We start from the raw sequence: 72,089 nt of genomic DNA, 5'->3' as shown, positions 1-72,089 counted from the left end.
ATCTTTTGTCCGTGAAGCAAAGTGATTCTCAACACGCGTTTAGAACAAAGAACCATGTCTCAGGAGATGATGGACGAGCTAAGAAATAGCCAAGAAGCACTGAAGGAGGAACTTAACCTTTTGAAGAGCCAAATGAGATGGGTCTTGGAAACCCTGCAAGTCTTGTTGGGAAAAGAGGGTCACCCAATATACGCTGCTGCAACAAAGAGAGCTACTACGCCACATCCATCTGGTGTTACCCCAAGTCAAGGGAAATTCTATGTGGAAACTCCTCATTTACCAGTATATGGACCTCCCTCAAGACGTCATCATCAACATCCTCTGGCTATTGCTCCTCAAAGTCACCAAAGCCAGGTTCAGAACAAAAATCAGAATCAGAACAAGAGGAACAAGGATCACAATGACTCGATTCCGGTGCCATATAGCAAGCTCTATCCGCAACTGATCCAAAATGCTTTGGTGACCCCTCGAGCTCTCACACCTGTGTCACCATACCTGTCATGGTACAATCCAAATGCGACATGTGAATTCCATAAAGGAGCATTGGGACATGACCTGGATTCTTGCGTAGCGTTGAAAGCCTTGGTGCGAGGGTTGATTAACAAAAAGAGCTTAATCTTTGAAGAAGATCATCCGAAGGTCAAGTGTGAATACCATACTGGGACAATGAGGCACTCCATCGAGGAATGCAAGAGTTTTAAGCTCAAGCTGCAAGGATTGATTGACATAAGGTCACCAACACTCAAGGAGGAAGGCTCAGGTACATATACCTTGATTTCTGGGCCAGGTAATGAGAAAGGGAAAGGACCCTTGAAACCCCTCAAGGTTTTGTTCCACAAGGAAGATGTCAGGGATGTGGCTAATGAGCTATCGTTGTTTCCTGGTAAGAGCGTTGAGATACCGCCTTGGATTTCCAATGTCACAACCCATACCAATGAAAGAAAAGGAGAAGTGAGTAGTGGATCCAAGAGGGTTACGTTCAATGATGAGATTGAAAGAAAAGAATTGGAAGATCATCATGTCAAAAAGGCTTGTTGATCCCAACCTTCAAGTTTGAAGAAGTCAATTCCCTAAAGCTGGCAATCATTTGGCTGTTTTAGCATCTCTTTTGTAGTTTCCTTGCATGTTGATTATTAATTGCTTTTAAGCATTGTTGTTTTCTTTGAATTGGTAAGATTAATGAAATGTTTATGCATCTTTTGAATTAATCCATTCGTATTCACTCGTTTTTCATTTATGTTAAAAAACAAAAATACTCCTCTCATTCACTTTTGTTTATCAAATCGTTGTGTTAACAAAGATTGGAAGGAGGATGATGAAAACGAAACACCTGAAATTGTTATGGTATGCTTTTGAGTAAAACCCTGTCGATGACGTTAGGCATTGTTTCAAATCCCCAAACACTGGAGTGATAAAGAGTTAATCCCTAGACAACCACTTTAAGCCTAGAAGTTGGTGTTTATTTCGGATCTAAAACCCTTAATCTTAACCTGGGGCAGGGTAGTTATGTTCAGATAATTTGATCATGCAGTCGATCTTTCAAAAATCGTCCATATATACATCCTCCAATTAGGTTCAAACACATGTTATCCTTCGCACACATGTTGAGATGTCGAAGAAGCTAAGAAAAGCTAAAATTAATGTTGGTTGATCCTTATCCACCAATAATGTGGCAGTCAATACCTTTAAAAAATAAAATAAAAAAAGCCCGCTAAGTCAAAAACCACAAAATGACTTAGGCAAAAGTTAGGGCATCCCGATGGACCGAAAGCTTCAAAAAAACGGTCCAGGCAAAATTAGGGATAAAGAAAATCAATCAAAAGAGGTCACCAAAATCCTCAACAGAAAAATAATAAGGTGACTGCCATTTCAAGAAAATTCGTCTTGAATCCTCATCACACCTTCGAACCCTCTTGGAAGTCGAATGCGTGTATTGAATTAACTGAATATAGGAACTGGAGATCATCAAGAAGAAGGGGTGGGTAAAAATAAATTTTGAGCCTTATATCCTTTTGTTTCAAAAAACTGTGAACCAGACCACGTTACAACCCTTAAAAGACCTAATTGAGGCAGGGTTTATTTTGAAAGCATACTATAACAAGGTTGTGTTAACTTGACTCCAAACGATTTTTATTAATCATTTGATGGCACCAACTTGCGTACTGTGAATGACTTGATCACCATTGTGTTCTTATCAACGACTCGTTCACTGTATTTCACCCGTTCATATCAATAAACTTTGATTTCAAATTTTTGCATAAACACTGCATTAAAATTACCATTTTTGAATGAACAATCTTATTTGCGAGTCAACACTTAGCATCAAAGAAGTCCCAACAAAATACAGTTGAGGAACTTGATAAAGTGAAAGAAGTCTAGTCAGGGGCAAATCACTTTGAGCATCAGTTAATTCGAGCTAATCACCCTAAGGGTCATCTCGCCAAGAGTAATTTGTTTCAAGACTCAGACCGGGGCAAGCCACCTCAGAGCTCAATGAGTCCAGCTATCCAAAGGACAATCAGTCAAGAGTCTACCATTCCAACATTTGGTTAGTCAAGTTCGGACCATTGCAAGTTTCAAACACTTGGGGCAAGCCATCTCGAGGTAGTCTCATGGCAAGTTGTTTCCAAACCCACTTTCAAGGTTAACATTGCCAAAGTCCCAATAAATAGGGGCAAGATGAGCCACAGAGGGGCAGAACCTCTTTCTTCGTGCTTTCAAACTGCTCAAACAAATTCTGTCATACGTCAACAACTATTGAGTTTAAGACGAGTGCCCGAAAATTATGCTAGCACGATTCATTAATCCTCCAAAAGGATCCGTTGGCTAAGTTGTGGCCATCAAGCTTGATAGAATGCTCCTTTGACAACATCTATCATAAAATATTTGGTTGAGTTCTCGGTGTTGAGGAATCATGAGCTCCCATAAAAAGCCTTTACGAACTCCCAGTCCGCCCAGTGTCAGCATTCTCATAATCATGATCATTCATATATCATGCATAAAAGGAAATTCAAATCATGCATAGTCGAAATGTACTTCGTGCTCATTTTGCATTGACCCAGGTCTTGTTGTCGATCCTAGATCCTTTGACCTTTGATTCCAGTTTGTCTTTGGTATCCTTAAACCAACATCCGGTTTTCGCAATCATTTTCAAGTCCAATTGTTGTTGGCACGTACAGAGAGTTTAATTACCCTGTCTTTCCTGATGGTTCCGTGAAAGTCATGTATGACTTATCATCTTGAGGAATTTCCAGAAGCTTGGAGGTTTTTCGTGTTAGAAAACTCCAATGATGTTGCTTTGTATGTTTTCCAATGTTTCTCAGGTCATGTATGAACCTGTTGTTGAACCCTTATTCCGGTGTTAGGTCATACTTGAACCTGCTCTGAAGGGTTTTCCAACTTTTGTTCAATACTATTCAGGTCATGTATGAACCTGTTGTTGAGCTTTTATTCCGGGGTCAGGTCATACTTGAACCTGCTCTGAAGAGTTTTTCCAATTTTTGTTCAATACTATTCAGGTCATGTATGAACCTGTTGTTGAGCTTTATTCCGGTGTCAGGTCATACTTGAACCTGCTCTGAAGAGTTGTTTTCCCTGTTGTTTAATACTATTCAGGTCATATATGAACCTGTTGTTGAGCCTTTTTATTCCGGGGTCAGGTTATACTTGAACCTGCTCTGAAGAGTTTTTCCATTTTTTGTTCAATACTATTCAGGTCATATATGAACCTGTTGTTGAGCTTTATTCCGGTGTCAGGTCCCATGAACCTGCTCTGAAGATTTTTTCCCTATGTTTGTTCAATACTATTCAGGTCATACATGAACCTGTTGTTGAGCTTTATTCCGGTGTCAGGTCATACTTGAACCTGTTCTGAAGATTCTTTCTCTGTTTGTTCAATACTATTCAGGTCATGTATGAATCTGTTGTTGAGCTTTATTCCGGTGTCAGGTCCCATGAACCTGCTCTGAAGATTTTTTCCCTATGTTTGTTCAATACTATTCAGGTCATACATGAACCTGTTGTTGAGCTTTATTCCGGTGTCAGGTCATACTTGAACCTGTTCTGAAGATTCTTTCTCTGTTTGTTCAATACTATTCAGGTCATGTATGAACCTGTTGTTGAGCTTTATTCAGGTGTCAGGTCATACATGAACCTGTTCTGAAGAGTTTTTCTCCATGATTATTCCCCAGCATTGTCAGGTCATACATGAACCTGTTGTGGAAATTTTCGTATTCGGGTTTAGTAAGTCATATGTGAACTTACTACCGAAATCTCTTGTATTCTAAGTATCGTTTATCAAATTTCATTTTGAGTACTCCCCAGTGTGTGTCTGATTCTCCAACAGGATTGTTTTCCCCAGCAAGTTTGTTTTTTACCATTTGTCTGTCTCCCTGTGGACCATCAGCATTCCCCACAAATCTTTGTTTCATTCTGTATCCATCATAAAGCATCATGCTAGGGTTTATCTTATGTCTGATCATGTCCCTAGCAAATCAAATAAAAAGAGTCATTCATTCAGGCATTCATCTCATATCATATCCTATCATTTGCATTTCAGGATCAAAATCCGGGTCTTCTTAGTATTTAACTATCTCCCACTATGATCATATGAAGAGTGTCCTGCTTCATATTCTCTAGTTGAAGATACTTAAATAGGGGCAACTGTCATACCCCAATTTTGACCCTGAATCGCTGATTCAATACATTCATCATAGCTATTGCATGTCTACATAGCATACCATGCATTCCATACCGCATAGTGCCTAAAATATCAGTCGAAATAATTTTTCGGATCTACAGACAAACCGGTTGAATTAATCAACGAATGTGCGTTAAATCAGTGAGCGGAAAATTTTAAAATCAAGCTTCTAGACATCAATTTTATTAATCTACGTTTCGCGTAGTTTAATCTGGTACGCTCGATTTATTTTTCAGCTAATTTTTCGGCCACTTTCTGATCAACTCAAGCATGTTTAACCGGTCAAAATTTATTTCAAAATTAAAAGAAACGCTGTATTTTTCCAATAAATTTATTTCGCGCTGATCATTTTGGTATATTCAATTTATTTTTTTGAACATTTTTACGCTCGATTTTATTCGTTTTTGCCTCTTTTATTTTTGTGTTTTTGTCAAAGCATTTAGAAAAAATAAATAGAATTGTGTTTTTATTTTAATTATTTTAAAGTGTTTAATTTTATTTAGTTTTAAATAGTTTTAATTGAATTTATCTCTAAAATAAACATTAAGGGTACTATTCGCATTTTTGAAACTTAGTAACCCTAATAAAACACTATATATATATTAAAGGATGTTGCAAGAAGGAAAGGAACCATTACACAATAAAATCCAACGCCGCCTACACCCATCTAATAATCTCTCTCAGTATGCGTTTGGAAAAAGAAAGAAAAGAAAAAGTTACACAGTTCATCCATCCATTTCCATAACTCATCAACATGTCTTTACTGCTACTACACATATAAAACAACTCCATATGCATCTTCCTCTCACATATAAAACAACTATCCCATTTCATTTTCAACATCACTACCACCATAAACAAAATCACACAAACACTCCTTCATAACAATTTTTATTTCACAATCATAACTCTCTCTCTCTATCAACTCATTTCCTTCTCACCAACACAATAAAAAAGTTAACAGGAAAGAATAAGAGTCAAAATAATTGTTTTTGATTCCGACGAACTACCATGGTCATCATCATCGGGAAACCAAGTTGTGACCGCACGTCTTTGTGGAAACTCACTCGCATCATAAACCGTATCACTTGCGTTTCCGTTTTGCAATTGTGTCGTCGAAAGTAATCTCTTTCTCTCTGTTTACGTTTTTGCCATGATAAATATTCCATAAATTTTGAAGTATGTTTGATTTTGTCTTGTGGTCCCTTTTTTGTTATTTTCTTGTGTGTATTAGTTGTATGAGTGTGAATTTTGTTTATTTCCTTTGTGTTCAATAGTTGTATGAGTTGAGTTTGATGGTTGGCTATTTGTGATTTATTAAGTGATATCAATTTATTATGAACCCATTAATGATCTTGGCATATATGTATGAATTAAGAAAAGATATAAATTGAATTAGAATAAATGAATGAGTTTGTTATTAGATTTATATGTGAGCGTAGTAATGTCAGTGTGTGAATAAATATGCATATAAATTTAAATTATTACTAGTTTTTTTGTTTAGTTTTTATTCATTGATTATTACCCTATTTTGAATTATTACCATTTTTTTCATTAACTATTACTATCTATTATTAGTAGTAAACTTAGGATAAATATGTTAGTGGAATGGGCTTTAGACCATATTCGATTTTTGCACATCCCATCCGAATTTTGTACTCCTCTCATGTTTCATTTATTTTTATTTATTTATATTATTTATTTGCACTTTTTATATAATTTAGTTATTTAACTTAGTATTTAGTTAATTGATTACATGTTTATTTGATTAGTTGATAGATCTTAATAAATTAATTGATTTTGAATTGCTAAATTAATTCCTTGATTGATCGTTTAATTTCATTTGCGTTTAGTCGATTAATTAGGTAATCCCTATCCATACCCGCATACATGTAAATAATCATGTTCAATATTTCACTAACTTTCCACGATTTCAACAATCAATTGTCTAATCAATTCCAAATTCAATTTCAAAATCAATTATAAATGTGAATCATTTCAAGATCATTTCACAAATCAACATAATATTCAAACCCTTTTTTAAAGTGTGAAGAAAAAGATTATCCTGGAGGGAATATCCAGTCATAATCCCGAATATTAGGCTCAAGCTGTAAGAGCTTGCAAGCCATAAATATTCGTCTTCTCTCCAAAACACCTGTAAATATCTCAAACCACCTTCTTAATGGTTGGAAGAAAAAGATTACCTGGATGGAATGTCCAGTCGTAATCCCGAATATTAGGCTCAAGCTGTAAGAGCTTGCAAGCCGTTAATATTCGTCTTCTCTTTAACACTCCAATATTCAAAATCATTTTCTAAATAAAAGTTGGAAGAAAAAGGTTACCTGGATGGAATGTCCAGTCGTAATCCCGAATATTAGGCTCAAGCTGTAAGAGCTTGCAAGCCATAAATATTCGTCTTCTCTCCAAAATACCTATAAATATCTCAAACCATCTTCTTAATAAAGTTGGAAGAAAAAGATTACCTGGAGGGAATATCCAGTCGTAATCCCGAATATTAGGCTCAAGCTGTAAGAGTTTGCAAGCCATAAATATTTGTCTTCCTTCCAAAACATTCGTAAATATACGAATCATTTTCTTAGCAATATTGGAAAGAAACAGACTGCCTGGGTGGAATGTCCAGACGTAGTCCCGAGTATTAGACCCAAGCTGTAAGAGCTTGTAAGTCACAAGTACTCGTCTTTCAAACTTCAAAATACCTAATTCCTACCTTAATACTTTTTCAATAAAGATGGAAATGGAACATGGTGTATACCGTGCACTCCTGAGACTAGGATTCGAGATGTATATCTCGCTCATCCAAGTTCTCGCCATCACTCAAAATACATCCAACCAATCAAACTCTCTCTCGCCGTCGTGCGATTAATTAATCAAAAACTTTTTTTTCATAAATGAAAGATATATTGTCTTAAGGTGATGCAAAACAATGTTTCGGCCACGATTGTTGAGTAGAGATAAATGACGCTTTTCCGAATGTAGATTTATAAATCCGTTCGATGTGTGGTATGCGTCCACTCCTCATCTGTTTTGGGTAAAACAATGTTTTCGTCGATTAATACAGTATAGCCTTCGCTAAAATCGACCAACAAACAAACATTTTTCTACCCAGAACTACGTAAGCCTTGATTTCTCTTTTGAGATACGTAGGAGCAGGATTTTTAAATCTTGTCAGGCCCACTAATAAAAAACTTAGGTTTAGTCCTTCGTTAAAAAAATCAAAAACATTTCTTCTTTCTTCTATTCTTTCTTTCCCACCTAATAACTTGAAAAGCCTAATATTTTAACTAACACTAACGCACACAACTAACCTAATGGTTCCCGTTGAGTACAACGGACGTGAGGGGTGCTAATACCTTCCCCTTGCGTAATCGACTCCCGAACCCGGATATTGGTTGCGATGACCATATCTTATCCTTTCTTTTGTCTTGGGTTTTATCGATATTTCCCCTTTCCTTTTTAGGAATAAATAAAGTTCGGTGGCGACTTTGTTCAGTCCATCATTGCGAGCGTGCGATCGCGCTTCGCTTTGTAGTCGTATCCCCCATTTTTTCGAGGTGCGACAGGATGATAAGACCATGATGATGGTGACATACCCTTTCAACCAAGATAATACTCAACCTCCTTGAGGAACCAATAAAACCCTAATTGAAGAGCAGCCCTCATATGATTAGTGATCAATTTATGAGACCCTCAGGCTTGCATCTCTTAACCTCTCCATCTTCTGAGAAAGACTTAGGAGGATGACTTGTCTATTTTCACATGATATGCAATATGCAATGACTAATGTCCTACAAAATGAAATGCAATATGCTAAGCTAGTCCCAAGAGAGGAGGGCAAATTTTGAGGTGTTACACTAGTGTCTCTTGGTCTTTCCTCTTCCCAAAACCCTAAATCCTATCTAGTAAAAAGGGGAAACCTCTTTCTTGCAAAATCATTCTCAAAATCCTTCACCAAGCTTCAATCTCTACCCACACACAAAGCTTCAAAAATCATTTCCAATGGCTTCCTCATCCCGCAGACCTACCGGTAAGAGATCACGGGAATCATCTGCCGCATCTCTACCCATCTCCGCTGTATCGCTAGTTCCACCGGCTCTCGTCGAATCCTTCAACAAAGATATTGGTAAAAGAGGAGTTGTGCGGCAACATGCATTCTACAAACTCACTGCAAAACGCATGCATCTCGTGGAAATCATGTCTCTGCTACAGTACCACGGCATTGTCAAATTCCTGGAATGCAATGCCAAATATAGCGAAGACCTGGTCCGAGTGTTCTACGCCTGCCTTCATGACAAATTTCGTGGGCACAAGTTTCACTCCAGGATCGGCACGAGAAAGGTATCGTTTAAGTCAAATGATTGGAACAAATATTTTGATATGTCATCAGATTGTGAACAGTGATGCGTTCCCACGAACTGTCACTGCCGGCAAGCTGAAAACAGGAGAGCGGATTCTCTAGTGGATTGTCTCACGCATCCTGCGACCTAAGAAGGGTGGTCTCTCCAGAGTTGAACAGGCTGAGGTTCATCTCATATACATTCTAAAAAATAAGCGGAAAATCAACTGGCCCTACTACATTGCTAGTAGGATGTTCAATCTACGTGACTCCGGACGAGGAACGGCTCTTGCCTACTGATCTTTTATTCAAGAGGTCCTTACTGCAGCCGACGTTGATCATCCGTCCTTCCCGTATACCTCCATTTCATCAGACAAAGAGTTCAGCCCAAAAACTCTGTCTATGATGGGATATTTTTGGTGTGATGAGTGGAGTATCTACAAGTTTGTTCGAAGAGGGTATGTTCCTGCGACTGTTGAAGAAGATGATGAAAGTGATGAAAGTGAAGAAGAAGATGAAGAGGAAAATGAAGAAGAGGGAGCAGGACAAGCCTTTGATCAGCATGGTGGAGATGATAGTCCTCCACAAGTTGACACTCACGACTACTCAAACTCCGCTTGGGTTCAGCATTCACATTCAACTGAAGAAGATGCCCCCAACCAGGGTGGCTGGGGTGAATGGCAACATACGGGCTGGTCAACAGCACGCAAACTCTTCCGAACTGTTGGATATGATGCGAAATATGCAGCTGGCTCAACAATCCTTCATGCAAACTCAGGATGAGCGCTATGCTCATATTAGCAGCCAAATTCAAGCACAAAATGAGAGGCTCGATAACCTCTCTACAAGCATGAATGAACGGTATGCAGCATTTACCGAAACGTTTGAACGCCAGGAACGGTCGGTCGATGGGGGTATCAAGTATCTAGGCGGTATTGCTGAACAAATATCGTCTCTGGCTGACCCCTACAGAAACCCAGATATATGTTACCATCGAGGACGACACCATTAGGACATAGGACTGCATATGCATCTGAACTTTTTTGTTGTTTGACTGAATTAATTTTCTGTTGTGCTCGTTTGTGCAAATCCAATTTAATGTTATCTTCTTTTTATTTGTTCAGTAATGATATTTGGTGTGATATTATTATCTGATTCCCTATCTTCTGTTGAATTTTATGTTACGTTGAATAATCGTTCCTTTTCTCTTTTTGATGTTGTCAAAGGGGGAGAAGAGATACAAGCAGCCAAAATATTCACAACAATTAACAGTCCGTTTTGCAGATAGCCTTAGATTACAATAGAAAGGGGGAGTATGCATAATGTGTGTAAATATTGCATGTTGTTTTTCTCTTTGGCTTTACACAAGTTGTCATCATCAAAAAGGGGGAGTATGTAAAGGAAAATTGTCATACAACATACAATCATAGGTTTCGATGATGACAAATGACCACCATGGATGAATCGGCATTGTCGATTCCACTTCTACAAAACAAATGCAACATATCCTTTTCTATGCTCATCTAAAAATGCTATATTTCATACAACATATGTGGATAAAATGTGATCATGACAAAATGCATGAAAATCACAAAAATATGATTTTTTGCAGATTTGCAGGGTTTGAGTCGACCACAAGGGTCAGCGCATGAACCACGGGTCAGCGCATAGCATAATGCAGTTGGTCACTGGTCAGCACATGGAGGCTTTGAGTCGACCACAGGTCGGCGCATGGCATAGTGCAGTTGGTCACGGGTCAGCACATGGAAGACTTGAGTCGACCACAGGGTCGGCGCATGAAACTTTCATTTTCCCACGGGTCAGCGCACGCCGACCTATGGTCGACGCATACTGAAGCATTCTTCAGCCTGTCCAAAATTGCAGGCCATGCATCGACGCAATGACCTGCTATGGTCGACCGCTCGTGCGCAAATTCAGTTTCTGAATATTTTCCACTCTGTTTGAAAAGCTATTATTTTTGGTTGGTAAGTTGGTTACTATATATAGAAGTCTAGTTACTTGTATCAACTAACATTTGTCAAATTGATTCAAGTGTTCAAAGAAACAAGAAAAAGTGAAATAGGTGTCCAAGATTCATCATCTTCATCTTCAACATCTCACAACACATCAACTACACACAACCATTTTTGAAGTGTTTTGTGATTGGTTAAAGGTGATAAGGTTCGAAGCCGAGATTGGGGAATCCGGTTCGGGTTGAAGCTTGTGACAGGTTTTTTCTTGAATAAAACCGTTAGGGTTTTGTCCTCCAAGACTGGTTTGTGTTTGGGGTTTTTTGGACGAATTTCTTCATCAAGTTTCAGCTGAGCGAAGGTGATTGAGAAGAGGAAGTCTTCATCAGTCTAGTAGCGGATTCAGTGATATTGAAGGGAAGAATTCGGGTTCGATTTATTGTAGCTGAGATCAGCCGGGCCGAGGGTTTGAAGAACGGAGGGTTGTTCAACAAAGGGGCTGGAATCGGAGGTCTATCAACAACAATCGAAGGACTTGATTCACCTTGAATCAAGGAACAAGGAGTGGAAGCAACATTTAACGTCTTGAGAGCTCGGTTGTTTATTTGCTTTGCAATCCTTGTATAAACGGTTAAATTCAACAGGTGATATCTATTAAATCATCTCAATTCTAGTTTTAGAATTGAGGGCAGACGTACCCCGAAGCGAGGACGACGGGGGAACTGCCTCATCAAATCTTTGCCTTCTCTAATTTTCTGCATAATTGTTTTAGCTTAAAAAATTAAGTGATTCTGGTATAAGCACTTTTGTCAAACCTTGGTATTAATTGAGTAAGAGGTTAAAACTTTGTTTTTGAATCCAAAGTACAATAGAATATTGTACTAGATTAATTGAAAGCACTTACTCAACATAAATATCACTTGGAGTGTTTTTGCACACCAAGTGTTTGATAATTTTCCCAAACCAAAATTATCTTAGTTGTGTATCTAGTTTGGTTTGCTCTTTGAATCATTGGAACTAGGAATCCTAGCTAGTAAAACAAATCATTGATAGTGTGACGAGTGTAGCGATTCGTATTCTACATTATCACTAATCCATAGGCTTGACGCATGTCCGGTTTTCCAATAACGGTTCGTTTTAGACTATATTTTCCTCGGCCGCTTCCGCACTTAAAACAAAATTTTAAAACCAATTTTAATTGGTAGCGCCGACTCAATTTTTAATTGGGATCTATTCAACCCCCCCTTCTAGATCCGTGCCATAGTCTAACAAAATTATGGTTGAGCTACCAGCTTGTAATCTTCTTCCATTATGATTTTATGAATACAATAAGCTGGACTTATTCCTTTTAAGCCGGAAAGTGCCCAACCCATTGCCTTTTGATTTTTATTCAAAACTTCAATCAATTTTTGTTCTTCGTTGTTGGATAATGCATTCCTAATAATCACAGATTTGTGACCACCCTCTTCAAGAAACACATACTTCAAGTGTGAGGGTAGCATATTCAATTCAAGTTTAGAGTCATCTTTCTTTGACTCATATTTAAATTCTTCAACTTTGGCTTCAAGAGGAGGAATTTCTTTCAATGACTCAAGTTCTCTTAAGCATTCTTCAATCTATTTTTCTGCATCTTCATTAAGAACTTTGAGTGCTTAGGTTAGAGCTTTTTCAAGTGGAGTGGATAAATGAACTTGTCTTTTCACATCCATAATGGCTTTATCTGTGGCATCCATCCGGAAACAATATCCTTTATTTTGTGAATGATTCATGGCTTCAAAGAGGTTTAAACACACTTCTTCATCTTGAAATATAACCGTCATTAATCCATCATCAATATCAATCATCATTCTTGCGGTTTTCATAAAAAGGTCGGCCTATAATAAAAGGTGCATCATCATCTTCTTCCAAGTCTATAACAATGAAATCAATAGGAAACAAGAACTTGTCCAACTTAAATAAAACATCTTCAACTACTCCATGTGAACGAGTGATAGACTTGTCGGTCAATTGTAATGTCATCTTTGTTGATTTCATCTTAATGTTACCAAACCTTTGAACCACAGACAACAGAATTAATTTTATGCTAGAACCCAAGTCAATCAATTCTTTGCCAATGTATACAGATTTCCATTACATCTTTTTAATTCTACCTTATCTCATATGCAATTTAATATTCACATATCTCCTGCATGTCTCTCTTTTTCTATTTTAAAAAATATAAGTTAATAAATCATTTAAAACTTCATTTTTTTAAATATACCTGAATTTATACTATCCATAAACAATTATAAGTTCTATAGAATTTTTTATAGAGATTAATTACTATACACTGTCAGTGTAAAAAGTTTTACACTGTCGATTTCATCACCATCCCCCGTTTGTATTACTTTATAGATTTTTAAAATAAAAGTCAAACTTCTTTTAATATCCAACGTCTATAATTAACTGATGGTGTAAAACCCTTTTACACTGACAGTGTATTTAAATTAATCTCTTTTTTATATGAAGAAAGGAAAGTAATATAGTTGTAAAAATTATTAATTCTAAATCTTAGTAACAAAAATATTGGTATAGTTATCAATTACTTTTATATTAGGTTTTATCTATGGTATAGAATACTTATTATATACTAAACTTTAATTCCTCACATTATATTTTATAAATTAATTAGTCAAAATATATATTTCTTTCACTAATTATTTAATCTACTTTTTTATTGTATCTTTTTTGAATCTCACTCTTTTTATTTTGTGTCATTGTATTAAACTTTATTTAAATATTTCGATCATAAAAAATAATGTTATAAAAATTAATTTTTGTAAATCTTGTATAATAAAATTATTGTGTATAATTATCAATTACTTTTATCTTTCATTTTTTTTACTATTGCATGAAATACTTATTTTATACTAAACTTTAAATCCTTATATTATATTTTATAGATTAGTAAAAAATTATATTTTTTTGTCTAATGATTTTATCTACTTTTTTGTTGTATCTTTTTCTAATCTCATTCTTCTTTTTTTATGTCATTGTATTAAACTTTATTTAAATTATTTAACTAATAAGGTGTTTTTGATTATATAACTCATATAATTATAAACATATCAAGAATATATAAATAATTGTATAATATTTTTATTTTTATGATCATGAATCAATTATAAGTTGTTTATATTATATTACAATTTTAGTACTATTTAATTCATACATTAAATGTATATTTTTAATCTTCTTCAAAAGTCTAATCATTTTTATAGGTTTTTTATGATAAATTTAATATCTTTAATTATGTATTAATATGTTTTCTTATTTGTAATTTTATATAAAATATTATATATAAAAATAGAAAAAACATTATTTTATAAAATATATAATATCGTTGTTCTATTTTCTGATGATAATTACAACATAAAAAAATCAATAATAATAAATAAATTTGATACTAATAGTTAATTTTACTATTTCAGACCAACGTTTTATATCACAAGCACGTAACTTCTTCTAATAACACCATTCATGAATCATAGAAACATCCTAGAATGTGTTATAGATTAAAATATAGGAATTTTTCTCTATCATAGTATTTTTCTCTATCAGATTATTTTACATTATTCACTGTCATCTTATTTCTTCTTTCAATCCATTTCACTCTATCAGATTTTTTTTCTACATCAGAATCCACTAAGCTTTCTGCATCAGCAACACACTAAGCTCAATCATGCACCTCTTTGTTTCTAACTTATCTCATCATCCACAACCTCTTTGATTCCACCCCTTCACTTCCCACCTCTTTTATTCTACCTTATCTCATCATCCACCCCTTCACCACCCAGCTACTTTATTCTAGCTTATCTCATCACCCACCCCTTCACCGTCACCCACCCCTTATCATCATCCACCCCTTGAGATATTTCTATTGCACCATCACCCTGATGTAATATTTCAGATTTCCATTGCACCTTTTTAATTCTCGCTTATCTCATCTGCAATTTAATATTCACATATCTCTTGCATGTCTCTCTCTTTCTATTTTAAAATAATAAAGTTAATAAATCATTTAAAACTTCATTTTTTTTATAAATATATCTGAATGTATACACCCATAAACAATTATAATATCAATATGATTTTTTATACGAAGAAAGGAAAGTAATATAGTTGTAAAAATTATTCTTTCTACATCTTAGTAATTCTATGGTATAGAATACTTATTATATACTAAACTTTAATTTCTCACATTATATTTTATAAATTAATTAGTCAAGATATATATTTCTTTCACTAATTATTTAATCTACTTTTTTATTCTATCTTTTTCCAATCTCACTCTTTTTATTTTGTGTCATTGTATTAAACTTTATTTAAATATTTGGATCATAAAAAATAATGTTATAAAAATTAATTTTTTGTAAATCTTGTATGATAAAATTATTGTGTATAATTATCAATTACTTTTATATTTCATTTTTTTACTATTGCATGGAATACTTATTTTATACTAAACTTTAAATCCTTATATTATATTTTATAGATTAACTAGTAAAAAATTATATTTTTTTCTCTAATGATTTAATCTACTTTTTTATTGTATGTTTTTCTAATCTTATTCTTCTTATTTTATGTCATTGTAATTAAACTTAATTTAAATTATTTAACTAATAAGGTGTTTGGATTATATAACTCATATAATTAATAACATATCAAGAATATATAAATAATTGTATAATATTTTATTTTTATGATCATGAATCAATTATAAGTTATTTATATATATTACCATTTTAGTACTATTTAATTCATATATTAAATGTATATTTTTAATCTCCTTCAAAAGTCTAATCATTTTTATAGGTTTTTTATGATAAATTTAATATCTTTAATTATGTATTAATATGTTTTCTTATTTGTAATTTTATATAGAATATTATATGTTAAAATAGAAAAAACTTTATTTTATAAAATATATAATATCATTGTTATATATTCTGATGATAATTACAACATAAAAAAAAATCAATAATAATAAATAAATTTGATACTAATAGTTAATTTTACTATTTCAAACCAAAGTTTTATATAACAAGCACGTAACTTCTTCTAATAACACCATTCATGAATCACAGAAACATCCTAGAATGTGTTATAGGTTAAAATATAGAAATTTTTCTCTATCATATTCTTTTTCTCTATCAGATTATTTTACATTATTCACTGTCATCTTATTTCTTCTTTCAATCCATTTCACTCTATCAATTTTTTTTTTCTGCATCACAGAACACACTAAGCTTTCTGAATCAGCCACACACTAAGCTCAATCATGCACCTCTTTGTTTCTACCTTATCTCATCATCCACAACCTCTTTGATTCCACCCCTTCTCTTCCCACCTCTTTTATTCTACCTTATCTCATCATCCACCCCTTCACCACCCACCTATTTTATTCTAGCTTATCTCATCACCCACCTTTCACCACCCACCCTTGAGATATTTATCTCATCACCCACCCTTGAGATATTTATATTGCATCATCACCCATGATGTGATATTTCAGATTTCCATTGCACGTTTTTAATTCTACCTTATCTGCAATTTAATATTCACATATCTCCTGCATGCCTCTCTTTTTCTATTTTAAAAAATATAAGTTAATAAATCATTTAAAACTTCATTTTTTTTAAATATACCTGAATTTATAATATCCATAAACAATTATAAGATCTATATAATTTTTTATATGAAGAAAGGAAAGTAATATAGTTGTAAAAATTATTTTTTCTAAATCTTAGTAATAGAAGTATTGGTATAGTTATCAATTACTTTTATATTTTTTTTTTACTATGGTATAGATTACTTATTATATAGTAAACTTTAAGTCCTTACATTATATTTGATAAATTAATTTGTCAAAATATATATTTCTTTCACTAATTATTTAATCTACTTTTTTATTGTATCTTTTTCCAATCTCACTCTTTTTATTTTGTGTCATTGTATTAAACTTTATTTAAATATTTGGATCATAAAAAATAATGTTATAAAAATTAATTTTTGCAAATCTTGTATGATAAAATTATTGTGTATAATTATCAATTATATTTATATTTCATTTTTTTACTATTGCAGGGAATACTTATTTTATACTAAACTTTAAATCCTTATATTATATTTTATAGATTAACAAGTAAAAAATTATATTTTTTCCTCTAATGATTTAATCTACTTTTTTATTGTATCTTTTTCTAATCTTATTCTTCTTATTTTATGTCATTGTATTAAACTTAATTTAAATTATTTAACTAATAAGGTGTTTTGGATTATATAACTCATATAATTAATAACATATCAAGAATATATAAATAATTGTATAATATTTTTATTTTTATGATCATGAATCAATTATAAGTTGTTTATATTATATTACCATTTTAGTACTATTTAATTCATACATTAAATGTATATTTTTAATCTCCTTCAAAAGTCTAATCATTTTTATATGTTTTTTTTATGATAAATTTAATATCTTTATTTATGTATTAATATGTTTTCTTATTTGTAATTTTATATAAAATATTATATGTTAAAATAGAAAAAACTTTATTTATAAAAATATATAATATCGTTGTTATATTTTCTGATGATAATTACAACATAAAAAAATCAATAATAATAAATAAATTTGATAATAATAGTTACTTTTACTATTTCAGACCAAAGTTTTATATCACAAGCACGTAACTTCTTCTAATAACACCATTCATGAATCACAGAAACATTCTAGAATGTGTTATAACTTAAAATATAGGAATTTTTCTCTATCATATTCTTTTTCTCTATCAGATTATTTTACATTATTCACTGTCATCTTATTTCTTCTTTCAATCCATTTCACTCTATTAGATTTTTTTTCTGCATCAAAACACACTAAGCTTTCTGCATCAGCAACACACTAAGCTCAAGCATGCACCTCTTTGTTTCTAACTTATCTCACCATCCACAACCTCTTTGATTCCACCCCTTCACTTCCCACCTCTTTTATTCTACCTTATCTCATCATCCACCCCTTCACCACCCACCTATTTTATTCTAGCTTATCTCATCACCCACCCCTTCACCACCTTTCACCACCCACCCCTTGAGATATTTATCTCATCATCCACCCCTTTTCATCCCCCACCCCTTGTGATATTTCTATTGCACCATCACCCTAATGTAATATTTCAGATTTCCATTGCACCTTTTTAATTCTAGCTTATCTCATCTGCAATTTAATATTCACATATCTCCTGTATGCCTCTCTTTTTCTATTTTAAAAAATATAAGTTAATAAATCATTTAAAACTTCATTTTTTTTAAATATATCTGAATTTATACACCCATAAACAATTATAAGATCAATATGATTTTTTATATGAAGAAAGGAAAGTAATATAGTTGTAGAAATTATTCTTTCTAAACCTTAGTAATTGAAGTATTGGTATAGTTATCAATTACTTTTATATTAGGTTTTATCTATGGAATAGAATACTTATTATATACTAAACTTTAATTCCTCACATTATATTTTATAAATTAATTAGTCAAGATATATATTTCTTTCACTAATTATTTAATCTACTTTTTTATTGTATCTTTTTCCAATCTCACTCTTTTTATTTTGTGTCATTGTATTAAACTTTATTTAAATATTTCGATCATAAAAAATAATGTTATAAAAATTAATTTTTGTAAATCTTGTATAATAAAATTATTGTGTATAATTATCAATGACTTTTATATTTCATTTTTTTACTATTGCATGGAATACTTATTTTATACTAAACTTTAAATCCTTATATTATATTTTATAGATTAACTAGTAAAAAAATATATTTTTTTCTCTAATGATTTAATTTACTTTTTTATTGTATCTTTTTCTAATCTTATTCTTCTTATTTTATGTCATTGTATTAAACTTAATTTAAATTATTTAACTAATAAGGTGTTTTGGATTATATAACTCATATAATTAATGACATATCAAGAATATATAAATAATTGTATAATATTTTTATTTTTATGATCATGAATCACTTATAAGTTGTTTATATTATATTACCATTTTAGTACTATTTAATTCATATATTAAATGTATATTTTTAATCTCCTTCAAAAGTCTAATCATTTTTATAGGTTTTTTATGATAAATTTAATATCTTTAATTATGTATTAATATGTTTTCTTATTTGTAATTTTATATAGAATATTATATGTTAAAATAGAAAAAACTTTATTTTATAAAATATATAATATCGTTGTTATATTTTCTGATGATAATTACAACATAAAAAAAAATCAATTATAATAAATAAATTTGATACTAATAGTTAATTTTACTATTTCAGACCAAAGTTTTATATAACAAGCACGTAACTTCTTCTAATAACACCATTCATGAATCACAGAAACATCCTAGAATGTGTTATAGGTTAAAATATAGGAATTTTTCTCTATCATATTCTTTTTCTCTATCAGATTATTTTACATTATTCACTGTCATCTTATTTCTTCTTTCAATCCATTTCACTCTATCAGATTTTTTTTCTGCATCACAGAACACACTAAGCTTTCTGCACCAGCAACACACTAAGCTCAATCATGGCGGAGTCATCAACTTTTTTTCCCAATTCCGTCCCTTAATTAGAGCTAAACAATATCTAAATTGACCCTCGTGGTGGATATTAAATGTCCTCTCTGACAAAATACTCCAGCTAGCTAACTCTCTATACCTAAACTCTTGGCCAAGCCCCAAAAATTTGCCATGGTTAAAAGGACCATCTTTGGGTCTTTGTGTAGAGGATGACCCGACAATTGTCTTTTGCTTTTTGGAAACGCCGAGTTTAGGACCCATCTACAAAAATCAGAAAAACCAACACGTTCCATCATATACAAATACAAATCCCTAAAAAAAATCCTCCTGCACTCTGTCTTGACAACTCATCAAGGCTAAACATCATAAAAAGTACAAAAATGTGAAATTGAGCAGCAGTAGGCGCGCTAAGTGCCACATTCTGTGTTTAACGCAAAAACGCGCTTCTGTGCTCTATTTGCATAGAGATTCTCAACCTAAATAGTCTTAACCATAACTATTCACAAAACTAACAGTCACATAGTAAATAATTTCAACATTTATGTACTTTATTCTGACTTAAACATGGATTATCAAGCACAAAGGGAAAATTCTCTAACATGCAAATTGAAAATCCAAACTTAACAAACCCATATGAACAACTTATGATTGAATACGAAAATAACATGAACATAGCTTGTGAGTTGATGTAGGGAGGATGAATGCAAATACCTTATGAACTGATACCAAGAAAAATGGAAATGGGTTTGAGAATGTGAGTAGAGAGAATGAGGCCTAGGGTTTCAAATGTGAAAGAATGAAGAAAATGAGTGACTAAGTGTGGACTCTTGGTTTGAAAGAGTTTTTCACACAAATGGGCTTTGGGTGAATTAGGCAAGGCCCAATTAAATCAAAAAAAAATTTATTGCACTTGCAGATCGTGCTTAACACAAAACATCATGCTTAACACCCTCAACAATTTAATTTTTTTCTAGAAAGTCCCAGATTGCGCTTAGCGCAGTCAGATCGCGCTTAACATGTGTAGAGAAGTGCCAGATTTCAAATATGCATCAAAATGGCCTAATTTTCACCCGATTTCACCCTGACATACCTATACTACTATTGGAAAGCTAAAAAAACTTATATAATTGCTTTTCCTCCCAAAAAGCTCTTGTTTAACGTCAACTAGATCGATGATTATATGACAACTTCAAGGATCGACAAGAGGAATTGTTGTTGTCAACCGATCAATCTCACCACCAAGGTATATTTTCAACCTTTGACCATTTAATGTCCAACTTCCTATCGAAACACGATTTCTCTGTAATGCTTCACCTCTTTGATTTAGAAAGGATCTAATCATTTGGACTTTAATTTACCCAAAAATAGTTTCAATCTTGAATTGAACAATAGTCCCATTTGCCCGGGTTTGAAGTTTTTTCTGACAATTTTCTTGTCATGATACCTCTAAACCTTTTGTTTGTAGAGCTAATTGGATTCATATGCTTGAATTCTCAGTTCATCAATCTCATGTAAATGTAACTTCCTTTTTTCTTTGGATAACTTGGGATAAAAGTTTTAAAACATCAATGCCCATAAGGATTTCTTCTCTAACTCCATCGGAAGATGACAAGCTTTTCCATAAAGCATCTGAAAAGGGGTAAGGCCAATTGGAGCTTTGTAAGCGGTATGGTATTCCCACAAATCTTCAACAAGCTTGAGAGATCAATCCTTTCATGAAGCAAACAATTATTTCTCTAATATTTTCTTTGTTTCTCTATTGGACACCTTAGCTTGGCCATTTGATTTCGGATGGTATGGTGATGCAACTTTGTCTTTAACACCATAGTGCTCTAAGGCTTTCTCTAACTGTGAATTGCAAAGGTGTGAACCTCTATCACTAATAAACACTCTCGGAGTACCAAAACGGGTGGATATATTTTTATTTAGAAACTTGATCACCATTTTGTCATCGGCCTTTTGTGAAGCAATCACTTCAACCCACTTGGAAACGTAATTAACCGCCACCAAAGTATACTCAATTGAGAAGGACACAGGAAATTGAACAACAAAATCAATACCCCAACAATAAAAAACTTCCACCTCCAACATGCTTTGTAAAGGAATTTCATTTTGTTTGCTTATTCATCCGACCATTTGACAAATATCACAATTTTGAGCATGCATATGTGCATCTTTGAACAAGGAAGACCAATAAAAGCCTGAATGAAGAACTTTTATTGTCGTCCTTAGACCATCTAATGACTACCATAAGGTGAATTGTGACAATTCCATAGAATACTTCTAGCCTTCTCTTTTGTAACACACCTTCTCTGAAGATTATCAGCTCCAATCTTGAACAAGTAAGGCTCATCCCAAACATAGTATTTTGCATCAAAAAGGAATTTCTTTTTCTGGTTCCAAGTCAAATCCTATGGTATCATCCCAGTTGCTTTGTGATTTTCTAGATCGGAAAACCACTGTCTTTTCTGTACCATGAGTAATTTTTCATCTGGAACCTCCTCCATAACCTCAGTTTCCTACTTGGTCACCTCAACATTCACCAACCTAGATAAATGATCTGCCACCAAATTCTCCGAACCCTTTTTGTCACGAATTTCTAGACCAAATTCTTGCAACAAAAGAATCCATCTAATAAGCATCTTCTTTGAGTCAAGTTTGGTGAGAAGGTATTTTATCGTTGTATGGTTAGTATAAACAATAACCTTTGAACAAATGAGATAATACCTAAATTTCTCCAATGCATACACTCTAGCAATAAACTCTTTTTCTATGGTAGCATAATTAATTTGAGCTTCATTCAAAACCTGACGTGGCTAGTGTATAGCATGAATTTTTTTTGTCTTTCTTTGACCAAGAACTGCACCAACTGCATAATCACTCGCATCACACATTAGTTCAAAATCAAGTTTCCAATCAGGAGCAATGATTATGGGTGTAGTTATCAGTTTTTATTTTAAGTCCTCAAAAGAAATTAAACAAGCATTATCAAAATCAAAAGACTTATCTTTGTTGATCAGATTGCTCAACGGTTTGGCAATTTTTGAGAAGTCTTTGATGAATTTTCGATAGAATCCTGCATTTCCCAAAAAGCTTCTGATTCCTTTGACATTCAATGGTGGTGGAAGCTTCTCAATCACTTAAACCTTTGCTTTGTCAACTTCAATACCTCTGGAAGAGATCTTGTGACCAAGAAATATGCCTTCAGTGACCATAAAGTTGCATTTCTCTCAATTTAGAACCAGATTAGTTTCCACACACCGCTTCAGTACGGTGTCCAAATTCCTCAAATATAATTCAAAATAAGGAAAAACTATAGAGAAGTCATTCATGAAGGCTTTAATGCATTTCTCGATTAAATCAGAAAAGATGGCTTACATGCATCTTTGAAAAGTTGTCGGCGAATTACACAACCCAAAAGACATTCCTCTATAAGCAAAAAAACCAAAAGGACTTCTAAAAGCCGTCTTCTAATGATCTTTTGGGTTGAAGATAATTTTATTGTATCCGAAATAACCATCCAAGAAATAATAAATTCTTCACATGACAATCTTTCAACCATTTGATCCACAAAGGGTAAGGGATAATGGTATTTTCTAGTGGCTTGATTAAGCCTCCGGTAATTTATACACATCCTTCATCCCACCACAGTTCTTGTTGGAATCAACTCATTCTTTTTATTTGTAATCATCGGCATCCCTCCTTTCTTGGGTACCACTTGCACATGAGTCACCCAAACAATATCCGAAATAGAATAAATCATGTCGTCCTCCAATAATTTCACTACATTTTTCCTTACTACCTCTTTCATAGTGGGATTCAAACGAAATTATGGTTGAGCTACCAGCTTGTAATCTTCTTCCATCATGATTTTATGAATACAATAAGCTGGACTTATTCCTTTTAAGCCGGAAAGTGCCCAACCCATTTCCTTTTGATTTTTATTCAAAACTTCAATCAATTTTTGTTCTTCGTTGTTGGATAATGCATTCCTAATAATCACAGATTTGTGACCACCCTCTTCAAGAAACACATACTTCAAGTGTGAGGGTAGCATATTCAATTCAAGTTTAGAGTCATCTTTCTTTGACTCATATTTAAATTCTTCAACTTTGGCTTCAAGAGGAGGAATTTCTTTCAATGACTCAAGTTCTCTTAAGCATTCTTCAATCTATTTTTCTGCATCTTCATTAAGAACTTTGAGTGCTTAGGTTAGAGCTTTTTCAAGTGGAGTGGATAAATGAACTTGTCTTTTCACATCCATAATGGCTTTATCTGTGGCATCCATCCGGAAACAATATCCTTTATTTTGTGAATGATTCATGGCTTCAAAGAGGTTTAAACACACTTCTTCATCTTGAAATATAACCTTCATTAATCCATCATCAATATCAATCATCATTCTTGCGGTTTTCATGAAAGGTCGGCCTATAATAAAAGATGCATCATCATCTTCTTCCAAGTCTATAACAACAAAATCAATAGGAAACAAGAACTTGTCCACCTTAAATAAAACATCTTCAACTACTCCATGTGAACGAGTGATAGACTTGTCGGTCAATTGTAATGTCATCTTTGTTGATTTCATCTTAATGTTACCTAACCTTTGAACCACAGACAACAGAATTAATTTTATGCTAGAACCCAAGTCAATCAATTCTTTGCCAATGTATACATTTCCTATGGTGATAGGTAATGCAACCCTCCCAGGATCAATTTCTTTCTGTAGGAGAGTTATTTGAATGATGGAACTACAACTAGCATCGAGATTGATGGTTTCTTGATCAATATACCTCCTTTTCTTTGTGAGAGTGTCCTTCATAAATTTAGCATGAGTTGGCATTTGTTCAAGAGTTTCAAAAAATGGAATATTTATTTACAAATGACTAAATATATCCATAAACCTTGCATAATTACTTGCATTGTCTTTCTTGGAAGGAACATGTGGATAAGGTAAGCATTGTATCAGAATACTCTTCATCTTTTCCTTCTCCTTTTGAATATTTTTCTTCTTTTCCTCTCTCCTTTTCTTTTCTAACTCTTCTTTTTCAAGTTTCTCATTTTCAACTAATTCTACCTCTTTATTTTTTCTACTTCAACCTCATCTTTTTCTTCTTCTATGTCTATAACAACTTCCTCATTCTCAACATCATCACCAATTCCTTTGCCAATTTCACTACCACTACGAGTTAGAATAGACTTACAATGCTCTTTCGGATCATCTTGAGTATTTACAGAAAATGTTCCTTTTTGTTGATCAGATAATTGCTTAGCTAATTGACCAACTTGAGTTTCAATATTTTTGATGGACCCATCAGTGCTCTTTTGATTTTCCATGGACATTTTCATAAATTGGTTCATAGTATCCTTCATCTTTAAGCGGCTACCTTGTGGCTGAAGATTCTGATTATAATTTTGATAAGGATTTTGTCTATTGAAAGATCATGAATCTTATCTCCCCCCTTGGCCATATTATGCATTATTTCCTCTTTATTTATAACCAAAGTTATTTTGATATGGTGCTTGCCTATATTGATATTGATTTTGATTTTGATTTCCCATATAATTCACCTCTTCATGTGCCAGAGGACAATAACCTATGGGATGCTCTCCATTGCAAATTTCACAGTATGATACTTGTTGATGTTTGTTCGGGAGTTCATGCATCTTCTTAAGTTGTTGCATAATTTTTGACATTTGCTTTGTAAGCTCATACACTTGTTGATATAAAAATTTGTTTTGTGCCAAGATTGCATCATTTGTTCCCAATTCCATGATTCCAGCTTTCTTTTGTAAAAACCCTCTATTGTGTTGAACTTAGTGATCATTGAGTGTCATTCGATCAATAATAACCATTGCACCTTCTGCACTCTTAGAAATTAAGGAACCACATGCAGTTGCATCCAAAAGAAGTTTTGGTTATGGTTGAAGTCCTTTGCAGAAGATATGAATTTGAGTTAGATCATCAAAGCCATGGTTAGGACATATTTTCAACATTGACTTGTATCACTCCCATGCTTCACAAAGGGGTTCACTTGAACCTTGAGAAAACACAAAAATTATGGTTTTGGCCTCCATAAATTTGTTATGTGGAAAGAACCTAACAAGAAATGTTTCCTCAAGTACATTCCAATTTGTCATAGTCTGAGTTGCTTGATCGAGATACCGCTCTTTTGATTTCCCAATCAATGAATGAGGAAATAATCTCATGAGCACTTGTTCTTCTTCTGCTTCTGGAGCTCCAAGTGTACTGACAATCTCATAGAATTTGGTAAGGTGAGTATATGTATCTTCATGGTTAATCCCAGTGAAAGGATTTGCATACAAGATTTATAGCAATCCGGTCTTCATTTCTGGACTTCCCATATTTTGTGTGGGTCTGATAATATGATAATTTCTTCTTGCGCTATTGACATAAGGTCCTCATATGATTACTTCTTCCATTGTAGCTTCTTCATCAATAGGAGTTGTTGAAGAAGTAAAAGTTGAAGTTCCTTCATGTTGGTTTCTTTATTTGGCTAGTTGCTTTCTCTTTCTGGTTTTTCTATTGATCTTTCGATAACTCTCCTTGCATAAACAGAGTTCTGAAACACTAACCACACAAATTAACAAACACGAGAGTAAATAGAATAGTTATAACGATACAAAATGACTTAAAACAATACAAAATGTTGTTATGCTTGCAATATCTAAATGCTAATCCCCGGGAACAGAGCCATTTTATTGAAATAGTTTTCGGTGGGTAAGTATTTTATATCTCTTCCACATGGATTAGCGTGATATCACTTCCGTTTTACAATTAAAAATGTTTTAAGTAAGGGTTAAAGGGTTTTTGATTGTGAAAAGAAACAATCACTAGAATTTGTAAAAACAGTAAAAGATTCAGACTTTAACGGTTTAAAAAGCGTGTCAAGATTAGAGTTAATTAACCTATTTCATATGTCCTTGATCAATCTAGGATGTGAACTTCATTAATAATAAATATAATCATGTATCACTCATCAACACCGCTTATGTCTAACCGGTGTTGCAATTTTTTAACGTATTATTTAATCGATGATCTCTCAGCCTATTAACCGATACAATAACATCAAAACTTGATACAAGTGAATATCAAACTCCAAATATATGTCTAGACTTTGGTATTTGATAGATGAAAACTTAGGTCAAGACTTGAAATATATTTATATATATATATATATATATATATATATATATATATAAGCAAAGCTAATCATGTATATTGATCATTAACTAGTTCACATACAAAGGATAAAAAAAAATACATATTATTTAGATTAATTACATCTAATCTTAACAAAAGGGGATTTAGCTACACATCATGGTAGCTTACTTAATAAGAGAGATGAAGAGATTCACAAGCATCAATGTCGAAATGTCGAAGATTGATGTTTCAAAGAATTGATTCTGAGTTCCTTTGATATTTTTGGTGTGTTTTACTCTCAAATGGGTATTGTGCACTAAAATTATGAAGTACAAAAGTATAAGTACTAGGTTGAAAAAGCAGACCACGCTAAGCCCTATCAGAGCTCGCTTAGCGCAACTACATGACAAATAAGACCAAACCACCACAAACCGCGTTGAGCGCACAACCTCATGCCTGGCCACCTCTAAGTACGCCTTGATCCTGCTAAGCGCACAACCTCCTTCCTGGCCACCTCTAAGCACGCTTTGACCGGAGCCCAAATTAAAATTCTTGATTTCCACCAAAAATGCATCTTGAAGCTTTTCTTTTGCCTTTTAAGTGCCCAATGCTTCAACTATGCAAGGAAACCTACAAAATAAAATGAATATGATCAAACTCTACGACATTTACACGATAAACCTAAAACCCAATTATCTACACTAAAGTTAAGGTTTTTCCATTAAATTCCAATGAAACCAAGTGAAAGGGGCCACAAAACACTCATGATTATATACACAATTTGGCCCTTATCAACATACCTTTCAAACACCACAAGAACCATTGCTCTATTTCTAAAATGATTCAATATCCAAATTCAACCAGTCATCCCTCCTACACGTAACCCAACCAACACAACCCGACTACGACAATATGGGCATTGAACTCAATTACGATAGTGCCGGCTACTGGGATATATGACCGAAGGTTTATTAGATAACACTATTATCCCAGGAACCTCGCACCAATCACCTTTGGTTTAGGTGAATACTAGGAGATCTAAAACACCTCAAGGAAATCACGGGAGACCTCGAAGGCAAATAAATGTGTCGGGGTGGGGAGTCTGTGGACGTTTCGATTAAGCGAGTTATTAAAATAACTCCAATCATTGTGTAACATTATTTACTGGAACAATATTATAATTTATTTTTTAATAAACATTTTATTTATAATTATTTTGTTATTAAAATAATTTTAAAAAATAACATATGAGTTAAAGGCATTGTCGCATGCTTCTAAATGTTGCATGCATGCACCACTGTTATTGGCATGGCACATGAGCATGTGCCACATGCATTGGCACCTAAGGCTAAAAAAGGAGTGCATGCGCCATAGGTAGTGACACATTCTCTTGGGAGATAAAAATTTTTTGTTTGAAAAATGATTAATTTAGTGTTTTTTTTATTAAATGTAGTTATTTAAGGAATTTTTTTACAAAAGTGATTATTTAAAAAAATCGCAATGTGATATTTTATATAACTACTTATCTAGTTGACATATATATATATATATATATATATATATATATATATATATATATATATATATATATATATATATATATATATATATATATATATATATATATATATATATATATATATATATATTAGGATCAGCTTACTCCAAGAATAAGTTTTTTTAGCTTAGGCTAAATCATAGTCTTTAAATTGAATCTAATCTAATGATTAATTAATTAAAAATTATAATTAAATATTATATTTAATTTAATTTAAAGGCTATGATTTGGAAAAAGCTAAAAAAATTTACTCTTAGAGTAAGTTGATCCCCACTTTTATATAGTCTTTAATTTAGATTTAATTGAATGGTTAAGTACAAATAATAATTACAATTAAACAAAAATATTAACGATTATATTACATTCAATTTAAAAGCTATGATTTGGAGTAAACAAAAAAAACGCATTCTTTGAGTAAGTTGAACCCCACCGATGCATATACATAAAATTATTTGTTTTCGTGAAATTAAGTGTATTTTAAGAAATTTTAACTAAAAAATACCAAAATGCATAAAGACACTTTAAAGTGCATGTTGCTCAACATGCATTTAATACAAATAAGTGATTCGACACCAACAAACTCCATAAGAGATGTTTCAAAGTAGAAGATTTTTAAAATAAAGGATAAGAAAATTAAATACTAACCATTGAATTAAATATAGGGTCTTTATGAAGGCACGTGCAAGTATAAACCGTACATTTTTATTGAGACATTCTTATTAATCCAATGATTAGAATTGATTAGCATAACCCTATATTTTTATTGAGACATTCTAATTATTCGACACTCTTACAATGTAAGCGAGATTTAGTTTATATTTTCTAAACAATTTTTTTTATTCCCCATTTGTAATGTGAAAATTCCATGTCTATGGCCTCTAGGTGCATTATTTGCTTATTTATGTGTCATTTAATTTTCTTATTTATTATATTTTTTAAAATTCACGTGGATTTTATTTTATTTCTTAAAAAAAAAATTAAAACTATTTGTCAAAAAAAATTTAAAAATTTAAAAATTATTTTTTACGTGGGTAAATGAAAATTCGCTTACATTACATGGGGTAAAATATATTTTTTGTTTTTTCATGATAAATAAGCTATCAAAGTAACAGAAAACCACTACATCCATTCAAACAAATAGTTTTACAGAATATCAAACATCCTATAATGTCTCCTAATTGGCCTAATGGATTCCCTACTAATAGTGACACGTGGTACCAAGAACAATCACATGACGAAAATTCAGATCCTGGATTCCACACTATATGTGTTATATTGTTGTCACTTTCATCAGCGAAATGATCAAACCAGTAGCTTGAATGCAACTCGATTGTTAACTTGTGGCTTCCTGGCTTACTAGCGGAAAGTTTCTCTGTCGAAAGTAGCATATTTACAAAAAAAGTGGAAAGACATGATGAGGACACAACAAATTAACGTCAATGTTGTAAAATAACGTTATTTATTTGTAGCGGTAAATTCATGACCATTAAGCTATGAATAAACTTAACGTCAATAAAACCAGAGTTGCCACCGCGCTTTTATTATTTCCAAAGGAAAAGGGAAAAGTACGAACAAAACCCAAAGATAAGAAGTTTTCAAATCAAAACTAATAAAATGTCAGAGATTACAGATAAGGGGGTTGGTTACACAGAGGGAAGGTGTTAGCACCCAAAGTGTCCTAGGTACTCCTAGAGAGCCCTTTTTATGTGTGTATGTGTATTTGGTATAAAATAATGTTTGAGAAAAATAGAGTGCGGGGATGAGAAAAGAATTTATTAATTATATTTTTGTGTTTGACAAGACCTTCGAACTTGTTCCTACGTACCAACATAAAAATGAGGGATCAAAACCTCGTAGTTCGTGGTAACAATTTCAAAATGAATGAATTGATTTTAATCAAAAGTTAAGTGGAAAGGGGCATAAAGGGTCCAAAAGTTTGAATGAGGGTTAGTTATTTTTGTCTTTTGAAATTTTAAGTCAATATGATTAGATTTATTTACAAATTTGATTTAAGAAAAAAAAAGTTTGAAAATTCATTGGCATAAGGCCAAAGTTTCTAATTTGAAACATGTCTAAGTTTGAAATCACAAGCAAAGAAAGTTTTTGAAAAGGGAGATAGATTTTGAAATTTAAGAAGTGGGAGAAGATGAAGAGGCTATCATAAGCACAAATTTAAAAGTTAAGGGTTGAAAAGAACTGACCAATGGGATGCAATCCAACAGACAAGAGTGTCATATAGAAAACCCATTTTCCCTTTGGACTTGGAATCAAGCAATAATCAGCAAGCAATTAGCAATATGAATATCAAGGCATCAAATAAAGATGGCCACATCCAAGCAAGCAGATCCATACCTTGCAGTCTTCTTTTGTCTTCTCATGTATCAGATGAAATACTCCTTGATCAACTCAGAGAAAAGCATCAGACACAAGTTCAAAACAATAATTGCATCAAGATAATGTAGCAGATGAGTTCACCTAGATCCCAATACTTGCATCAGATGAAGGCTCAAATCAAAATAAATTGGTCTTTGAATGTTGACATTGGCCAAGTCCTTTTGCATATGGAATGTTGCCTAATCCTAAATCCAAAAGTTCAGTTCAAGCTCAACAGTCCACACAAACATTTTTTAAGGTTTTTATTATTTATTAAGTATTTTAAGGTCCTAATACAACAAAACCAAACAAAATACACAAATTAACAAATATATATAATCCTAATATATGGCTCAAATGAGCAAAGTGAAAATGGCATAAACATAAACAAGTTAATGAAATGAAAATGGCAATGAATGATAAATGACTTGAAATTAAATTGCATAAAGTAAATGACTTGAAAGTAAAGCAAAGTTAATAAAAGTTAGTGTTAGTCAAAGTTAATTAGATGTTAGTGGAGTTTTTCTCTTTAATTAATTAAGTCATTCATTGGAGAATACTCAACCCTCTATTCACAAGCATGGATCCTTGAACCAAGACATCTTCCATAGGAAGGAAAAAAGGCCAAGTTTCCACACAATACCATGAAAGGGGAGAGACTTACAATCTCACTTACTAGAATGATATGTCTTTAGGGTCAAAATTTAGCTTTATGTTAAGCAATCATAATTGAACTTATGTAGAAGTCACAACTATCTGAGGGCGGGTAATAAAAATTTAGGTGTTAATGCATGTTAGAGTTTTTGTACAATGAATCAAACTCCTAAAACATACCACACACTAAAATAAAATATCAAAAGGGGTGGACTTATCTCATCCATACTTGTATTGGTTCATCTGACATAAAGTCATTGGTGAACCAAATAGCCTTAGGATATTGAGACCTCATTGGTCAATGAAGGGAATGGGAAAGAAAGGGGATGAAGATGAAAGGGGAGGGAAGATAAGAGAAACACAAATTTATCATGGGAGGAATTTTATCAAATTAAAATCATCCTTTCATTTTGGGAGATGAAATGTATATTTCATCAATCCCCTAAATTCAATGATTTTAATCTAACAAAAGTCAAATAAACCTTTCTCAAAACAAATAATCAAACATCACAAGACCAAGGCAATAGCTCAACATAATTTTACACAATTAATCAATTAAAAAATCAAAATCAAAATGAATTAAATTTAAATTTAAATTGGTCAAAACCTAAAACTTCTTCAAAACACCAAATAAATGGCCAAGAGATTCATCCTAGGTCAGTGAAGGTCAAAGCACCTTAGACAAAAAATTTCATGATTTTTGAAAAGTCAGAAGTATTTTTAAACAATTAAAAATATGCACAAAAACAATTAATTCATGAAAAATACCAAAATTAATCCAAAAAATAATTTTAATTCCGAAATTGAAAGAGAAAAATATTTAAATTTTTTTGGTGAAAGTCTCATATATTTTGGATTAAAAATAAAATTAATATGAATTCATCAAAATAAATGGATTAAATGAAAAATACAAAAATACAAAAAAACATGGGCCATCAGATCTCCCTCATTAATTGAGGTGGCAGATTTGATGGCCACGCGCGTGCTATCCACGATGGACTTGATTCAAAGCGCAACACTCGTGGTAATCAAAACCAATGGCTAAGATTAGAACGTTGGACCAAGATCAGATGGTTGGAACCTTGCCAACACACCACCGAAGCCCTAGCTCCGGTCGTCTTCTCCGGTGAGGACCATCGGACTGGTCCAACCAAAACTTCATGAAAAATGAAAAGTGGATACACTAATTTGAAGGAAAAAATGCTCAGGAGCACGAATCTGACCTCCATTTCTTCCAATTCCAAGCATATTTAAAGATACGTGGATTTGAAAATTGAGGTTCATGATCTGAGTTGCTTCGATTTAACCTGAAAGCAACTCAATCTTTTTGCCTACATTGGTAGGACTTCAACTAACCAAAAATCACAAAGAATGGTGAAGAATTGAGAGAGAATCGAAGAGATGAAGTTTCTGAAAAATCACCTTCGAGTAGCTTCAAATTCACTTGATCTTGATCTGGATTTGCTTGATTCCTCTTCCTCTTGCTTGCAGAAATCAATTGAGATGAAAATGACAATGGATTTTTGGAGTTTGAACTTCCAAACAGAAGATGAAGTTCAAGCTCGATTTTAAAAGAAATCTTCAAAAATTCTATGGAATGGAGGGTTTGGATTGGTCTGGAAAAGGTTAGGCAAGGTGTTGATGGAGTTCTGATCACAATGCACTTCTATTTATAGTCTTGGCAATTGATTTTCACACACTTCCATTTGAATGTTCAAAAATAACAAGTTCATTCATGAGATAGCATGGGCGTGTGCGAAGGCCAAATAATCATTTGCAAAGGTCCAAAATCGTGCATAGGTCATGCTGAAAGTGTTGCATTAAGTCATGCAATGTTGAATTGAGTTGTATTATGAAATTCATCCAAATGGTACCACACATTGCACTCATGCGCAAGTCCTTCAATATTGATCCAAATGAGATGATCTTAGACTTTTTTGAAATGTGAGATCAAGGGGAACAACTTTCATATTGAACACTTTTCCATTTGAAACTTGGATCATGATGAATTTTGAGGTGGAAGTTTGGAAAATCAAACATATTTGAAAGTTTTCTAAGTACCAAGTCATATGTTCACTTCTTCCACCTTGAATAACTTTTGTTATGGACTTCAAATGGAAACACTTCCTTCATCGAAGTTGTATCTATTTCAAACCTCTTAAATTTAGTCAAAAATTTTACCCTATTTTCATTTTGCATGAAGGAGTTATTCATTTTAGAAGTTGAGGAAAATCACTTGTTCAATGGTAATGACCCAAAATGACCTATAATGTTTCCTCTTGTAACATGCATTTGCAAGTTGAATTTGAACTTCCTTTAAACATAAAAGTTGAAGTAGACATATTGAATTTGATCATGGAATTTTAATGGATTTCATATCATAAAAATTGAGCAAGTTATGATCTTGGGAAGTTTACCTCCTAACTAGGGCTTCCAAGGCAAACAAGCTTCAAACTCATGATGATTTCTTGATCAAAATGATATGTGAAGATCATGGGGATCCATATATGATGTCTAGAGTGATTGTGAACCATTTCTTGATTGTTCTACTTGCATTGAGGGTCTCAAACCCTAGATATGAGCTTGATGGGACATAGGTGAGCACACACACTACCTACAAAAGAGTCAAACTATACATAGACATATTTTTGGCATTTTAGTTAGTAAATAATGAAAAACAAAGTATGATACAATTAAATTTGCTTGGTGATCTCTCCCCATGTAAACCCAATTAATGAGGGGTAAGGGGGATGCCAAGGTGTGATCCCAAAGCCAATGCATATGCTGAGATAGCATGAGGGATCTTAGGGTCAAAATTGGGGTCTTACATTATTAAACTTTTATTTTCCGTAATCCAGGATGCACAACACTAGCTAACATTAACACTAGCTACATTAACACTAGCTAACAAACTTTAGCTAAAATTGACAACTAATGTCACATCCACTCCTATTAACCTATCAATTTCAATTAGTTGAAACATAGGAGCAATGAGAAGCTTCTTTAGGAACACCATTTCATGGTCAATTAATTGTCAGCTAAAATATACAGAACAATCTAAGCCCTAAAAACAAAAGTTGTCATTGTCAACTTTAACCACTTAAGCCAAACTAGATGAAAATCACTGCAGAATGTTATCCATCTGCCAATTAACTACTCTAGTACTCTGAGATCATAACAACCAGAGCTTCATAGCAGAATGCAATTTACATGAACTATATTATACCTTCAAAAAAAATCAAAAATTTATGCATAGCTGATACTTCTCTAATATCCACAACATCTAAACTAGTTTTGATAGATACCTGGATCAACAAGTCACTCCAATACTAAATAGAATCAGAACAACAATAGTAAAAGTAAAAGTACAAATACATGCAGACATATATATTGCATAATTTTGGCAAAATATTTATCACAACCATTCCAACATAAATATGATATGCATCCTCCATTCTCTTAACTCTCTCATACATACCCACCAATTCATTCACCACAATGATATATCATTTCAATATTAGACAATTTCAACATTTTTGAAAGGCAACACATTCATCTGCAGGGTTCTTCCATAAGAGATTCAAACATAGCAAAACTAATAGGAGGCGAAAGAAGTCCCAAGAGTTTCAAACTTGGAAACAGGTTGCTTCACGGAAAGAATCGGCATCCAACAAAAAACAACACACGAATAACAAATAGTCGTCACTCTCAGCAGCCGTCAGACCCCAATTTTGACCCTAAGATCCCTCATGCAATTTCATCATATGCATTAACATTGGGACCATACCTTGGCATCCTTCTTACCCCTCTTTCATTGAGTTTGTTTTGGGAGAGATCACCAAGCACCATGTGATTGTATCATACTTGTATATTATCATTTTACTAAGAAAAAAACCAAAAATATGTCTTTCATTTGCCTAACTCTTTTGTAGGTAGGGCATGATCCCATTGATTTATCAAGTTCATATCTAGGGTTTGAGACCCTCATGGCTAAAAGAGCACAACCAAGTATTTATCCACAATGTCTTAAAGCATCATATATGAGTCCCAATGATTTCTATATGCCATATTGATCAAGTTTTCTTCAAGAGTATGGAGGTGATTTGCCTTGGAAACCCTAGTTTGACTGGGTATCTTAAGTAACTTCTCCAACAAGCTATCTCACCAATTGATCAAATTTCTCAAAGGACACTTCAAAATTAATCATATTATGAATATATGATCTATCATGAGCCTAGAAGGTCAAAATAATTGAAGGTTAGCAAGTTGGTTGATGATGGTTGGCCAGATGAATTCATCTTATCAAAACTGGGTCTCCCTAGACCCTATCTCCTACAATTTTCACCATATGAAAATGATTCCAAGATAAACGTTACTCTAAATTACATTCCAAACAACTTCCATGTTGATACCTAGAGATATTTTTGCTTGTAAATTAATTTTCTATGTTGAAACATTATAGGTCATTTTGTCTAAACCCTAATTTGAAAGTCAACTTCCCAAGGCCATAACTTGCTAAGTTTTTATGAGATGAAAGATTTCCAAGTTTCACAATCAAATTCAATATGTCTATTTCAACTTTGATGTTTTTAGTAAGAGCCAATTCAACTTTTATGAGCAGGTGATATAAGGATACATTATAGGTCATTTTTGACCTATACCATTGAACAAGTGATTTTTCCAAACTTCAAAAATGCATAAATCTATCATTCTAAATCCAAATGCCATGAAATTGGTGTCTATTTTGAAGGTCTTTGAAAGAGATACAACTTTGATGAAGACACTTTTCTCATTTAAAGCTCACATAAAAAGTTAAGCAAGGTGGAATATTTAGATATATGGCTTGACACTTAGAAAAAATTTCAACATGTTGAAATTTACAAACTTCCACCTCCAAATTCACCATGATCCAAGTTCCAAATGAAAAAGTGTTCAACATTAAACTTGTTCCCCTTGATCTAAGCTTTCCAAAGAACCCAGTTTCATGTATTTTGGATAAAGATTGCTAGGTCAACGCATGGCTTTAACAGAGATGCATGATTGGAAGAAATCAAATGCCAAGAATCACATCCCACATTGCCTTGACATCCAAGCATGATTTGAACTTCATAACAGTTGCAAGTGGATCCAATTGGATTGCTTCATGGGCCTGTACATGCCCATGCAAGCTTGTGCATGAAATGTCCAAAATTCAAGTGTGCAAATATCAGTCCCAATTGCTATAAATACAGGCCCTTGGAGCTCAATTCAAACACACCTTGCGCGCCAGCTTTGCCCCCCAATTCAAACCCTCGCATTTCAAAGGAAAACTTGAGAATTTTCAACTTGAAAAATGAGTTTGAATCTCACTGTTTGGAGATTCAAGAACTCCATAATCCAAAGCTTTGTACCATTGTTAAACCTCTCCTGTAAGCTTCTCAAGTGTGATCAGATCAAGGTTGAAGCATGCAACATCAAGTTCTGCACAACATTGAAGGTAAATTTCAGAAAACTTCATCTCTTCGATTCTCACTCAATTCTACTCAATTCTCTTGGATCTTTGGTTGTCTGAAGTCCTACCAATGTAGGCAATAAGATAGAGTTACTTAGAGATTAAATCGAAGCAACTCAGTTGACACACCTCAAAATTCAACTCCTCATATCTTTCTATATATTTGGAGTTAGTTGAAATTGAGGTCAGATTTGTGCTCTACGCCATTTTTTATTTCAGATCATGTCCTCCTTTTTTATTTCGGTGATGGTTAAGGGTGGACCAGTCCGGTGAGGTCCACCGGAGAAGAAGACCGGAGCTTTGGCTTCGACGGTGTGTTGGCACGTCTCCCAGCCACAATATCCATTTGAATTGTTTTAATCTCAAGCGTTGGTTTTGATTACCACGCGTGTGGCGCGCTGACTAGGTTTCATCATGGAACGTGCATTTGTGTCCACTTGATCTGCCATCTCAATTAATGAGGGAGATCAAGTGGCTCACGTTTTTTGATTTTCTAATTTTTGTTTTATTTCATTTGATTTTCATTAATTCATATTAATTTTAATATTTATCCAAAAAATATGAGAGTTTCACCAAAAAGATTTAAATAAATTCCTCTTTCATATTCTGAATTATTTTTATTTTTTGGATCATTATTAATATTTTCATGATTTAATTGATTTTGTGAATATTTTTAATTGTTTAAAAATACTTTTGAGTCTTTAAAAATTCTGAAAAATTGTCTCCAAGATCCTTTGACCTTGTTTGACCTATGATAAATCTCATGGCAATTTCTTCGGTGTTTTGATGAGATTTTAGGAATTTGACAAACCATATTTAATTTAATGCATTATTTTTAGTATTTTTAAATTGAATAAATGTCAAATAATTGTGTTGACCTCTTGTGATGATTTGTGTAAGTTTGACTTATGTTGTTAGGCCTTGGTCAAGGTTGATTTGACTTTATTAAGTTAATATCATTGGATTTAGGGGATTGATGAAATGTATATTCCATCTCCCAAAATGAATGAATTATATTAATTTGGTAAAAGTCATCCTTTGACCAATTTGAGTTTTGATCCATTCCCCTCCCTCTTCATCTATTTCCCATTCTTTATGCATCCATTCCATTTGGCCTATGATGTTTCTAAATCCTAAGGCTAGTTGATTGCAAAATCAACATAAATATGGATGAGATTAGGCCACTCCTTTTGCATATTCTTTTTTGTGTGTGTGGTATGTTTCATGAGCATAGTCCATCATACTATGTCTCTAACATGCATTAACACCAAAATTCTATTGCCCGACCTCAAATAGTTTTGACTTCTACATAAGTTCAACTACGATTGCTTAACATAGCGCTAAATTTTTGACACAAAATGCATAGCATTCTAGTTAGTGAGATTGTAAGTCTCCCCTCTTTCATGGTATTATGTGGAAACTTGGCCTTTTTTCCTTCCTTTGGAAGATGTCTTGGTTCAAGGATCCATGCTTTTGATAAGTGGGTTGAATGTTTTCCAAAGAATGACTTAAAATGAAAAGTAAAAGCAAAACAATACTAACTTCTAACTCATTAACAACTAACATTTAATTTCAAGCCATTTATTTTAATGCAATTTAATTTTTAGTCTTTATTCATTTGCCATTATTCATACCATTCTAATTGTTTATGTTAATGCAATTTTCACTTTGTCCATTTGGACCATATTGTCGATATATCTTATTTGTGTATATTTTGTTTGTTTGTGTGGTCTTTGACCATTAATGTACATAATAAGAACAAAAACCCTAAAAAAACTTTTGTGTGAACTGTTGGCTTGATCTTTGACTATTGGACTTAGAATTTAGGCAACATTCTTATGCTAAAGGACTTGGCCAATGCCAACTTTTGTGAAACCAAGTGCTTACAAATTTGAAACTTCATCTATTACATCTTTGAAGATCCCTTTGAGTTCATCTGCAACATGATCATTGTGAAGTTGTTATTTTGAACCTGTGAGTTGTAGAATTCATCTGCCACATGGGCTAATTTGGAGAATATCATGGAGTGGCTAAGCTTGGATGTGGCTATCTTTATTTGATTCCTTGCTCTTCAAGATTGATATAATTGTGCATTGTGTGTTGCTTGATTCTAAATGTCCAAGGGAATTTGGGTTTCTATATGACATTCTTGTCTATTGGATTGCTACCCATTGGTTAGATCTTTTCAACTCTTAACTTTTAATTTTGTGCTTAGGATTAGTCTCTTCATTTCCTCCCCATTTCTTTAATTTCAAAATCTCTCCCTCCTTTTAAAAATCTTCTTTGTTTGAACTAGTTTTTGCTCTAAACTTTGACTATTTTGAAAACTAGAAACTTTGGCCTTATGCCATTGCATTTTCAAACTTCATTTCTTAATCAAACTAGTAAATAGACTTAATTATACTTGACTTAAACTTTCAAAAAGCCAAAAAGAACAAACTCATTCAAACCATTTTAGGCATTTGTGCCTTTCAAACCTAATTTTTGTTAAAAGCAAACCATCCACTTTGAAATTTATACCACGAACTACGAGGTTTTGATCCCTCATTTTTATGTTGGTATGTAGGCACAAGTCCGAAGGTCTTGTCAAACACAAAAATATAATTAATGAATTATTTTCTCATCCCCCCATTCTATTTGTTTGTAAACATCATTTTGTACAAAATACATATGCACACAAAAAATGGCTCCCTAGGAGTACCTAGGACACTTTGGGTGCTAACACCTTCCCTCTGTGTAACCAACCCCCTTACCTGTAATCTCTGGCATTTTATTATTTTTTATTTGAAAACTTCTTATTTTTGGGTCTTGTTCGTACTTTTCCCTTTTCCCTTGGAAATAATAAAAGCGCGGTGGTGACTCTGGTTTTATTGATGTCTTGTTTATCCATAGCTTGATGATCATGAATTTACCGCTACAGAAATTAAGTGGTGACTCTGCTGAGGAGTAGTCTCCGGTGGGTTTAGCCTACTTTTTTGTGTGTATAGAATTGTATATATGTGATGTATGTATATTTTTTTGTGTGATATAATTTGCTTGTTGTGCATAGTAATCTCTGAGTGGTGAGATAAGTTCTAACCCGAACTTGAGTGCAATTAAGATAGGAGGATGGTATAGTCATGTTCGACTTGTGTGGCGTAGTCCTTAATAAGTTGGCTTGAGATCCATCTGCTCAGTGGAGACTCTTTTGGATTTCGAAATGTCACACAAGTATTTGTGGTTAGGCATTACTATCTCTAATTTGGGTTCAAGAAGCTGAGGATCGTAGAACATTTACCCCCTCTTGGCCTATTTAGGACGTAGTACGGAGATTGTTCAAGTGTAGACTTGATAACAGTTGTTACACGATACTACACTCAGACGAGTTTCTGTTGAGAATATTACGGGTCGATGAGTCAGTCATCTTAACCTATAATATCTGATAGATGGAATTAAGACTCTGGGAACTTTTTAGAACATGATCTACAGGTTTTTATCCTTAGTTCACTCCTTTGGGATGGTTCTTACCCAGACTTCATGCTCGTGACTTACAACAAACCCTTGATTCTTGGTTGATCCAATTAAGTCTTGTCAATATCAATGGAACTTGGGTGTTGATAAGGTGTAAACCATAATCCACCAAAATGGATTATTGATCTTGACAATGACTTGATTCATCCCTTGACCTTTGTTTGTTTGCCTTGTGTGTGATCCCTTATTTGTGATTGTTGCATTCATGCATCCATGCGCATCATAACATTCATCACACGAAAATTTCAAGGAACTGAGGTGTTATTTGTAAATGTTTTCAGACCATGGATTATGGACGAAGGAACACTGAGAAGTACAGTTTCAGATATCCTGACTTGAAAGAGTTAAGGAAGCTAGCATCTTTTTGTATTAGATCCCTTGGACTTCAAACAACGTCATGGGAAGCTTCTGTCTATCTTGTTTACTGATATGGTTGAAGGACTTTTGAGTGTGCTAGTGCAGTTCTATGACCCTCTCTACCGTTACTTCACTTTTCTGGATTATCAGTTTATGTCTACGTTGGAGGAGTATGCCCATCTCTTGGGAATACCTGTTTCTAGCAAAGTTCCTTTTAGTGGATTGAAAGAGATTCCTAGATCTCATCTTATTGTTGAAGCTCTTCACTTGAAGAAGTCTAAGATAGAGGCTCATTGGGTAAAGAAAGGAGGTTTATTTGGATTTCCATATGATTTCCTCATCAAGGAAGTTACTGCTTTTGCTCAAGTCGGTAGTGCAGATACTTTTGAAGCTATCTTTGTGTTGCTCATCTATAGATTAGCTTTGTTCCCTAACATTGACGGTTTTGTTGATGTTAACACCATTAGACTTTTCTTGATTGGTAATCATGTGCCTACTTTGTTGGGTGATATGTACTTCTCTTTGCATCTAAGGATTCTAAGGGTGGTGGAACTATTGTCTGTTGCATTCCTCTTTCGCACAAGTGGTTTATTTCGCACTTGCCTCAGACACCTGCTTTTGTGGAGAACAAACCATATGTCTACGGTGGTCTCAGAGACTTATATCTCTCACTAATGATGATATAGTTTGATATGATCTGTCATTGAGCAGTTTGAATATTTTTGATAGTTGTGGTGAATTCTTTAATTTGTCTCTCATTGGTACACAAGAAGGAATTAACTACAACCCTGCTTTGGCTCGTCGTCAACTTGGGTTCCCCTTGAGAGACAAACCTAATAACACTTTGTTAGAAGGTCTTTTCTATCAAGAGGGTAAAAATCCCTAACATTTGAAGTAGAAGATTGTGCAAGCTTGGCATAATGTGCATAGGAAAGGAAGATCCGAGCTTGGTCCGCGCAATTGTGTAGCTTTGGAAGCTTACACTACTTGGGTGAAGAAGAGAGATTTGGAGTTGAAGATGCCTTATCCTTGTAGAGGACCTATGTCTATGATTGTGGTTGAGCCATTAACTCTCCCTAACCAAGATGTAGAGGAGTTGGAAGACGCGCTCACCAAGATGAAGCAAGAGAAGTGTAGGTGTTTAATTGGCTGCATTGTATGGTAAAACACTAATGTCTTGACTGATGTCATGACATGTAAATGTAACTACATTATAGTTACTGCAGGACTAGCTAACACAGGATTATTGAATGCTGTGACATTCATACCTGTCAACAGATACTAAGGAATAGAACATCAGGAGTTCTGTTAGAACTTAGTATTCACTTGCAGTCTGGTTATCAAGGAAGAACCAGACCTGGCATAAGGCCTACTGATTGAATGTCAAACTGGATGTTGTGACATTCATCATTGACAGCAGCTACTGAAGATTGGGCAGAGTGGTGTTCTGCTATACTTCAGCACTTTACTTAGTTTGTTATTCAAGAGAATAGCAGAACTAACTTAAGGCCAATTGTGTAAATGTTAAGTTGGACACTTTGACATTTACTAATGTAAGCTGGTACTGTAGTATGGTCATATTGATCATGTACAGGTCAGCAGATTTGTACAGTCTGTTTTCTGGGAAAACAGACTCAGCATATGGACCTTGATGTCAAGCTGAATGTCGTGACATTCATGCCTGACAGCATATGCTAAATTGTAGGTTGTTCAGTTTTCTGTTACAGCTTTCTCAGGCTATTCTTTAGGAAGTCAACAGCTTAGAGAAAATCCAGGAAATCAACAACCAAGCTACATTCAATGAACCTAACAAATAGCCTATTTGTTAGCAACCTAAATATTGAATTTGAGGGAACGTATGTGACCTAAAATTCAGGAAAATACAGGTGCAAAAGCCCAGGTGCTGCAATATAAAAAGGAAGGCATTCCTCCATTCAGTTTCAGGGATTTTGAGGCGTGAAGATTTAGTGTGTCCATCATACTTCACTGCTGTATTTTTGTGAGTCTAGAATTAGACGTATCTTGTAAGCCAAGTCATTATCAAATAGATGATTGCTTTGGCATAGGGTGTTCATTGAGTTGTAAGTGTTGTGTCACTCAAAGCTTTTAAGCGTGAGTGCTGTGTATCTTGGTTTAAGCTGTGAAGCATAACCAAGAGTTGTTTTTGAAGTGTGACTTCAAAGTGTTTTTAATATCACTGAGGTGATTGAGGGGGAGTGAGTAGGAACTCTGATCTTAGATTAAGATTGAAATTGCATTGGGTAGGGATTAAGTGATAAGTTGTAAACGGGTGAGTTTAGCTTTGAATTGATACTACTAATAGTGGATTTCCTCCCTGGCTTGGTAGCCCCCAGATGCAGGTCATGTTGGACTGAACTGGGTGAACAATTACTTGTGTTATTTACTGCACTTACAATTAATTTCTGCATAATCCCTGTCTGTGCAGAATTGGATGTCATAACAACCAGTGTGACATCCAAAGTCTGATAACTAGAATTTCAATTGGCATCAGAGCAGGCACCCTGCCTGTGAAGTTCTGGGTGAGATCTAGGGAAGTTACTTTCTAGTACCATGGACAAGGATTTAGGACACTCAAACAGACCACCCATGTTGGATGGATCTAATTATGATGACTGGAAGCCTCGCATGATAGCCTTCTTAAGGTCTCTAGACAGCAAAGTCTGGAGAGCTGTCAACAAGGGATGGGAACATCCAACGAGGACTGATGAAGATGGAGTCAGTGTGCAGATTCCTGGAGAAGATTGGGACAAGGAACAAGAGGCATTAGCTCTTGGAAATTCCAAAGCCTTGAATGCACTGTTCAATGGAATCACTAAGAACATCTTCAGGCTGGTGCACCATTGTGAACTAGCTAAGGAAGTTTGGGATACCCTCAAGGTAACTCATGAAGGTACTTCCAAGGTGAAGATGTCAAAACTTCAGATGCTGACAACCAAATTTGAAAATCTGAGGATGAAAGAGGATGAGACTATTCATGACTTCCACATGAATATTCTTGAAATTGCAAACACCTCTGGTGGACTAGGTGAGAAAATGACCGAAGAGAAACTTGTAAGAAAGATTCTCAGGTCCTTGCCTAAGAGGTTTGCTATGAAGGTCACTGCCATAGAGGAGGCTCAGGACATCAGCAATATGAAGGTAGATGAGCTCATTGGTTCTCTCCAAACCTTTGAAATGGGCTTAGGTGAGTATGCTGAGAAGAAGAAAAGCATAGCCTTTGTATCTAATGCTGAAGAGGAGGCAGAAGAAGGATATACTGGAGGTGATGAAAGTATATCAGAAGCCTTAGCCATGCTTGGAAGGCAATTCAACAAGTTCATGAAGAAGATTGATCAAAGAGGTAGACCCAATGTCAAGAACATCCCGTCTGACATTAAGAAAAGATCAACTTCTGAAGAAAAGTTCAACCATGGGAAGGGAATCCAGTGTCATGGTTGTGAAGGGTATGGACACGTCAGAGCTGAATGTCCTACTTACCTCAAATTGCAAAATAAGGGGCTAGCTATCACATGGTCTGAAGGAGATTCTGAAAGTGAATCTGAAGGAGAATCTGCCAAACATGTCACTGCACTAACTAGTGTGTGTGTCTCTGAAGATGACACAAGTGCAGATGAGCTGACCTTTGATGAACTTGCTGCAGCATATAAGAAGCTGTGTACCACCAGTGCAGAAGTACGTGCACAAGGTGAAAAGCAGAAGAAACTCATCAAGGAACTGGAAGATGAGAGACAGAAACAACTGTCTGCCATAGAAGGGCTGAATGATGAGATAGCCCTGCTGACCTCCAAGCTGAACCAGATGACCAAATCCATCAGAATGATGAATAAGGGAACTGACACCTTGGAAGAAATCCTAAAGGTGGGACAGCAGTCTGGAACCAAATCTGGGCTAGGATTTGGAAAAAGAGCTGAACACAAACGCCCAAAGGCTAAAGTTCAGAAGTTCAAGCAGATGTCAAAACCGATGTCTCAACATCGAGGAGCTAGGATGAATGATCATCAGAAGAGAATATTCCAGAATTGGAAGTGTCACCACTGTGGCAGGCTTGGACATATAAAAGCTTTCTGCTACTGGATTCATGGCTTCCCTAACAGAGCCTCACCTGTCAGACCTAAGCATAACACACGCAAGCGATGTGTTCCCATTAAGAAGCAACAATGGTATGCTAGGATAGCACACACTGCCCTAAGGGCTTCTTCCAGAGAAGACTGGTACTTTGACAGTGGATGCTCAAGACATATGACTGGTATGGAAAATCTACTAGTAGACATTCAACCTCACACCACCAGCTATGTGACTTTTGGTGATGGTGCCAAAGGAAAAATCAGAGGTGTGGGCAAACTGGACTGTTCTGGAGTGCCAAAACAGAACAATGTGCTGTTAGTAAGAGGACTAACTGCAAACCTCATCAGTATAAGTCAGCTGTGTGATCAAGGTTTTCATGTTCAGTTTACTAAGGAGCAGTGCATTGTGACAAATGGTGACAATCAGGAAGTTATGAGAGGAACCAGGTCCAAAGACAACTGCTATCTGTGGGAACCTGACCTCTCTAACTTTTCCACAACTTGCTCCTCAGCCAAGGAAGAACAGGAGGTTAAGCTGTGGCATAGAAGACTTGGCCATCTCCACTTACGTGGAATGAAGAAGATCATATCCAAGGAAGCAGTCAGAGGAATGCCAAAGCTTCTGATTGATGAAGGAAGAGTCTGTGGAGAATTCCAAGTGGGCAAGCAAACCAAGATGTCACACCCAAAGCTGGGACATTCCACAACCTCCAGAGTTCTGGAACTGCTGCACATGGACCTAATGGGACCTATGCAGGTTGAAAGTCTTGGTGGGAAGAAGTATGCCTACGTGGTGGTTGATGACCATTCCAGATACACGTGGATAAACTTCATCAGAGAGAAGTCAGATACATTTGATGTCTTCAAGGATCTGTGCATAAGACTTCAAAGAGAAAAGGACAGTTGTGTGGTCCGGATTAGAAGTGATCATGGCACTGAATTCAAGAATTCCAAGTTTGATGAGTTCTGCTCATCTGAAGGAATAAGCCATGAGTTCTCCTCCCCTATAACTCCTCAGCAGAATGGAATAGTTGAAAGAAAAAATAGAACTATTCAAGAATCTGCCAGAGCAATGATTCATGCAAAGAAGCTCCCTATGCACTTTTGGGCTGAAGCAATGAATACGGCGTGCTATGTTCACAACAGAGTCACCTTGAGAAAAGGAACCTCCTCCACTCTGTATGAAATATGGAAGGGTAGAAAACCCACTGTGAAGTACTTTCATATTTTTGGAAGTAAATGCTACATTCTCACAGATCGTGAACAGAGAAGGAAGCTAGATCCCAAAAGTGATGAAGGCGTATTTCTGGGATACTCCATGAACAGCAGAGCCTATAGAGTGTTCAACTACAGGACCAATGTCCTGATGGAATCCATAAATGTCATTGTGGATGACAAAGAGGAAGGAACCGATGTCATGGAGGATGTTGAAACATTCCTTGATAGTCCAACTGACAGTCCAGTCAAGCCTGAAGAAGTACAGGAACCTCCTCCTGAATGTGAAGTAGAAGCACCTACCAAAGTGCCATCTATCAGAATTCAGAAAGACCACCCTAAGGATCTTATCATAGGGGATCCCACCAGTGGTGTAACTACCAGGTCAAGAGGAATAAACTCAAATTCCTGCTTTGTTTCCAAGGTTGAACCAAAGAATGTGAAAGAAGCCCTGACTGATGAATACTGGATCATTGCCATGCAAGAGGAACTCGAGCAGTTCACAAGGCATGAAGTATGGGAGCTGGTTCCAAGACCTGAAGGGTCCAACATCATTGGTACCAAGTGGATCTACAAAAAAACAAATCTGATGAGAAAGGAGTAATTACTAGAAATAAAGCAAGACTAGTAGCTCAAGGATACACTCAAGTTGAAGGAGTAGACTTTGATGAGACATTTGCTCCTGTGGCTAGACTTGAGTCCATCAGATTGCTGTTGGGGGTAGCATGCATCCTGAAGTTTAAGCTATTTCAAATGGATGTGAAGAGTGCATTCTTGAATGGCTACCTGAATGAAGAAGTCTATGTGGAACAACCCAAAGGGTTTTGTGATCCTAACCAACCTGAGCATGTATACAAGCTGAAGAAAGCCTTGTATGGGTTGAAGCAAGCACCCAGAGCTTGGTATGAAAGGTTAACCGAATTTCTGACCACAAATGGATACAGAAAGGGTGGCATAGATAAAACCTTGTTTGTGAAGGATGAGGAAGGCAAAATCATGATAGCTCAAATCTATGTGGATGATATAGTCTTTGGTGGACTGTCAGAACAAATGGTTAAAAAATTTGTTCACCAGATGCAATCTGAGTTTGAAATGAGTCTAGTGGGAGAACTGACCTATTTCCTTGGAATGCAAGTAAACCAAATGGAGGACTCCATGTTTCTCTCCCAAAGCAAGTATGCCAAGAACATAGTTAAGAAGTTTGGTATGGATCATGCCAGGCACAAGAGGACTCCAGCTCCTACTCATCTGAAGTTAACCAAAGATGATGGAGGACCCAGTGTTGATCAATGCCTGTACAGAAGCATGATAGGTAGTCTGCTGTATCTAACTGCAAGTAGACCTGACATTTCCTATGCAGTTGGAGTGTGTGCCAGATATCAAGCAGAGCCCAAGGTGAGTCACTTGAATCAAGTCAAAAGGATCCTCAAGTACATCAATGGGACATGTGACTATGGAATGCTGTACTCACATGGGTCTGAGCCTGTCCTATCTGGGTACTGTGATGCTGATTGGGCTGGAAGTGCTGATGACAGAAAAAGCACATCAGGTGGATGTTTCTTCTTAGGAGAAAACCTCATATCGTGGTTCAGCAAGAAGCAGAACTGTGTCTCTCTGTCCACTGCAGAGGCTGAATACATAGCGGCTGGAAGCAGTTGCTCCCAACTGGTTTGGATGAAACAAATGCTCACTGAGTACAATGTCACTCAAAATGTCATGACATTGTTCTGTGATAATCTCAGTGCCATCAACATCTCCAAGAATCCCATCCAACACAGCAGGACCAAACATATTGACATTAGGCACCACTTCATCAGAGATCTGGTGGAAGACAAGGTGATCACTTTGGAACATGTAGCCACGGATCTTCAACTGGCTGACATATTTACAAAGGCTCTGGATGCTACTCAGTTTGAAAACTTAAGGAGCAAACTGGGAATATGTCTCTCTGAGACATTATAGCAATCACTGATGTTTGGGACAAACTGTTTAATATCTCTGCCTATTAAACAATTTGTACTAGGCTATGATTGGTCAACAGATCATAGCTATGCTGCTTACAACAAGGGTGGATACAAGAGGGTAAGGAGGCACCCTACAGAGAGAAGGCCACTGTATCTGCAGGAGTTCAAGGATGCGGTTCATGCAGGAGTGGTTCTGGATGTCAGAAACAACATCATGGCATCTGATATGGTGGTACCTACTGTAAAGCAAAAGTGGGTGATCACTTGATCGAAGCTGTGAAGCAAGATCAAGTGGATGTGAACTTGGTTGAAACTGTGAAGTAAAACCAAGTCTGGAACTCTGTCATTGTGCTCTGACTATGTTGTTGGCTTTGGCAACATTTGTGACAAAAAGGGGGAGTAATAACCACCAATACCCCTGACAAACAGAGTGGGTCTCTACAACAGACTCTCATGACAGATCTGAAGATTCCCCCCTTGCAGCTGATGTTGAAGTTTAGGTGCAACTTCGAATATATGTGTGCTGCTATGTGAAGTTTTTATTTAACTTCCATGTGTGTGAGTGTGCTGCCACTCTGAATGTATTAGCTAGTATTATTCCGCTGCCATGAACTCTGTTATGGGGATCAAAGTGTTTTAGCCAAAATTTGCCAAAGGGGGAGTTTGTAGGTGTTTAATTGGCTGCATTGTATGGTAAAACACTAATGTCTTGACTGATGTCATGACATGTAAATGTAACTACATTATAGTTACTGCAGGACTAGCTAACACAGGATTATTGAATGCTGTGACATTCATACCTGTCAACAGATACTAAGGAATAGAACATCAGGAGTTCTGTTAGAACTTAGTATTCACTTGCAGTCTGGTTATCAAGGAAGAACCAGACCTGGCATAAGGCCTACTGATTGAATGTCAAACTGGATGTTGTGACATTCATCATTGACAGCAGCTACTGAAGATTGGGCAGAGTGGTGTTCTGCTATACTTCAGCACTTTACTTAGTTTGTTATTCAAGAGAATAGCAGAACTAACTTAAGGCCAATTGTGTAAATGTTAAGTTGGACACTTTGACATTTACTAATGTAAGCTGGTACTGTAGTATGGTCATATTGATCATGTACAGGTCAGCAGATTTGTACAGTCTGTTTTCTGGAAAACAGACTCAGCATATGGACCTTGATGTCAAGCTGAATGTCGTGACATTCATGCCTGACAGCATATGCTAAATTGTAGGTTGTTCAGTTTTCTGTTACAGCTTTCTCAGGCTATTCTTTAGGAAGTCAACAGCTTAGAGAAAATCCAGGAAATCAACAACCAAGCTACATTCAATGAACCTAACAAATAGCCTATTTATTAGCAACCTAAATATTGAATTTGAGGGAACGTATGTGACCTAAAATTCAGGAAAATACAGGTGCAAAAGCCCAGGTGCTGCAATATAAAAAGGAAGGCATTCCTCCATTCAGTTTCAGGGATTTTGAGGCGTGAAGATTTAGTGTGTCCATCATACTTCACTGCTGTATTTTTGTGAGTCTAGAATTAGACGTATCTTGTAAGCCAAGTCATTATCAAATAGATGATTGCTTTGGCATAGGGTGTTCATTGAGTTGTAAGTGTTGTGTCACTCAAAGCTTTTAAGCGTGAGTGCTGTGTATCTTGGTTTAAGCTGTGAAGCATAACCAAGAGTTGTTTTTGAAGTGTGACTTCAAAGTGTTTTTAATATCACTGAGGTGATTGAGGGGGAGTGAGTAGGAACTCTGATCTTAGATTAAGATTGAAATTGCATTGGGTAGGGATTAAGTGATAAGTTGTAAACGGGTGAGTTTAGCTTTGAATTGATACTACTAATAGTGGATTTCCTCCCTGGCTTGGTAGCCCCCAGATGCAGGTCATGTTGGACTGAACTGGGTGAACAATTACTTGTGTTATTTACTGCACTTACAATTAATTTCTGCATAATCCCTGTCTGTGCAGAATTGGATGTCATAACAACCAGTGTGACATCCAAAGTCTGATAACTAGAATTTCAAGAAGGATATGTGGGAAGAGCGTTTCCGTGCTTTGAGAAAGAAGCATGAAGAGTTGCAATTGGAGTCTAAGGACAAAGATGCACTTATTGAGCTACTTGAAGATCGAGTGACAAAGAGACAGAGAGAGTCGGAGGTTTCATCTTCCTCTAGCATACCTCAACCTTCAGTTGCTTGGAAGAAGATTATTGATCAGCTTGTCCTCGAGAAGACTCGGATGAAGGCTTCTTTTGAGACCGAGATTCGACGCATTCGGAGGAAGTACGCGCCTGCAGCCAGATCTTCTGACATTGTTGTTAGGGATCCTTAGGATGACTAGTCTCCTTTTCTCTTGTATTTTTCATTTGGTTTTTGAAATTGTACTCAGAGTAATCCTTCCAATTATATAAATAAAAAGAGATTTTTGGTCATATCAAAGTGTTGCAATTGTTATTATATATATATTATATATATTATATTATATATATATATATATATATATATATATATATATATTATATATATATATATATATATATATATATATATATATATATATATATATATATATATATATTATATATTGCAAAAGATATAGTAAGTTCCTTGAAAATAAAAAATAAATAAACAAGCATTGCATTTCATGCATCATTTGCATAAGCAGGTTTCTCTTTCGCCAGATGTCTCATTGGTGTTTCTTTTGTGCTTCAGCCAAGCTGACTCATCGGTACAACACTCGCGCCAATCATCTGAGAATCATGGAACATTTGGAGCAAGAGAACAGAGAGTTGAAGGACGAGATCGCTCGACTAACTACCATGATAGAGTTAGTGTTGGTTGCTCAGAGCCAATCTTATCCAACGCCTGCAACTCCTCCTCCTCAGAGGACTGTTATTTCAGAGGTGGCTACCTCTACCATGCATGTTGCTGCTGCTCAATTTACGCCTGCTATGTCTTCCGGATTCCCGTGGGGAATGCCGCCGAATTTTATGCCTGAAGGCTTTGCGCCTACCTTTGCTTCCATGCCAACATCTAGCCCGGTCATGTCTATGCCACCTCCCGTTATGCACACCTTACCTCGTGTAGAGGACACCATTTATCATTTTGAGCCGTCTGAGGGTCCGGATGTTTACGAGAAAATGGAAGAAATGAAGGATCAGTTTCTTGAGCTGCGCAAGGAATTGAAGACGTTGAGAGGTAAGGATTTGTTTGGGAAGAGTGCTGCCGAGTTATGTCTGGTGCCGAATGTGAAGATTCCGGTGAAATTCAAAGTGCCTGACTTTGAAAAGTACAAAGGGAACACATGTCCGCTCAGTCATCTAGTGATGTATGCCCACAAGATGTCCACCCAAACTAACAACGATCAACTGTTAATCCACTACTTCCAAGACAGTTTGACCGGTGCTACGCTCCGTTGGTATATGGGGTTGGACAGTGCAAGCATTCGCAATTTCAAAGACTTGGGAGAGGCTTTTGTCAAGCAATATAAGTACAATGTGGATATGGCGCCTGATAGAGACCAGCTGAGGTCTATGTCTTAGAAGGACAAAGAGACATTCAAAGAGTACGCGCAAAGATGGAGAGAATTGGCTGCTCAGATCACTCCTCCCTTGGAGGAAAAAGAGATGGCAAAGATCTTTTTGAAGACCATGAGTTCATTTTATTATGAACGTATGATTGCTAGTGCCCCCAGTGACTTTACCGAAATGGTAAACATGGGGATGAGGCTTGAGGAAGGTGTCCGAGAAGGACGTTTGTCAAAAGAGGAAGCATCGTCGAGTAAGAGATATGGAAGTAGCTTTGGGAAGAAGAAGGACAACGAAACTAATGCAATTTCCAGTGGGAGGCAGATGAGGCCTCGGATCAGAAGGAATCAACCACCCCGTCAACATCATCATCAAGTATCTTCAGTCATTATAGTATTTTCCAATAATCAATCAGTACCAATTCAACAACAACAACAACTACAACAACGAACAAACACCTATAACAACAATAATACCAACAATCATCATCAACAAAACTTCGAGAGAAAGAAGGTCTCTTTTGACCTGATTCTTATGTCTTATGCTGAACTGTATCCGTCTTTGGTTCTCAAGAACCTACTCCAACCAAGAAACCCGCCGCAAGTTCCAGAACCACTTCCATGGTGGTATAAGCCTGAACTCCGTTGTGCTTTTCACCAAGGGGCACCCGGACATGATATAGAAAACTGTTATCCGCTCAAGTATGAGGTTCAGAAGCTGATAAAGAGTGGAATGATCTCCTTTGAGGACCGTGCGCCGAACGTGAAAGCAAATCCACTGCCCGCCCATGGAAATTCTTTGGTTAATATGGTGGATGGTTGTCCCGGCGAGTTTAAAGTATTTGATGTTCGTTTCATCCGAAGGTCCTTGGTGCAGATGCACAAGGACATTTGTATGGTGAGTGATTGCGAGCATGACCATGATGGTTATGCTATTTGCAGTGTTAATTCAAGAGGTTGTGTTATAGTGAAAAGGGACATCCAACGACTAATGGATGAAAGCATGATCCAAATTGTTCAATCCCTTCATGTAGATAACGATGTGAATGTCATAGTGCCCGTTTTCAAGAATCCCGAGAGATTGGTAATCCAGTACGACAACAGTAACAGTAACAGTATCAGCAACAGATCGGTATCACTTATGGTCATACGGTTAGCGGGTCCAGTCCCGTATTCATCCGATAAAGTTGTCCTGTATCAGTATAATGCTACAATAATGAAAGATGGTCAAGAGGTCTCGTTGCCTACGACCAGTTCTATAGTGAGCATTGCTGATGTTACCAAGGTGACCCGCAGTGGTCGTGTGTTTGGGTCGGTGTTCCCAAAAGATAAGGAAGAATCAGCTCTCAGTAAGAAGGTAGAAGTTCCTGTTATGGATCTGGTTAGTGCTTCAAAGGGTAAGTCTGGTGAATCTAGCGATTTGAAGACTAATGATGATGATGAGGTACTTCGGTTAATAAAGAAGAGCGAGTTTAATATGGTGGAGCAACTGCTCCAAATCCCCTCAAAGATTTCAGTACTGTATCTGCTTATGAATTCAAAAACGCACAGAGAAGCACTGCAGAGTGTTCTAGAGAAAGCATTCATGGAACATGATGTTACGGTGGATCAGTTTGATCATATAGTAGCTAACATCACTTCCTGCAACAATCCCAGCTTCTGTGATGAAGAACTCCCTGAGGAGGGTAGGAATCATAATCTGGCTTTGTATATCTCCGTGAATTGCAAAGATGATGCTTTGTCAAATGTGCTTGTTGACACCGGGTCTTCGTTGAATGTGCTGCCAAAGTCAACTCTGTCAAAGCTATCATACCAAGGAGCGCCCATGAGGTATAGCGGTGTAATCGTCAAAGCTTTTGACGGTTCACGCAAAACAGTTATAGGTGAAGTGGACCTTCCAGTTAAAATAGGTCCAAGTTATTTTTAAATTACTTTTCAAGTAATGGATATCCACCCGGCCTACAGTATTTATTGGGAAGGCCATGGATCCATGAGGTGGGAGGTGTTACCTCCACGTTGCATCAGAAGCTCAAATTTGTGAAGAATGGAAAGCTTGTAATTGTTGGTGGGGAAAAGGCGTTGTTGTTAGCCACCTATCATCTTTCTCTTATGTTGAAGCTGAGAATGAGGTTGGAACTCCATTCCAAGCCTTATCTATTGCTGCTGAAAAGAGACTTGAGGCACCTATGTTCTTATTGAAAGATGCAAAGAAGATTGTTGAGGAAGGCAATGTTGATCAGTGGGGCGCATGGTAGAAGTCTCCGACAACAAAGGCAGAATCGGTATGAGTTTTCAGCGAGGTTCATCAACTGCAAGGTCTAAGGATATGCAACTTAGCTTCCATAACGGAGGGTTCATTCATGGCAATGAACAACACTTAGCTGTTGTGCTAGAGGATGACGAAGAGGAAGACTACACCAATTTTGTGACGCATGGAAAGGTCTACAATAATTGGACCGCTGTTGATGTTCCTGTTATTTTGCATCAATCTAAGTAATTGCTTTTATATGTTTTGAAAAATCCTTCTCCTATGCCTAAGGGAGAAGTGAACATTGTTGGGCATTTTCAAATTGATCATTAATAAAATTAATTCTATTCATCCATATCTATGATGTTTGTGTTTTTCTTTGTGCTTTATTCTGAAAATGGTAATCACAAAAAAACAAAAAAAAAAACAATATAATTGTCCATCTGCATAATGTTTGGTCACAAATTCACTTCTCTAAAATCAAAATATCAAATCATTATGCAGGTTAGTTTCTAACCCCATTGAATACAATGATCCTTCTCCTTCTCCAAAGTTTGAATTCCTTATGTTTGAGGCCGAGGAGGAAAGGTATGAAGAAGTGAGTGATGAATTATCTCGTCTTCTTGAGCATGATGAAAGAATTATTCAGTCGTTCGAAGACTAGATTGAGCTAGTCAACATGGGTTCCGAGGATGATGTGAAGGAAGTCAAGATTGGGTCTCGACTGTGTCCAGATGTTAAGAAGGGGTTGATTGATCTTCTTCGAGAGTATTCATATGTGTTTGCTTGGACCTATCAAGACATGGCTGGTTTGGATTCTGAGATTGTGGAGCATAGATCGCCGTTGCAGCCAAAATGCCCACCAGTCAAGCAGAAATTGAGAAGAACGCATCCTGATATGGCTATGAAGATCAAAGAAGAGGTGCAGAAGCAGATTGACGTCGGTTTCCTTGTGACCGTTGAGTATCCGCAATGGGTGGCCAATATTGTGCTTGTGCCGAAGAAAGATGGAAATGTTCGCATGTGTGTCGATTATAGAGATTTGAATAAAGCCAGTCTGAAAGATGATTCCCCTTTGCCACACATTGATATGTTGGTAGACAATACTGCTAAATTCAAAGTGTTTTCGTTTATGGATGGATTTTCCGGATATAATCAGATCAAGATGGCACCCGAAGATATGGAGAAGACCATATTCATTACACCTTGGGGAACATTCTATTATAGAGTGATGCCTTTCGATTTAAAGAATGCTGGTGCAAGTTACCAAATAGCAATGACTACTCTTTTTCATGATATGATGGATAAAGAGATTGAAGTTTATGTCGATGACATGATTAATAAATCGATTGACGAAGAGGAACATGTTGAGCATTTGTTAAAGCTATTCCAGCGTTTGAGGAAGTATAAACTCCACTTAAATTCCAATTAAGTGTACTTTTGGTGTTCGTTCTGGTAAGTTGTTGGGCTTTATTGTCAGCGAGAAGGGTATTGAATTTGATCTTGCCAAGGTCAAAGCAATACAAGAGATGCCTGCACTCAAAACTGAGAAGGTTTTCTCGGCCGCTTGAATTATATTTCCAGATTCATTTCACACATGACTGCCACGTGTGCACCTATATTCAAGCTTCTTCGGAAAGATCAGTCTTGTGATTGGACCGAAGACTGCCAGAAAGCTTTTAACAGTATCAAAGAGTATCTGCTTGAACCTCCTATTTTGTCTCCGCCTGTTGAAGGAAGACCGTTGATCATGTATTTTACTGTGCTCGAAGATATTACGGGTTATGTTCTGGGTAAGCAAGATGAGACTGGAAAGAAAGAATTCGCAATTTACTACCTCAGCAAGAAGTTCACCGATTGTGAGACTTGGTATTCCATGCTAGAGAAAACGTGTTGCGCATTGGCTTGGGTTGCTAAGCGTTTGCGTCAGTATATGTTGAATCATACCACTTGGTTGATATCCAAAATGGATCCAATCAAGTATATACTTGAGAAGCCTGCTTTAACTGGGAGGATTTCCCATTGGCAGATATTGTTATCAGAGTATGATATCGAATACCGATCTCAGAAAGAAATTAAAGGTAGTATCTTGGCTGACCACTTGGCTCACCAACCGATTGAAGATTACCAGTCAGTACAGTATGATTTTCCTGATGAAGAGATCTTGTACTTGAAAATGAAAGATTATGATGAACCATTGCTTGAAGAAGGGCCAGAATCTGGTTCCCGTTGGGGTATGGTATTTAATGGAGCTGTTAATTAATATGGTAATGGCATTGGGGAACTGATTATCACTCCTCAAGGCACACATTTTCCATTTACAGCTAGATTGACTTTCAAGTGTACAAACAATATGGCAGAATATGAAGCTTGCATTATGGGGCTCGAAGAGGCCATTGATCTCAAAATTAAGCATTTAGATGTCTTTGGAGATTCAGCTTTGGTTGTGAACCAAATCAAAGGTGAATGGGAGATGAATCAACCCGGTTTAATACCATATGGAGATTATGCAAGGAGGATTTCAACTTTCTTTACAAAGGTTGAGTTTCATCAGATCCCTCGAGATGAGAATCGGATGGCAGATGATTTTGCAACGTTGGCGTCAATGATTATAGTGAAGTATTGGAATGAGGTTCCCAATTTGTCTGTGATGCGTCTTGATAGGCCAACTCATGTGTTTGTTGTTGAAGAAGTTAAAGACGAGAAGTCGTGGTATTACGACATTAAATATTTCCTTCGAAGTCAGATTTACTCGTCTGGGGAATCTTTGAAACATAAGAAGACTTTGAGAAGATTAGCCGGTAATTTCTACTTGAATGGTGATATATTGTACAAGAGAAACTTCGACATGGTTTTGCTCAGATGTGTGGATAGACACGAAGCAAACTTGTTGATGACTGAAGTACATGAAGGTTCCTTTGGTACTCATTCCAATGGACATGCAATGGCGAAGAAGATGTTGCGAGCAGGTTACTATTGGATGATAATGGAATCTGACTGTTGCAAGTTTGTGAAGAAATGCCACAAGTGTCAAATATATGTTGATAAGATTCATGTTCCTCCGACACTATTGAATGCTATTTCTTCCCCGTGACCCTTCTCCATGTGGGGAATAGATATAATTGAGATGATTGAGCCCAAAGCGTCGAATGGACATTGCTTCATTTTAGTGGCAATTGACTACTTCATAAAATGGGTTGAAGCGGCATCGTATGCAAATGTAACCAAGCAAGTCATTGTAAGGTTTATCAAGAATCAAATCATATGCCTTTATGGTGTGCCAAGTAAGATCATTACTGATAATGGATCAAACTTGAATAATAATATGGTGGAAGCTCTTTGTAAAGACTTCAAGATTACACATCATAATTCTTCTCCCTACAGACCCAAGATGAATGGGATTGTTGAAGCTGCAAACAAGAACATCAAGAAGATCATTTAGAAGATGGTTATGACGTATAAGGATTGGCATGAGATACTCCCATTTGCTCTGCACGGGTATTGTACATCCATCCGCACTTCAACAGGGGAAACCCCTTTCTCTCTTGTATATGGCGTGGAAGCAGTACTCCCTGTAGAGGTTGAGATTCCTTCATTGCGAGTGCTCATCAAAACCATTTTCTTAAACATATAAAAGTAAGAATTTTTAAGGTAATTAAAAAGAAACATCAACAGCATTTTAAAAAACAGTAAGTCTTAAGTGTGAAGCATCAGGGGTTCCCAAGCAGTTAACCCTTCAAGTATCCATAGCCGACATGTTTGATCCCCGACAAGGTTTCTGTATCCCCCCGCAGAGATTATGTATTCTTCAGCAGGTTTGATTTTTGATCCTCGGTGGAGTAAGTTGATATCCCCAGTAGACCGCGTTGGTTTCTCCACCAGTCGCCATCCGACTCGCTCCCAGTCAGAGTTTCCTCCTGGTTTCTGAGCAGCTATTTGTGTTTATCCTCTGTATGGTTATCTCCCATTTGATATGGTGTTGACCTAAAATTCCCCATAGACTCGATAATGTTTCCTTTCCTCAGCAGATCTCCTCCTTCCCTGGCTAGGGTTGAGTCTTTGGGATGTTGATCTTCCTATTCTCCGACAGTTGTCTCCCTTTTTGTAGATTGATCGAGGGTTGCATCGATGATTCAAATTTTGTGACGCCTTTGTATCCTTTGTGATTGTTTTGTCAGCATAATTATCATATATACATATACATATACATTCATAATTTCATAATTACATATTCGCATCACCATATTTGCTGAATCATTGTCTGAGATTCTTATTCTTTGTTATGGCGGTATTTTATCCCCATACAAGTTCGGTGTCTGTCCTCTCTCAATTGTAGAAGGTTGGCCCCTTAAGTAGAAAGACTTTAACCTTTCTCCTTTCCCCACTGAGTTATTTCCTTGTGGATGACTATTGTTTCAGTTTCCTCCTAAGTTGATTATTTGGATGGAACCACTCCCCTTGAGATATATCCTCATTGGGTTGAGTCTTTATTGACTGTTTTCTTTCTAGCTCTTGCCTAGATAGATGCTTTGAGTCTCCGAAGAGTTTATTACCCAGTAGTTGGTAATAGTCTTCTTAATTTGCAATTTGTTACTTTTTGCCCAATACCCGGCTGTAGCGGTGTATTCGTCGCTATATGATTTATTGATTAAACCATAAGCAAAGCATACAATGAATTCGAGTCGCCACCGCACTTTTATTTATCCAAAGGACTGGTTAAAAAGCGAACAAAAGCCTAAGAAGTTTTACGCGTAGAAAACTAATGAAAAGATCAGAGAGTCTGGGTAAGGTGTAAATTACGCAATGGGAAGGTGTTAGGCACCCACTACGTCCTAGGTACTCCTAGGGAGCCCTTTTCACACTTGTTGTATAAAATTGTTATTTGTTATGAAATATTTATTGTGAAAACATGATTGGGATGATGAGAAAAGAATATACAATTTTTATTGTTTTTGTGTTCGAACGGATGAACCCGTTGCCTACGTACCTTCCATCAAAGGTAAGGATCAAAACGCCGTAGTTCGGCTAAAAGATTTCCAAAAGGTTTGTGAGTTCAATTTTAAACAATAGCACTTGAGGCTTTTCATTATCAATGGGAGAAAACTCGACCAAGACCAACATCCACCATGCGAGGATAGCTTCGACGTACTAGAGGGGTTAACCCTGTTTTCAGTACGGAAGTCTTATAGTCGACTCACTAAGGATAGGGTGAGGTTTACATCAACCACAATGATAATTGAAACCTATGGCTAATGCATGAAAACTTAGCAGGAATGGACAAAGCCAAAACAATTGAATGGGTGAAGTTAATTGATTATGAGTGTTCATGAAAGCAGGGTCAAAGTATGATTAAGATTGATTCAAAGAAGTATTATGAAAGGGAGTTTGAAAAAGTCAAGGACTTGGGTCCAGGGTTTTAATTTAAAAGCATGAAGATGTTTGCACAAGATTTATTTCAAGTTTGAAAGTAATGTGTGAAAAGGTTTAGGACATAATGGGGATGAATGGATGAAAATGGATTGTAAAACTTCCTAGAATGTTCACCTCTTGAAATCATATTGAAGATGACTCAAGTGTGTCCTTTGGAATAGGCAATGAGCAACAACAAAATAAGCAAACAAGTGATACCGGATGCCACTCAATGGTCTTACTCCAATCTCACAAACAAAAGCGGATACCGGATACCAATAGATGGATTTACACCAATCTCCTAAACAAAGAAACAAGGATGTCGGAAGCCAATAGATGGACTTATTCCAATCTCCTAAAACAAAACGAAACTTGGATACCGGATGCCAATCTGTCTGGGCTTATACCAATATCCAACATATGATCATAGGAAAGCAAATGCCAACTTGCAGGGACTTACAATTGCATCCTCACATACAACAAATGCAAATGCATCAAGCAAAGAGAAGATGAGTGGCCAATGAGATGGTCTTATACTCACTTCCATATCATAGGAACAATGGCCAATGGATGGTCTTACAATTGTCCTCAATGGGCAATCAACAAGGATATGTCACAAAGACAAATGAAATGATCATGCACTAATGAGCAATTAATGATGATAAATGCACAAAGCATACAAGCAAACATGTGTATATGAAGTGAGCAATCAATCAATTGAAGTCATTCAGCACACACTATAACCAAACAATCAGGCTCATACAAAAGGGTTAGGCATTGAAGCCAACTGGAATAGGGTTAATGGTGCTCTTAACCTTGCCATTGAGGGGCTAAGGTGAAGCAGATGAAAAGATATGAGGGGTGTGCCTCATTGCTCTTATCCCTGGCCAGGGAGAGCATTTGAATATCAGAAGGTGTGGGAGTTCAGAAAGTAGGAACTCTCTCCACAGATTATTGACTCGATAGATCTTGGGTTTTTACTCACTATGCATCAACACATGTGGTGTGAGCAAGGTGAGTGACACACAGAATAGTAGGAGATAGGTTGCATATCTCTTGGGTTCTACCAATTGCCTTATTCAAAGGACTTTCCTGCTTGGGACAAATGTAAACACACACAAGCATTGCCTCTTAAGGAGGACTTCAGACAGTTGCCTGGCCAAGTAACAGGCCAGGTCTTCCAGACTACATGAAGATAAGAAGTTATACCTCAATGCAAATTGCTATTAAGCAAAGAAAAGCAAGTTCTCAAAGAACTAAGCAACTAAAGGTACCTGAAACCAGTCAGACAGAATCAGTACACAACTCAAAGTCAAATCAAAATGAGATAGAGATCAACAGTCAACACAATTAGTTAAATGTGCAATGCACAAAGCTCAAAGCATGTGAGCCAAGCAACCTACAAAATAAACAATTTAGTTCATGATAATCAATCAAGCTCATTCAATTTGTAATGATCTCTTTGAAACATTTGTTGCTTAACCTGAAACAACAAACTTAAACATGAGCAACATGACCACTAGGACAAGCCTAGGGTCAAAAAGAGATAAGAAAATCAAAACAGCAAGTGACAAGTGTCCAAAATCAAGTTCAAACAATCAATAAACAAACTCAATTGGTTTCATGTTCATATCAATCATCATCATCATTTCATAAGCAAATTAAGTCAAAGCATGGCATATAGAAGTTCAAAGAAGTCAACAGAATGATTTAGCTCAAAACCAATCACAAACATTTCAATAAATTATCAAATAATTCATGATCAAACATCATCCATAACATGATAAGCATACCAAATTTCAGATCATTTGGATCAAGGGAAGTAGGTCAATGAAAATCAGAAAAGCAAGGCAAGTTCAAGCATGCTCAAAGAAGTCAACCAAACATGCACCAACTTCAATAAATCATAAAACAGTGACAACATATGAGAAATGAATGGGATCAAAACCATGACAAAGATTAAGATGTCTACTAATCACATGTCAAATTTCAAATTCATCCAATTAAGTATGAGAATTTCACAAATCAAATGAGAACATGTGTCATAAAAAAGTGAACATAGGACCAAACAGGGGAGAAAATCCCAAACAAATAGGAAATGCCATCAATAATTCCAGAAAAATTCACATGTATTCTAGACATCCACAAATATGTTCATGAAAAAACTCAAACCAATTTGAGTTCATTAAGCATGGTAATAAAAATCATGAAGTTGGACATGAATGGTGTGACACAAATTGTCACACCCCTAATCAAAAAATCATAACTCCACAACCAGAAATGATAAATTCACAAACTCTACACCAAAATCACCATGAACATGTCTAGTTTAAGCACAAAAAATTTCAGCCTCATTGGATAAAGTATCACCATTTCACAATCAATTTGGCAAGACATATATAAAATGGACACATATGACAAACCCTAGCACATTTTAAAATCCACACATGCAAAAAATCTGGAAAAATCATGATAAAAACTAGAGGTCATGAGGATCATTTTGCAAAAAATCCCATGAAAATTGGATCAAAATTGAGTGTGCTATGATTTTTGGAAGATTGGTATCAAAATGAAATAAATATTGCAAATGAAATTGATTTAATTAAAATGCAAACACGACAGTGGCAGTATGGTAATATTGGAGTCCCTTAAGTGAAACTCTGCGTTTCACTTAAGGAGGTGTCGCGTCCTCATTGGGTCATGGCAATGTAACAGGGATTCTTCATGCAAAACAAAAACGAAACAGCCAACGCGTTCTGGGTTCAATGGAATTAGGGTTTACGTTTACTGTTCATCATCATCATCGATCGTGAAAATTTTTTGTCCCAGAAATGGAAAACAAACATAGCATTCGAACCAGCATACAATGCACATCATCATTCCAACCATAATTTTCACTAACTCATGCTAACAAAAGAGAAACTAAGCAAAACAATATTCACATATGAAACTTTGAATCCATGTATCTCTCTCAATATGCAACCATTCTTAATGATTCAAAGCTCATTGTGACCAGCAAAGCAAGATCTATTCAAAGCACATCATGATTTTGGAAATGGTGTGATTCGAAAACTTACCAAATTTGGAGGGCAGTGGTGAAACAGTTGTGATTTGGCTATGATGAGTAGAAACAGATGCACTATGTTGTTTGTATTGATGAATGGTCGAGGAATTCTAGCTCAACAACCTTCGAGACAGCTCCAAACCAAATCTGCCATGGAAGAACCCTTGATGCAACAGTGCTGGCAAGGGCTTTACAGCTGTCTTTTCAGGCTTGCAAAAGGTTCCAAGAGGTTGGTATGTGATGGAACAAACAAACCCAGCTCGAGTTCTTTGGAATTTTTTCAGAAAAAGTTCAAGATGAAGAATTGATTGTTTTGAGAGCAAGAGAGTTTTTGTTCTGTTTAGTGAAGTGTGGCTGCTAGGGCTTTTCAGCAGAAAATGTGCAAATATATACTGTGTTTAAGCTGCTAAGTTTTGGTTAATGAATGGTTAATTGCATTTAGCTCAAAATGGAGTGTTTTTGGTTAATTGATGGATTTCACTTTAATTGCATGTACAGCTGCGAAAATGGTCCTTGGACAACTTCCAAATATGATTTTTAGAACATTTCAATTGGTAGAATATGTAGCAAATGGCTATTTTGAAAGTCAACTTTTTTACCTTTCCTTTTAATTCAAGTCAACTAAAAAATGCCATTTTGATTGGTTGAGTTTTGGTGAATTGTGATGAAGGATTTGGATAGAGCACATCAAATATGACTTGTAGCAAAAAACCTCACTCAATTTGGCCAAATGGTTTGGAAGTTATGGCCTTTGAAGTTCAAAATTTTTTGAGAATGATTTGATCATAACTTGCCAACCATAAATGAGAAATGAGTGTTCTTGGACTTTTTGGAAATGAGAGAACAAGATCTTCAACTTTCATGTTGGACAAAAATTCATTTGAAGCTTGTATGATGATGTAATCTTGAGGAGAAGAACTTTCCTTTTTTGGCAAATTCCAATTACAGGTCAACTTTCTATTTTTGGAAATTTCTTGTCTGACTTCAAATTCTTCACTGTGGATGTTTGACATGTTATATGAGGCTTACATGGACATGAATGAGACCTCTCAGACCAATTCCCACCATCAAATCACTGATTAAATGCACAGTTGGCCAAGGTTGACTTCAGTTGACTTTGCTAGGGTTTTGCTTGACTGAACCATGCTCTGATGAATTCCAAGCCCCTACCACTTGATATCTTGATTCAAAATGATGTCACAACTCATGTGAACTCTTGATGAATTATCATGGTGCCCAAATTATGCAAGAATGGCCACCATCTATCTCAATGACTGACTTTGACTGATTGACTGTTGATTGCTTCATCTGCAAGTAACATGGTTAGATGATAATATTTTTGTACCTTTGGTTAATAGACAGATGAAAAGCAATGATATACAAATGCAATACATTCTTGGTGATCAAGAACCACACTCACAAGGTACCCACCCACTAGGAGGCAAGCAAAGGTGTACAAAGATCCTTGAGGCAATGATATGGTATGATATGATGCCATGAGGGATCTTAGGGACAAAATTGGGGTCTTACACCGGCAAAAGTATCCCTGTTTTTCTCCTCAGTGGAGTCCCTAGTGGATTAATTTTTCCAGGAAGTATATCCTTGTATTGTTCATCCTAACCAGTGATAGATATCTTTCTCTCCTCTGTCTGAGTCTATCCTTGATATGTTCATCCCGACCGATGACGGATATTCTCATCCTTGGCATTCTACCCAGTAAAAAGGTAGTTGTAATCCCTATTTTGTTCCCTAGAAAGTTAATCCTTGATATGTTCATCCTAACCGATGACGGGTTTCCTTCTCTTTGCGGTCTTCTACCCAATAACTGGTAGTTGTAGATCCTACTTTTTCCCCTTTGCAGAGTTTATCCTTGATATATTCATCCTAACTGATGATGGATATCCTCTTTGATGGTATTCTATCTAGTAACTGATAGATGTAATTCCTATTTTGTCTCCTCAATAGAGTCTATCCTTGATATGTTCATCCTAACCGGTGACGGATTTTCTCTTTGATGGTATTCTATCCAGCATTCGATAGATGTAATTCCTACTCTTTTTGCTCAGTTGGTTTATCCTTGATATGTTCATTTTAATCGATGACGGATATCCTCCTTGACAATTCCCAGGCAAGTTTATCCTTGATATGTTCATTTTAACCGATGACAGATTTTCTTCCCTGTTGATTTTATCCTTGATATGTTCATCCTAACCGATGACGGATACTCTCATCTTTGGTCTTCTTCCCAGTAACTGGTAGTTGTAAATCCTATTTTTCCTACAGTGTTCCTCAGCAAGGCTATTCTTACCCAGTAACCGGTAATGAATACCCTTCTGGCAGTTCCCAGCGAGTCATCCTTCATATGTTCATCCTAATCGATGACAGATGTCCTCTCTGTCAGATATTTATTATCTCCTTACCCAGTAACAAGTAGTAGATAGTAGATTTTTGCTCCTCCTGTGGAAGTTTATTTCTCCCCAGTTGAGTTGAGTGCGTATTTCGTTAATGAAATCGCTTTTCCTGCATGATTCAAGTACTTCAGTTTTATCCCGACCTACTTGTTTCCCCTGCAGATGTTTTGTTTCCCCGGATGAGTCTTTCCATTTTATGGAAGTCCTCCAGTCCCCCCAGCAGTTTTAAGTCATAGCCTGGCCTACGCATAACCCTTTTATTCGCCCCCCCCCCCCCAGAGGCTCTGTCTCCCAAGTGAGTTTTCCTTACAGAATGCATTATACTCCTGCGGACTTGCGATTTCTCTGACTTCTTTTCCTTTGTAACAATATTTCCCCCACAGAGAATTTGCTTTTTTACATTCATATCATATGCATCATGAGGTCTTTTAGGGACCAAAATTTGTTTCTATATGTTGTTATTTAAGCCCATTCTACTGAGTCGAGCCGAAGATTTTAACCTTCACCTCCTCAGTTAGAATGTCCTTAAATAGGGGCAGCTGTAAGACCCCAATTTTGAAACTAAGATCCCTCATGCAATTTCATCATATGCATTAGCATTGGGATCATACCTTGGCATCCTCCTTACCCCTCTTTCATTGGGTTTGTTTTGGGAGAGATCACCAAGCACCATGTGATTGTATCATACTTGTATATTATCATTTCACTAACCAAAATACCAAAAATATGTCTTTGCATTTGCCTAACTCTTTTGTAGGTAGGGCATGATCCCATTGATTTATCAAGTTCATATCTAGGGTTTGAGACCCTCATGACTAAAAGAGCACAACCAAAGATTGATCCATAATGTCTCAAAGAATCATATATGAGTCCCAATGATTTCTACATGTCATATTGATCAAGTTTTCTTCAAGAGTTTAGAGGTGATTTGCCTTGGAAACCCTAGTTTGACTAGGTATCTTGAGTAACTTCTCAAATAAGCTATCTCACCAATTGATAAAATTTCTCAAGGGACACTTACAAGTTCATCATCTTATGCATATATGATTTACCATGAGCCTAAAAGGTCGAAAGAATTGAAGGTTAGCAAGTTGGTTGATGATGGTTGGCTAGATGAATTCATCTGATCAAAACTGGGTCTCCCTAGACCCTATCTCATATAATTTTCACCATATGAAAATGATTCCAAGAGAAAAGTTACTCTAAATTACATTCCAAACAACTTTCATGTTGAGACCTAGATCTAGTTTTTCTTGTAAAATCATTTTCTATGTTGAAACATTATAAGTCATTTTGTCTAAATCCTAATTTGAAAGTCAAATTCCCAAGGCCATAAATTGCTCAATTTTTATGAGATGAAAGATTTCCAAGTTTCAAAATCACATTCAAGATGTCTATTTCAACTTTTATGTTTTGAGTGACAGTCAATTCAACTTTTATGAGCATGTGATATAGAGATACATTATAGGTCATTTTTGACCTATACCATTGAACAAGTGATTTTTCTAAACTTCAGAAATGTATAACTCTATCATTCTAACTCCAAATTCCATTAAATTGGTGACCATTTTTAAGTTATTTAAAAGAGCTACAAATTTTATGAAGACACTTTTCTCATTTAAAGCTCACATAAAAAGTTAAGAAAGGTGGAATATTGAGATATATGGCTTGACACTTAGAAAAAATTGCAACATGTTGAAATTTCCAAACTTCCAACTCCAAATTCACCATGATCCGAGTTCCAAATGAAAAAGTGTTCAACATCAAACTTGTTCCCCTTGATCTAAACTTTCCAAAGAACCCAATTTCATGCATTTTGGATAAAGATTACTAGGTCTACGCATGGCTTTAACAGAGATGCATGATTGGAAGAAATCAAATGCCAAGAATCACATCCCACACTGCCTTGACATCCAAGCATGATTTGAACTTCAGAATAGTTGAAAGTGGATCCAATTGGATTGCTTCATGGGCCTGTACACGCCCATGCAAGCTTGTGCATGAAATGTCCAAAATTAGCAATTTTTCAAGTGTGCAAATATCAGTCCCAATTGCTATAAATACAGGCCCTTAGAGCTCAACTCAAACACACCTTGCGCGCCAGCTTTGCCCCCCAATTCAAACCCTCACATTTCAAAGGAAACCCTGAGAATTTTCAACTTGAAAATTGAGTTTGAATCTCATTGTTTGGAGATTCAAGAACTCCAGGATCCAAAGCTTTATACCATTGTTAAACCTCTCCTGCAAGCTTCTCAAGTGTGATCAGATCAAGGTTGAAGCAAGCAATATCAAGTTCTGCACAACATTGAAGGTAAATTTCAGAAAACTTCATCTCTTCGATTCTCACTCAATTATACTTAATTCTCTTGGATCTTTGGTAGTCTGAAGTCCTACCAATGTAGGCAAGAAGATTGAGTTGCTTAGAGGTTAAATCGAAGTAACTCAGTTGACACACCTCAAAATTCAACTCCTCATATCTTTTTATATATTTGGAGTTAGTTGAAATTGAGGTCAGATTCGTGCTCTACGCCATTTTTTCTTTCAGATAATGTCCTTCTTTTTTATTTTGGTGATGGTTAAGGGTGGACCAGTCCGGTGAGGTCCACCCGAGAAGAAGACCGGAGCTCTGCCTCCGGCGGTGTGTTAGCACGTCTCCCAACCACAAGATCCATTTGAATTGTTTATCTCATGCGTTGGTTTTGATTACCACGCGTGTGGCGCGCTGACCAGGTTCCATCATGGAACGCGTGTTTGTGTCCACTTGATTTGCCACCTCAATTAATGAGGGAGATCAAGTGGCTCACGTTTTTTTTATTTTTTTATTTTTGTTTTATTTTATTTGATTTTCATTAATTCATATTAATTTTAATATTTATCCAAAAAAATATGAGAGTTTCACCAAAAAAAAATTAAATAAATTCCTCTTTAATATTCTGAATTATTTGTATTTTTTGGATCATTATTAATATTTTTCATGATTTAATTGATTTTGTGAATATTTTTAATTGTTTAAAAATTCTGGAAAAATTTCTCCAAGGTCCTTTGACCTTGTTTGATCTATGATAAATCTCATGACCATTTCTTTGGTGTTTTGATGAGATTTTAGGAATTTGACAAACCATATTTAATTTAATGCATTATTTTTAGTATTTTTTAATTGAATAAATGCCAAATAACTGTGTTGACCTCTTGTAATGATTTGTGTAAGTTTGACTTATGTTGTTGGGCCTTGGTCAAGGTTGATTTGACTTTGTTAAGTTAATATCATTGGATTTAGGGGATTGATGGAATGTATATTCCATCTCCCAAAATGAATGAATGATTTTAATTTGTTAAAAGTCATCCTTTGACCAATTTGAGTTTTGATCCATCCCCCCCCCCCCCCCCCCCACTTCATCTATTTCTCATTCTTTATGCATCCATTCCATTTGTCTTATGATGTCTCTAAATCCAAAGGCTAGTTGATTGCAAAATCAACATAAGTATGGATGAGATTAGGCCACTCCTTTTGCATATTCTTTTTTGTGTGTGGTATGTTTCATGAGCATAGTCCATCATATTATGTCTCTAACATGCATTAACACCAAAATTCTATTGCCCGGCCACAAATAGTTGTGACTTCTACATAAGTCCAATTACGATTGCTTAACATAGCGCTAAATTTTTGACACAAAAGGAATAACATTCTAGTTAGTGAGATTTTAAGTCTCCCCTCTTTCATGGTATTGTGTGGAAACTTGGCCTTTTTTCCTTCCTATGGAAGATGTCTTGGTTCAATGATCCATGCTTGTGATAAGTGGGTTGAGTGTTCTCCAAAGAATGACTTAAAATGAAAAGCAAAAGCAAAACAATACTAACTTCTAACTCATTAACAACTAACATTTAATTTCAAACCATTTATTTTAATGCAATTTAATTTTTAGTCTTTATTCATTTGTCATTATTCATACCATTCTAATTGTTTATGTTAATGCAATTTTCACTTTATCCATTTGGACCATATTGTGTGATATATCTTATTTGTGTATATTTTGTTTGTTTGTGGGGTCTTTGACCATTAATCTACATAATAAGAACAAAAACCCTAAAAAAACTTTTGTGTGGACTGTTGGCTTGATCTTGGACTATTGGACTTAGAATTTAGGCAACATTCCTATGCTAAAGGACTTGGCCAATGCCAACTTTTGTGAAACCAAGTGCTTACAAATTTGAAACTTCATCTGTTACATCATTAAAGATCCATTTGAGTTCATCTGCAACATGATCATTGTGAAGCTGTTATTTTGAACCTGTGACTTGTGGAATTCATCTGCTACATGGGCTAATTTGAAGAAGATCATGGAGTGGCTAAGCTTGGATGTGGCTATCTTTATTTGATGCCTTGCTCTTCAAGATTGATATAATTGGGCATTTTGTGTTGCTTGATTCTAAATGTCCAAGGGAATTTGGGTTTCTATATGACATTCTTGTTTATTGGATTGCTATCCATTGGTTAGATCTTTTCAACTCTTAACTTTTAATTTTGTGCTTATGATTAGTCTTTTCATCTCCTCCCCCATTTCTTTAATTTCAAAATCTCTCCCTCCTTTTAAAAATCTTCTTTGTTTGAACTAGTTTTTGCTCTAAACTTTGACTATTTTGCAAACTAGAAACTTCGGCCTTATTCCATTGCATTTTCAAACTTCATTTCTTAATCAAACTGGTAAATAGACTTAATTATACTTGACTTAAACTTTCAAAAAGCCAAAAAGAACTAACCCATTCAAACCATTTTAGGCCTTTGTGCCTTTCAAACCTAATTTTTGTTAAAAGCAAAGCATCCACTTTGAAATTTATACCACGAACTACGAGGTTTTGATCCCTCATTTTTATGTTGGTACGTAGGCACAAGTATGAAGGTCTTGTCAAACACAAAAATATAATTAATGAATTCTGTTCTCATCCCCCCATTCTATTTGTTTGTAAACATCATTTTGTACAAAATACATATGCACATAAAAAAGGGCTCCCTATGAGTACCTAGGACACTTTGGGTGCTAACACCTTCCCTCTGTGTAATCAACCCCCTTACCTGTAATCTCTGGCATTTTATTAGTTTTGATTTGAAAACTTCTTATTTTTGGATTTTGTTCGTACTTTTCCCTTGGAAACAATAAAAGTGCGGTGGTGACTCTGGTTTTATTGATGTCTTGTTTATCCATAGCTTGATGATAATGAATTTACCGCTACAACAACGTCCCAAGTGGAGTTTATCAAGGAGGTTATTAAGGATATGTATGGCCAAATTCTATGGAGGAAGAAGAAGAGAAAGAGGGTGTGGAATATCGTGAGTGTATGAGTATATTCGTCACTCACAAATTTTTTAAAAAAGAATTTTTGTTTTTTTAAAAATAAATAAAATCCACGTGGATTTTAAAAAAGTAATAAAAAATTAAATTAAATTACCCATAAACAAACCACATCAACAAATAGTGCATCCAGTGACCATATACAGAGAATATTCTTATTACAAAAGGAAATAACAAAAACTCTTTTACAGCAGTGTAAATCAAATATCACTTACATTGCAGGGATATTGTATTATTCAATATCTATTCAGTTTACCAAATATCGCTTACGATAGAAGAGAGAAGAAGAGAGTGTATTGTATTATTCTCATTATCAATGTATCTTTCAAATACAATACGAGTGATAGTTATAAGACATATATAATTAATGCAAAATCAATATGGAATCTACTTATTTATGGACATCCACGATCATATCATTTTTAACAATATAATTTTTTTATTTAAAAACAAGAAAAAGAGATTAAAGATAATGCACTAAAAATATAAAATAATTTTACACTAACCTTTAATAAAAATTTATTAATTTGTCATATCATGAATGCAATTTTAAAATATAAAAGTTAGTCAAAGGGATACACCTGATTGAATGATTGACAATTTATTTTATATTATTGGTGTATATTCTTTTTTTTAAACAAATCAAAATCTTAAAAAAAAATTAAAAGTAAATTTCTAAAAAAATATTGAAACTAACTTTTATTTTAATAATTTCTTTTTAGGAAATTAATTTGTATGTATCCAAATCATAAACATCAAATTTTTTAATTCTAGAAAAATAAAAATTATTAAAAAAAATTAAATTAAAAGTAACTTTCTACAAAAATATTAACACATATAAATTAATTTTTACTTTAATAAAAATATTTGTTTATTTTCATTTGAAAATTCAATAAAATACTCAATGTTATTTAAAAATATTTATTAAAGATTTTAATAAGTGAAATTATATAATAATTAAATTGTTAACAAATTGTAGAAAACTATCAATGATTACTTTCAACATTAAATTGTGTATATGCATCAAAGTTGTCCCTTTTCAATAAATTAAAAGGTATTTAATAAATTGTCATGTTTTTACGCATACAATTTGTTTCCATTTTGGCAAGATTTGTTTTAATGTATTTGTTAATCTTTACCAAAATTATCTTTTTATTAAAATTTGAGAATTAAAAGACTAATTACTTCCCTCTTTTAATAAATGCATAATAATTTTATAAATCAAATTCACATTATTAATATTAAAAAATATTTTTTTTTATTATTGTCTACCAAAAGGATAATACATAATATTGGTTTTTAAGCTTAATAATTTATATATAGGCTTCTGAAACTTGACATAATTAACGAAGCCAATTGTGATTTATGTAATCAGAAAGAGATTCAAGAACACTTTCTTTTCATCAGCTATGACATTCCGCCTATATGAAAAAATGTTATAGACTAGATTCAGATCAACCATACCTAGAAGTTGAAAGAATGAAGTAACTTGGGTATTGATTGCTAGCAAAGGCAAGAAATGGAAAGTTATGCTCCTTAAAAAGATTTTGTGGAAACTACATACGAGTGCAAGAAGAAATACATGAATGAAAAGGTTTATGAGAATAATATTGTGTATATAAGTATAGAAAATAGAATTATAAACTGTTAGAACATAAAACTCCATTGACGGTTTGACAATGGTGGAAGATAAGAAATTGGGGAAGATGAAGTTGAGAGAGAATTAGAGAGAAAAAAGTAATATTGGATGAATAGTAATTTTGGCATTAATTGGAATTGGGAATATTACAAGAGTATTTGAATATTGAGAGAATAACAAAAAATACAACTCAAAAATACAACTAAAGTGACTCAACAATTAAATTCTATTAGTTTTTGGAAAGGTAATAACAGAACTTTTAATTGCATTTAACACACCACCTCACTTTAGTTGCTCCAAGTCCACCATGCTCAATCACTTCTTCAGCCTCTTGAACACATCATTTGTCACACCCTTTGTCAACAAATCTGCGACTTGGTCTTCGCTTCGGCAATAGCTCAATCTAAGCTTT

General features: G+C 35.3%; 1 protein-coding gene and 1 non-coding gene across 2 annotated transcripts; one reads left to right on the top strand and one right to left on the bottom strand.

Moving 5' to 3' along the window:
- Positions 1-23,481: 23,481 nt before the first annotated feature.
- LOC127129594 (uncharacterized) lies at positions 23,482-24,495 on the bottom strand. Its single transcript, XM_051058747.1, has 2 exons — positions 23,899-24,495; positions 23,482-23,823 (listed from the first exon to the last, which is right to left on the bottom strand). The coding sequence occupies exons 1-2, from the start codon at positions 24,493-24,495 to the stop codon at positions 23,482-23,484; spliced, it is 939 nt and encodes a 312-aa protein (XP_050914704.1).
- A 1,125-nt stretch (positions 24,496-25,620) lies between these two features.
- On the top strand, positions 25,621-25,726 carry LOC127133677 (small nucleolar RNA R71). Its single transcript, XR_007807628.1, has one exon. It is a non-coding gene; the product is annotated as a small nucleolar RNA R71 (small nucleolar RNA).
- The last annotated feature ends 46,363 nt before the right edge of the window (positions 25,727-72,089 follow it).

Source organism: Lathyrus oleraceus, chromosome 3 (genome assembly GCF_024323335.1).
Source record: "Lathyrus oleraceus cultivar Zhongwan6 chromosome 3, CAAS_Psat_ZW6_1.0, whole genome shotgun sequence".
Lineage (NCBI taxonomy): Eukaryota > Viridiplantae > Streptophyta > Magnoliopsida > Fabales > Fabaceae > Lathyrus > Lathyrus oleraceus.
The sequence above is the reverse complement of the archived record's forward strand: the minus strand, read 5'-3'. Positions and strand labels throughout refer to the sequence as shown.

Excerpts from the sequence above, each read along its gene's own strand:
- LOC127129594 (XM_051058747.1), bottom strand. The coding sequence starts at position 24,495 with ATGCCAACTCATGCTAAATTTATGAAGGACACTCTCACAAAGAAAAGG. Across the intron at positions 23,824-23,898 it reads TTATGGATGTGAAAAGACAA|ATTGAAGAATGCTTAAGAGA; the intron begins GTTCATTTATCC and ends GCAGAAAAATAG.